Source organism: Periplaneta americana, chromosome 4 (genome assembly GCF_040183065.1).
Source record: "Periplaneta americana isolate PAMFEO1 chromosome 4, P.americana_PAMFEO1_priV1, whole genome shotgun sequence".
Taxonomy (NCBI): domain Eukaryota; kingdom Metazoa; phylum Arthropoda; class Insecta; order Blattodea; family Blattidae; genus Periplaneta; species Periplaneta americana.
This window is the reverse complement of record NC_091120.1, coordinates 71248746-71320834: the sequence shown is the minus strand read 5'-3', so window position 1 is coordinate 71320834 and position 72089 is coordinate 71248746. Positions and strand designations below refer to the sequence as shown.

The 72089-nt window shown below is 36.1% G+C and overlaps 5 protein-coding genes across 5 annotated transcripts; all 5 read right to left on the bottom strand.

Annotated features, from left to right (window-relative positions):
* Nucleotides 1-19967: 19967 nt before the first annotated feature.
* Nucleotides 19968-21103, bottom strand: LOC138698832 (uncharacterized). Its single transcript, XM_069825050.1, has 2 exons — nucleotides 21075-21103; nucleotides 19968-20943 (listed from the first exon to the last, which is right to left on the bottom strand). The coding sequence occupies exons 1-2, from the start codon at nucleotides 21087-21089 to the stop codon at nucleotides 20086-20088; spliced, it is 873 nt and encodes a 290-aa protein (XP_069681151.1). The 5' UTR covers nucleotides 21090-21103; the 3' UTR covers nucleotides 19968-20085.
* A 4450-nt stretch (nucleotides 21104-25553) lies between these two features.
* LOC138698831 (pupal cuticle protein 36-like) lies at nucleotides 25554-26800 on the bottom strand. Its single transcript, XM_069825049.1, has 2 exons — nucleotides 26772-26800; nucleotides 25554-26640 (listed from the first exon to the last, which is right to left on the bottom strand). Exons 1-2 carry the CDS (start codon nucleotides 26784-26786, stop codon nucleotides 25741-25743), a joined length of 915 nt encoding a protein of 304 aa, XP_069681150.1. The 5' UTR covers nucleotides 26787-26800; the 3' UTR covers nucleotides 25554-25740.
* A 6563-nt stretch (nucleotides 26801-33363) lies between these two features.
* LOC138698929 (pupal cuticle protein 36a-like) lies at nucleotides 33364-37339 on the bottom strand. The gene is made up of 2 exons (XM_069825127.1): nucleotides 37040-37339; nucleotides 33364-34446 (listed from the first exon to the last, which is right to left on the bottom strand). The coding sequence occupies exons 1-2, from the start codon at nucleotides 37337-37339 to the stop codon at nucleotides 33547-33549; spliced, it is 1200 nt and encodes a 399-aa protein (XP_069681228.1). The 3' UTR covers nucleotides 33364-33546.
* Nucleotides 37340-41292: 3953 nt separating this feature from the next.
* On the bottom strand, nucleotides 41293-42528 carry LOC138698830 (pupal cuticle protein 36-like). The gene is made up of 2 exons (XM_069825048.1): nucleotides 42500-42528; nucleotides 41293-42379 (listed from the first exon to the last, which is right to left on the bottom strand). The coding sequence occupies exons 1-2, from the start codon at nucleotides 42512-42514 to the stop codon at nucleotides 41480-41482; spliced, it is 915 nt and encodes a 304-aa protein (XP_069681149.1). The 5' UTR covers nucleotides 42515-42528; the 3' UTR covers nucleotides 41293-41479.
* A 17646-nt stretch (nucleotides 42529-60174) lies between these two features.
* On the bottom strand, nucleotides 60175-61477 carry LOC138698829 (pupal cuticle protein 36-like). Its single transcript, XM_069825047.1, has 2 exons — nucleotides 61387-61477; nucleotides 60175-61261 (listed from the first exon to the last, which is right to left on the bottom strand). The coding sequence occupies exons 1-2, from the start codon at nucleotides 61399-61401 to the stop codon at nucleotides 60362-60364; spliced, it is 915 nt and encodes a 304-aa protein (XP_069681148.1). The 5' UTR covers nucleotides 61402-61477; the 3' UTR covers nucleotides 60175-60361.
* Between the last annotated feature and the right edge of the window lie 10612 nt (nucleotides 61478-72089).

Here is a 72089-nt window from a genome sequence, read left to right as displayed (position 1 = left end):
TATTAAGGAGATCCCGCAACAAACGAGAGATGTGGACGAAGCACCATCATGAAGGTACAACATGTCGCTTCTTATTTGCTGTGAAACGTCTGCCATTAATTCCAACAAAATCTCTTCCAGAAATTATAGATACAAGCGGCTGGTCAAACTGGGAGGCAGCACTTCTGAACAGATCATTCCACACCACAGACTAAAGGATAACCTATACTGGAATTGACTTTTCCGAATATTGTTGAGGTTTTTATAATTTCAGTTGTGAAAGTTGTGGGAATTGAAAAACCATGTCGCTAAAATATGCTTTGTCCTTCACGAGAATATGGGATACAAAATCCTAGTCATTTACGTCCTTGGTTGTGACCCAGTGACTAATACGCACTCTGCAGTTTTTGTAATGCTTAGGCCCGGTTTCTTCAACCTTTGTTATAATGCACCTAACATAGCGTTAATTAACTGTAAGTTAAAAGTATGAATTGCTGTTAAAAATATTGCGTTTCTTCGACTTTACATTTCATATTTTAACATTATGTTTGTTAACTCTCTGTTAGGACCAGAGATTCTAGAGTTTAACCGTAACCTATAACCAAGTATAGGCTCACTTCTGTTTCTGAACTCTGACAATTGCGATTCTCGTTTGTTTCCGTTGTTTGATTCAGAGAGAGTAGAAGTCATTCTATTATCTCAGGTTTGATTTCTGCTTCTTTCCTCGTTTGTATCACAATAGCGTGGAGCGGCGTATTGGCATTGCTATTATGAAATGGAAAACACTGGAACAAAAAGAAATCTTGGGACTAATTTCTCTTCGTTCGAAAGAAACCTTCTGCTGGCAATTATTTCCCAGTATAAACCAATTAATGAGAATAAACAAACTAACGGATCTAAGTTGAAAGCGAAAAGTGAGGCTTGGCAGAAAATAGCCTATGCCTTTGCATGAACTTTTGGTCTGTCAAATCACAGAAATCATCCGCTCTGTTTATGTATCCATGGTCATTTTCTAAATAATCCAGATATGTAAGTTCAGCATCTAACGCACCAGCCATATTGGATACTTCTATGCTAACAGAGAGTTAAATGATTTAACTGCATGAAATTGGGCAGTTAAATTAACATAGGTTTTAACAGCCTGTTAGTACTAACAGTAGTTGAAGAAATGCTTCAACTGTTAAGTTTACAGTCAAAATGGAATAACACACTGTTATAATTTAACAAAGGTTGAAGAAACCGGGCCTTAGGGATGTGAAAGCGCCTGTACTAGCCTATGAGTTCATACTACAAGCAATATAGATCCAGCAAGGTTTACTTTTTAGCAAGATAAAATATAATCATCGCTCTTAAGGGAATGTTGTGCGAGTTCCTGAGAGCACAAAATGCAGGCGCTTGGACATCCCTGGATGCTGGACACGCTGATAGAAATATAGGTGGAGTTTATGCTAAGTCATGAACTAATAGTTAGGATGAGAGGAGAAAGTTTAAAATATTTAGATTAATTCACTGCGGTACTTGCACCTTGATTTGCTAATGAGGTCTGGTGAATGAAAATGTTAGCTTAGTACCATAATAAGTGGTTGCATGTTGTGTTATAGCTCTCCCTGAAAGCCGTTTTGAGAAATTGATTCGCCTGCCATTACCAGTACAAGTTAATGTTTAATGGCTGTTACTCGCCCAACGAATTGGAGAATTATTCTTCTAGGCTTTTGCGATAATTGTTTAGGGAAGAATTTTTGTTGTGCAACTGTGTGTGGAGACTATTAGGTATCTTCGTTCGGGTGATATCGAAGATCTAAAATATCGTTTACTATGGTAAAACAATTGCCCTGTTGTTTGATATAACTGGGCAGAAACTATTTGGTCTTGTTGGTGGGACGTACGTGAAGTTTCGAACCTTTGGAGACATAATGGAGCGCTCAAGTTCTTCTGAAGGAAATAACTTATGCGGGAGAGGCTCATGGAGTCTTCTATGGATGATGATCTGGCATTTCCATCTCGAATAGACACAAGTCCTAATATTTCTTGAATTGTAATTGATTTCTTGCACGATCGTGCTTTTTTTTTTATTGTATTTACAACTATTGTTGTTAGGCCTTGAAAGTTAGAATGCTCGCAAAGAAACTTGTTGCTGGGGAAACCATTCTGAATAACATAAAACTGTAATGAAATAGATCCATTACAGTGCATTAATTGTTACTTAATTGCCATTACAGTATAGTTTTGCGGAGGCTTTGGAATAATATTGCTCTAAATTGTTGTAAATGTAAAACATATTGCATTTGGAATTTTAAAAATATCGTCGTGCAAAATTGTGTACAGTAGCCGTATGTGAAATGCATTACAAAATATCGGAAATTGAAAAACTTGCTTTGCTTGTTTTTCAAACTTTTCCTCGATTTTGTAAAATGTACTTCCCAACCTTGTATCATAATATAGCTATCGTTATTGGTATATTTTACTTGGTACATTAGTCCCCAATGGAAATGTTACGATTTTATCTGTGTGTGTGTCACGTAGAATACGGTACCCAGTTTCAGGAACGAAACTACATCTGTATTGGCTTCAACGTTTTATTTTTGGTTCTGTTTACAAATGGAGAACATGAGTTTATGGTAAGAAAAGTAATTAATTAAGCGCATGCAATAATATTGCAATATATTATATTATTTTCTCTTCATAAGAAGCGACATTTCGGAATTAGTCTCAGCTCACAAAAAGTTTATCAGTATTGTTCATTCAAAATGTATAGTGTGTCCATCTATTACTACTTTAATATTGCATCTACTAATCAAACGAGTGGTCGCCCAGGTCTTGTAGCTAACCTCGATTTCGAGTTATTACTGAGAGAGTCCGAGTCGTACGACTAATTTTATGCGAAAATTCGGCTGCCTCATGCCCGTAGCGAAGGGGCGTTGAGTCACAGGGCGTGGCCACAAAGATTATATTGGTTAATGGCCTAAGCACTAATAGAATTAGCATTAGGCTGTGGCTCATACTGTTGTCACAGTAAGTATTGTGACGGCCACGTGAGGTTCGAGCTCACGACCGACGGAGGAAGGGCTAAGTCGGCCGTGACGGGCAGGTTGCGCGCGCATCTGCTTCCTGGGGCATGTGCTGTGGGGAGAAAGGGGAAAGAGAGCGACCGCCGCAGAAAGGAGAGAAATCCAGATTATTCGAGAGTGGAATCTTTCGCGAACTCTCCGGAAACTATGGTTTGGTTATATAAAAGAGAAGACGCAAGTGAAAGTCAGTCAGCCCGTCAGTAAGCCAGTGTTGTTACAGGCAGATTTGGACAGTAAGCGAGTTAGTCTTGTGTAGCAGTGAAGCCAGCTTCGAGACCAGAGCGCGACTTGAGTTGTGTCCGTAACTGTGGAGCCTGAAGCCCGGAGTTCGAGTGCAGTGGATCACAGTTGGGGGACCTGAGTTCGAAGTTCAGCGGATCGTCTCTGAAGGTCTGGGGTTCGAGATTCTGTGAACACGAGTGACTGAGCTAGAAGAACTAGCCAAGACGAACGAGCTGTGAACTGAGAACTGACAGTTCTGTGCTGTAAATAGTGCTTTGTGAATATTAGTTAAGATTAACAGTTCATTGTTGTTCGTAATAGTCCAAGTAAATTGTCATTGCCGTTCGTGGAGTGCAATAACGAACGCTGTGTTGCTGTGTGGAGAGCAAATCCCATTGTTGACGGGAGTGAAATTAAATTGTAGAAAGTGAAGAGTTATTGTTGAGATAATAAAATTACATTGTTGTTCAGTATAAAAATTTACAGTATTTTAAATTCTTCCATATTTGTTTCAATTTGGGGATCCCCGAAACAGGTGACTATACTCGGTGCGGGGAAAGACGTATTTTACGTCAAACTGCATAATGTGGCCACTATTACGTTTCTGTAATATTTACGTCAATCTAATCGTACCCTTAGAACTTACAGCGTATTCTGAATCTCATCGGACCGGTGGACATCAATGAGGTCACACTGCAGCGAAATAGGAACAAAACTGCTGGAAGGTTCAATGGCCATCATGGCGGCTGTACAAGTTGTTGTCTGTACTACGCTAGCAAGATTTTGCGAAATTTCCATACTGTCATCTCGTTCAAAGAAAAGAGAGCATAAACAATTTATTTCTTGAACCAGTAGTAATAACTGGTCCGTTGACATATTCGTTCGTAAGCCATTAAAAAAATTTTTTACGTTGTGCTCATTACAAACAATACAGCAGAACACACCACCATGATGCAACAGTGCACAATGTCATTAGTCTGCTAATTCCCGCCCTATACAAGAACCAATCAGATTCAATGATGACGGCTGTTGGATACTGCCACCACCTCTGGAAGCTGATGGAACCGGTGCAACACCGATGGAGCATCATTTCTGACGTCATCGTTGACATTCGGAACACCGTGATGCCATCAGATTGCTCAGCGCTGAGATTCAGAATACGTTCTTAGCCATTTTTCTTTTCAGTTCTAATCAGTAATTAGCAGAGTTGGCAACTTCGTACCGATCTCGTTATTCAGGGTGAGAGCAGCCAGGAAATGGGCATACAAAACGGGCGACCTGCGTGACCAACGGCCGCTTTGGAATGCATCATATTCATGTTAAGAACCCTTACTGCATGCAACAGGGTCACATCGGCAATATGGAAGACGTTTGAGTAACAACGTATTGTTCTACTGCAAATGTGAGCGAGAATCATTTGCCTGTATAAACACAGTAGCGGGGGGACGTTGTAGAGAATACAGCAAACACTGATAAATCAGAACATTTCAGCTTTTGGGTCTCATTTCACTCAAGTTGAAACTTGTGATTAATAATTTATACTAATCGTGTATTAGAGTATCTCGTAATACTGAAAGTTAATAGTTATGTTTTTTTTTTGTCATGGCCTACTCCATAAGAATAGGCCTACACATATTTATTTTTTGTTACATTATCAAAGCATTTGAAAGAACCATAATATTTATGAGAGAGGATTCATAATTTATACTAAGTCAAACTTCTATTTGTATGTAAAATTGAATGGAGATATCAAATATTAAAAATTTAATATAAGGTGCTGTTTAAAAAAAGGTGTAATTTTTTGTATGACTTGAGGCTTTCCCGGCGTTTGATGTTGAATAACTCTTCTCGGGTTCTCAGCCAGGTGAGTTGTAGATTTGCTTCCAAGCTTTCGATGGCTAGCTCTGCCATTTTATTCAGAGAATGAAGTGATGTGGGACGAAAAAATCGAAAAAAGAAAAAAAGATAGGAGAATTGGGAGGAAAAATTTAAAAGGAACGCAAAACGCGTCCTTGCAAGGGGTTGGGGGCTGTAAGAAACTAAATATGTGAGCTCCAAGCCTGTTGGCCACTAGTCTCACTCCTGTTTACGCTGCTCCACTGAAGGAGTTCTAGAAAATTTTGAAGGGGGAGAGCCGAAAATGGACGTAACCTCTTAGGGGACCATGTCTAGCCAGTATATATACAATAGTAGGGCTTCCCGCTGCGGGCCAATCAGGAGCTAGTTCGTAGTCCCGACCGCCAGGCGCATTCTGGTTGGTGGAAGCGGTAGCCAATCAGGATCTAGTTGCTGTCCCGACTGTCTGCCGTGTGCTGGTGGTCTAAGCGTATTGATGGCAGGTTTCCATGCTGTACTCAGCTGTAGACCCCCGTCTCTGTTGAAATTATTGCCATCTAGCTGGATTTCGATGGCTTCCTTGATAACCAAGTCCTAGTAACCTCATGTCTTCTCCAAGATCGTGGTGGCGACGAAATCTATCTTGTGACCCGTTTCTAGGCTGTGTTGAGCTACTGCAGACTTAAGGCTGATTCACAATAAACCGGGAATGAAAACGACGAGATCGAGAACGGAAATAATGTTAAAATAAATGTATTTAAATATGAGCATTCACAATAGTTAATTGTGAATGCTCCCATTTAAAAACATTTATTTTAACATTATTTCCGTTTTCGTTCTCGTTGTCGTTTCCGTTCCCGGTTTATTGTGAACCAGCCTTTATAGGGGTAATACAGTCTTATGCTGCGTTGATGTTCCTTGCAGCGTTCCATAGACCTTTGGTTAAACTTACCAACGCTATACAATGGAGCTACCCAGGAACTCTACCAGACAATTTTTCCCTCTATATCCACAGACCTCAAAGTCACAGACGAAAGGTCCCAGGTTCAATGCCCTGCCCCGGAACAATTTTTCCCTCGAAATTATTCAAATCAACTTTACAGGGAAGTTATACCTGAAAGCTTGATTTGCTATAATACACGTCACTGTTCGTTAACAGAAAACCAAAATTTAAGTCACACAGAATTAGTGTGCACTCAATGTTGGTTGCTTGACGGTTGTCAGCCCACTTTGAGGTCTGTGGATATAGAGGGAAAAATTGAATCGGTGTCTGGTAGAGTTCCCGGGTAGCTCCGTAAGTAGAGTTTTGGTACGTTTAATTAAAGATCCCGGGTTCGATGCCCGGCCCAGGAACAATTTTTCTCTTGAAATTATTCAAATCAACTTTACAGGAAGTTATACCTGAAAGCTTTATTTGCAACATTTTTTTATTCTCTGCAAAAGCTACACCAAAAAAGTCACAAAATGGTGTCAAGTTGTCATTAATAGGCCTATAAGAAAGCAGGGTTCTGGCTCGAGTGGAAATCTAAGTGCTTATAACTGTAAATTTAGGAGTTGAATATTAAAGGGTGGTTATAGTTATGTTGTTTTCTACATTATAAAGGAAACAAACTTTCTATTTGCAATAAATTAATGGAGAAAACGTGTCCCTTTCAGTAACCATTATTTAGACATTTATATTATCTGAAGTTCGACTAGTGTAATATGTAGCTAGTCGGCGATATGAGCAATGGGGGGGAAATGAACTGGCCACTCTACCCCTTTACCTCCTGACCTAGTTGCCTTATAAGTGGTGCCTTCTTGGTATCACTTGTGAGGTTCAGACCTGTCTTCGGACAGTTGACTAAACAATAACCTACAATATCTCCTTTTTGTCTTTTTAGCCAGAGTAAGTACGTACCGCATATATCTCGTCCTACTTATGATCAAACATTTATGGTATTGTAAAATATTAGCTGACTATTCTGATGGCTTATTAATATAATGCCTACCTATTATGAAAGAGGTTTATTAATATACGCAATGACGTATTACAGTATTGTATATGGTACTCAATTTTTCTGTATTGTCCTAATTTGGATATCGTATTTTATTCCCCCTTCCCATTTCTTTCTATGCGAGATTTTTGCTTTAAACCATCCGCGATCTTACATAAACAGTAAACACGTAATATCGATCATCGAGTTATACAAATCGAACGAGATTCAGTCAATATGTGACGAGAAAGAGTTATGACGTAATAAAATGACGATGAAATTATGACGTAGGCCTATACTATTTAATACTGGTATAGTAAAACACCAGCTATTTAGCGTTTATTGTTAAGAAAAATATACACAGCTTATGCACGTCTTGTAAAACTATACCATTATTTAACATATCTATAAGCAACTTTTATCAGTAAAACTCCAGAAGTTTCAAATATAGACGATACTTATAAAGTTACTGCAAGTTCAAAATAATAAAGAAAATATATTATGTGTTATAGTGTCGAATCAACTGTAAGAGTAGGCTATTTACAAACACTTTTTTTTTAAATAAGACAACGTGAAGTTCCTTCAATTGTGACTCTTGTTGTGTACTCGAAAAATGTTAGTTTCATGTATGATTAAGTGCGCCTGGTGTTCTGTCTAGTCTGCAATACATCAGGCGTAATCGCCCGACAATCGAATATTCGGTTGATGTTTAACCTAGCCGGTTGTAGCTCCGACCGGTCGAATCTAAACCCGTTGTAAGCGCTATTTTGCTGCTCTCAGGTATCCACATTCCGTCTAGGGTTGTTATGAATTTCTTGTTCTCTAATAATTATATGGTCGGAGTGAGTTCGTATAGTGTTTGGACTCGTTTTCCTGTGTTTCCTTCAATTCTAATGCGAATATTAGGCAATCCTTTTGAGAATCTATGTGCCTGTCTCGCTAATTAAATACAAATTCTGCCTATGCTAGATAACTTCACAGTTCATACAGCGTTTGTTATATAACCGATTAATAAAGGAAGGAATGCTCCGGGTTCATAAAGTCCTCAGTAACACAGTAATAAAATTATCTTTAAGGAAAAGTAAATGCATTTATAATTATTGTAGTGGCTGTTTCTTAAACTTTAAATTGCAGTGAGGATATGGGCCTAGCTATTAAAGAGCCACACATTACTCGAGACTCAGTTAACATGTGCAAGTCAAAAATTCACACTATCAGTACTGAACCTAGTATAATTTGAAGGACTTGATTTCATTTGTTCGAAGATCCATGCTATTTAATGTCTGCCATAATGGAAGGATATTCTTTCTAGATTTTGAAATAGTATAGTTTTTTATATTAACATTTCTTTAATTGGTTCTTTTAGCAGTAAACCGCAAGGAAATGTCGAGAATAAAAGAAATGAATTATAATAGAATTGAAAACTTTAATTTTAGGGATTGTACCTGATTTTGGAAGCAGTACATGTAAAACTATGCTCTTAAGATCACCCCTCCGGTGAGCTAACATATAGCTAGGAATTTTATGTGAAAATATTATATTTATCGAAGTATGATTACAGAATATACTGAAAGATTATATCAATTTACTGAAATGAAATACAAGATATTTTATTGTTTTACTATACACTTATATCTGTATTGATAATAAATTTAGTTACTTTAACCTCTATTATTAGCACAATATTATTCATTAATTTATTTATATTTCTCTGCCCAAAGGAAGGGCTTTCATTGGAAATTCAGCATTCTCTTATCTTTCCTATTTCCTATCTTCCTCTTAGGCTCCGCATATAATCCATGTATCTTAGTGTCGTATATCATCTGATATCTTCTTCTGCTTCGAACTTTTTCCCTTTCGCCATTTCTTCCACTGCATCCTTTAGTAGGCAATTTCTTCTCAGCCAGTCACCCAACCAATTTCTTTTCAAGATTGTCAATTGACGAGTTCCACGTATTGTTCTGGTCTAGGCTTTGTACGATATGAATTTACATGGACCAGTCCATTTAGATAGAAAAACATGCACTGCATTTTAAAATCCACCGTGGAGAGGTTTATTTGAGATCAAAATCAATTTCAGGCAGTGAGATTGCTTAAGTACACTGGCTCGCAAAACTTTTGTCCTATGAAATAACGTGGAAGTGAACTCTGGGAGACGTTATGTTGGCAATATACCTACATACCCCACTCCACATGTTCTGGGGAGGGAGGTATTCGAACTCTGAGTCCCAGGTATACCCAGCTAATCGAACCAAAATAATTTTAGAGCAATAACGGTATATGTAACCTACATAAATGAAAATATTGAGTCAATTTTGCACCGAAATGTTTAAAACATGATGTTTATTTCTCTTGAGTATTATAGAACATTCCAGGATAATTTTTCATCTTTCCTGCACGTATAAATACAATATAACACCAGTTTGTAATAATGGATACTAAAGCTAAGTTGACAGCGCTTATTAAGGAGAGAGGAATGAGCGCTGCTAATGCTGGAGAACGCTACCGATTGCACCCAAGAACAGTATCCCGTTGATTGAAACAATATCAAGAACGAGGTTATTTAACAAGAAAAGCAAAGAGCGGGCGACCATGCATTTCTACTCCAGAACAAGACGCTGCACTAATTGCTACCGTTAGACTACAACCATTCACCACTGCTAAAATCCTGCGTGCTCGTGCTAACTTCCCAGGATCGAGAGAGACAGTTCTTCGATGTATTAAGACACTAGCTAACACAAAGCCAAGGAGGACAGGTATTAAGAATATACTAAAGGAAGATCACAAAATAGATCGCATCGCATTTTGTCAAGAATATTATGAATATTCGTGGGAAAATGTGATATTTTCAGATGAAAAGATTTTTTTTCAAACACCAATCATGGGCCTATTCAGGTATTTCGTCCTACTGGGTCCACAAGGTTCCAACCAGAATATGTAACATCAAGACAACGCAGTGGATGCATTCCTATCGCTATCTGGGGATGGATTTCCAGGCTAGGAGGAGGAACTCTGTGGAAAACAGAAGAGAATTTGACTTCCCAGCAATATATCCGCATACTGGAAAAGATAATGCTACCCAGTGTGCGCATGCTGCAACCTGATGGAATTATATTTTTCCAACAGGACAATTCCTCCATCCACACATCTTTGTTGTGTCAGAGATGGTTTCAGACTCATGAAGGTGATATTTCACTCTTCTCTTGGATTCCGAAAAGTCCTGATCTCAATCCGTTGGAAAATGTTTGGGCCGAAGTTCAGCGCACAGTGAATGATACCCTGGATAACACAGGACCCCAAACGTCACAACAGTTAAGGGAAATACTTCAGGATGCTTGGGATGACGTATTTACGTCTGAATGCTATATAAATGGGTTGGTAATTTCCATGAGAAGAATGGACAACATTATACGATATGATGATAACTGGAGTGGCTATTGATTACATTAATCAAACCAAATTAAAAAGGAAAGCTGTATTTCATTTATTAGCTACCATTCTTCATTACAAAAATGTTTCTTTATTAACACTTAAATAGATGAAAATTCAGTTTTCAAATAAATGTCATAAACCCAGTTGGAGTGCAAAGAAACGAAATAATTAAGTTTATCTGAGGCATACTATAATTTGATTTTACTTGAAATTAAACATTTTCACTAATTTCCTCTGCGTTATATTATTTATACAAATATACAGACGGAGAAATGTTTTGCATGTTCTAAATCAGCAGTCAGCTAATATGTTTGGTGTTGAAAGAACAGATATTTGCTATTTTCTATACGCTTTGTTTATTTTTTGTTCGTTACATCCATATTTTCGTTCCGTTACTGTATGAGAGTTAATATGCATACTTATTTTTTGTGTGAAAAATATAAATTAAACTTCATATCCCACGGAATACAATTGACAATTAAGGTTTAAATTATACACAGACCTATAAAAATTTGTATTAATATAATTATTTAGACGATTTTTTTAGAATATTAATCTGTCGATTGTTAGTGCCAACTTTAATTAATGTAATTAACGTAGTGTTATTTCTGTAACAACAGCCAAAGAAAATAAACTATACGCGCATCATAACGCAAAGAACTGTGGCTAGAGGAGGATCTACAATATGTCATGTTTATTCACATATGACACTAGGATTCTCTTTCAGTTTAGAATCAACTAGCTTACGTGTCGTCAACTTTCTTGTTGTGAGGAGGGGTGGGTCGTGGTTGGTTACCTGCAAGGAGACTACCTGCCGACTGGGGTGAGTACAAATACCAACTTAAGAACGAGGAAAACTCTACAGTATATCGACAAAAGTTTTGCGAGCCAGTGTACATAATCACTCTTCAGTATAATGCTCACCATTGTCATTGTTGTCATTGTAATCAATGATATGATTCTCATTATTTTTAAGTAAGGAAAGTACAACCAGAAGTTTTTGTGCTTAATTTCTGTGTATTGAGTTTTATTTCAAAATTGATGTAGAGTGCAATTTTATTACGACTCATTTCTCAGATGTGCATATAATTTCATGAAGGCGTGGAAGTGTTTGTATATCATAGTCTACTGCTACATTAAGATCTTGATATCCTCAGGTGTTATGAAATACAGGGACATCATTTTATTTTTACTTCAATTTTTATTGTACCTGAGTTTTTGAATGTACTTCACTCCCACCCCTTCTACTAAGGACATTCAACCGTCCTCCACACAGATCCAAGACTGCATATACAGTCATAGTAGCCTTACGGTCATAGTAAACAGAACGTTTCAAAAATATGTTGACGTTTTCCAGTCACGAAAAAAACTTTCAATATTGAATCATTTTCGCAAAGGTACTGTCGTCCGTTTGCCTACGTCGCATCCCGGTTTCCCCCACCTGCTTCTATTCGCCTCTCTGTAAAGGCTAATGGCTGGGCTGTCTTAGCTCTTTCCTGAAAACATTAATTTCTGTTATGAATTGGACGTCTACGTAATATTACATAACTGTTTAAATTAACTTAAATAAAAGGACCTCGTTAAGTAATTAACTGTCACGTGATTTCCTCCCTTTCTACGACCCTGCGACATAAACACTTGGACGGACATTAGATAGCATGTCTGTGTAATTTTATCTTTTCGGATCGGGCAGAAGTGAAGATTGAATTTACAGTACGTAAGGTACTCTTTTATAGAGTAGGTACAGAATTATTTCAACATGAGTTACTGATACGAATTACGAACCTGGTAATTGAAATTACGTACAATAGTCTACAGTGCGATAATATGCACATTGAAACTGAAGCCTGTATCGAAATGAACGGCCACCATTTTCAAAAATGTGTTTAAATATCCATATTATGATTATTTTCAATTTAACTTCATTCTCTATGGTGTACGCTAATGTGCTGTAGAGAGTATAATATACACTGCATAATGAATACGTCCGCATGGATAGCTGAGTTCTTGAGTAAAAACACTCATTGTTAATACTTTACTATATTTTGATTAAACAAAAACCTAACGAAAATTATCAAAATCGAAAACGTGATATTTCCCAGTTTACGTAAATGGATGAACTACTTTTCTTCCCTCCTATACCTAGTAAAGTGACTTGTTTGTATAACTTATTACGTCAGTATCATCGAACTCCAGTCGTGGAAGGGGGTATCAAACGGTGTTTCCGGTTGTCAATTGTTGATCCAAAGGTATAGCCAGGTTAATATTAAAAATGTTAGTAAAAATAAAATGATGTCCCTGTATAACGCACCGCAGTTGCACTAAAAAGTGAATCGTGAATTGCAGAAACTCCACATGTCCATTTGAGCAAATTTTTCAGGAAGCAAAATAAGCTTAATATCTTCAGAAGGGTTTGGTATTTTGAATGACAATCTTTTTCTTTGCAGCATAATAATAAGTTCTAGTGTTTGGTATAGAGGTAGTTTAATTTTAACATTTAGTTTGTGTCTGTAGGTAAATACAGAGGGTGCCAAAAAATGTATACACTTTTTAATAGCTCATAAATAACTCACTTTTTTCAAGTGTGACCGCTTAAAATAATGGCTGAAGTCAGACTAAACATTAAGGAAAGAAAATTCATTCTAAATTGCTACTGGAAGGCAGAGAACATAAGTGAAGTGCAAAGACGGTTTAGAATGGAGTTTCAACGAGATTCACCAACGCGACTCACAATTTCTCGTTTGCGAGATAAGTTTGTAGATGAAGGAACTGTTCAGAATACCCATAAGCACAATTCCTGAAGACCACGAACATGCACCAGCTGCACAAGAGAAAGAGAAGTCATCGAAAGGTTTCAGCAGTCTCCTAGAAAATCTGTTCGGGAAGTGGCTCGCGAGACAGGAATTTCAAAGCGAAGTGTCCATCGCGTTTTATTCCTAGATTAGTCCACACTCTCAATGACGATGATCATGACAGGAGAATTGAATTTTTTTGAGTGGTGCCAAGCAAAATGTGCGTAGGACAATCAATTTCCTTACAAGATTGTTTGGAGTGATGAGGCTACGTTTAAATTAAATGGCTCAATTAATCGTCAGAATTGCACCTACTGGGCATCTAACAATCCTCATGTGACAGTGGAACACCATATGGACTTACCACAGCGTGGTGTGGTTTGTCAGCATTTGGTTTAATTGGACCTTTCTATTTCGATGGTACCGTGCAATTTACCTCAACTTGCTAAAGAAATCCGCCATGCCATGCATCGAAGAGATGTTTAGGAATGAAGAATGGTACTTCCAGCAGGATGGAGCACCTCCTCACTACCATGCGACGTGAGGGCCTATCTTAACGGCCACCTGCAGAACAGATGGATAGGACGAAGAGGTAGTACCGAGTACTCCCCTCGCTTACCGGATTTGACTCCGATGGATTTTTTTCTATGGGGACATGTCAGGCATAATGTTTATAGCACAAAACCAGCTACAATCGATGAGTTGAGAGCAGCCATTGAAAGAGAATGTGCCCAAATACCAATCGAAATGATTAGCAACGTTTTGGATTCCATCGGTCAGCGTTATCAGCTATGCGTGGACCATAATGACCAACAATTTGAAGACTTTCAATAAATGACCGGTTTCTACATTAGTTCAGATTATTTTTAACTTTGAAACTTTTCTGTATCATAATAATTGTTAACGTTGTAGTCATTGAAAGAGTGTATACATTTTTTTGGCACCATCTGTATATTAATAGCCTGGACATGTGAGATTTCTACAATTCACTACTAGTAACAATAATTGTATTTGATTAAAACAATTTTTAGTTGAAGATGCAGGACATTTTCGTTTTGTAAATTACCTATTTTTGAAAAAGGGGGACAAAACCAACTGTGGTAACTTTCGAGGAATATCACTTTTGTTGACGTCGTACAAAATTGTGTCCAATATTATTTTGAGAAGATTAACTCCGTACGTAGATGAAATTATTGGGGATCATGAGTGCAGTTTTAGGCGTAATAGATCGACTATTGATCAGATTTTTTGTATTCGACAATAATGGAGAAAAAATGGGAGTATAAGGGTACAGTACATCAGTTATTCATAGATTTCAAAAAGGGCATATGACTCTATTAAGAGGGAAGTATTATATGATATTGTTATTGAATTTGGTATTCCCAAGAAACTAGTTCGATTAATTAAAATGTGTCTCAGTGAAACATACAGCAGAGTCTGTATAGGTCAGTTTCTATCTGATGCTTTTCAAATTCATTGCGGGCTGAAGCAAGGAGATGCACTATCACCTTTACTTTTTAACTTCGCTCTAGAATATGCCATTAGGAAAGTTCAGGATAACAGGCAGGGTTTGGAATTGAACGGGTTACATCAGCTTCTTGTCTATGCAGATGACGTGAATATGTTAGGAGAAAATCCACAAACGATTAGGGAAAACACGAGGATTTTACTGGAAGCAAGTAAAGAAATAGGTTTGGAAGTAAATCCCGAAAAGAAAAGTATATGATTATGTCTTGTGACGGAAATATTGTGCGAAATGGCAATATAAAAATTGGAAATTTATCTTTCGAAGAGGTGGAGAAGTTCAAATATCTTGGAGCAACAGTAACAAATATAAATGACACTCGGGAGGAAATTAAACGCAGAATAAATATGGGAAATGCGTGTTATTATTCGGTTGAGAAGCTCTTATCATCCAGTCTGCTGTCCAAAAATCAGAAAGTTAGAATTTATAAAACAGTTATATTACCGGTTATTCTGTATGGTTGTGAAACTTGGACTCTCACTCTGAGAGAGAAACATAGGTTAAGGGTGTTTGAGAATAAGGTGCTTAGGAAAATATTTGGGGCTAAGAGGGATGAAGTTACAGGAGAATGGAGAAAGTTACACAACACAAAACTGCACGCATTGTATTCTTCACCTAACATAATTAGAAACTTAAAATCCAGACGTTTGAGATGGGCAGGGCATGTAGCACGTATGGACGAATCCAGAAATGCATATAGATTGTTAGTTGGGAGACCGGAGGGAAAAAGACCTTTAGGGAGGCCGAGACGTAGATGGGAGGATAATATTAAAATGGATCTGAGGGAGGTGGGGTATGATGATAGAGACTGGATTAATCTTGCACAGGATAGGGACCGATGGCGGGCTCATGTGAGGGCGGCAATGAACCTTCGGGTTCCTTAAAAGCCATTTGTAAGTAAGTAAGTAAGTAAGTAATCTAAATATATAAGATTTAAACAAATGAATTGAAAATTTTGCAAATATAAAAATGAAAACTTTATTTAATTTGAAAAGTTAATTTAAATTTAATTAAAAAGGTTAATTAACACGTGAAAGCATATAATTTTATACTTCATATTCCGAAGTGATATAGTGTTAAAGTGTGTAATCAAGATGTACTGTGTGAATAGCATATTTAATTCTTAAAATTTCTTCAAATGTATGAAAGACAAAGAAAACAAAACTGATTTTTTTAGTTTCTAAAAAATTCCACATGCCCTAGACTTGTGGTGTTCTTGCAATTGCCTGCTATTCACTATAACTTATTGTCGCTGTGAAATGTAGACTGAGCACTCAAGTTGTGAGAAGTCTGCACCACTTGAAAGAGCTTTGTGTGAACATTACGACATATGAAAAACAGGATTTGACAAAAATGTTGACTTGTGGGGTTTCTGCAATTCATCGTTCAAGTAGACTTCTCTAAGTCGTCTCTTGTTTTCAATAAATGATTTCATATACAGAATAACGCGTCCTCAGTTTGCGGATAGGGGAGATGGCCTCCAGATATGGAGGGTAGCTGCGAATATATTGAATAAGCAGTTGTGGACAGCCGATAAGGGGTGGTCCTCCAGCTTGGTGGTTGGGCGAAGGGCTAACAACCCATCACCGTAAAAAACAGCTTGTTACGAATCCCTACAGTAAGCCTCGGAATAGGACTGATTCTCCGGCACGACCACAGCAAAGGAATAAGGTTATGAGATTTGGCACTTGGAACGTAACTAGTCTCTATAGAACAGGAGGGGTAACATTAGTAAGCAAAAGAACTAACTAGATATAGAATAGACTTTGTGGGTGTACAAGACGTTGGGTTAGTTGGGAATGGCATATCACATAAAGGAGATTACTGGTTGTATTATGGGGAAGGAAACAATAATCACCAATTAGGAACAGGATTCTTTGTTCACAAAAGAATAAAATCAGCAGTAAAAAAAGGTGGAATTTATCAGTAACAGGTTACCATATTTAGTACTTAAGGATAGATGGTGCTATATCGTAGTTATAAATGCTCATGACGCTGCAGAAGAGAGAGACGACCATATAAAGAATAGCTTCTATGAGGAATTGGAACATACTTTTGATCAGTTACCTAGAAATCACGTGACAATTTTATTGGGGTATTTCAACGCTAAAGTAGGACGGGAGGATATTTTTAGACCAACTATTGGAAAAGAGAGCTTACAAGTAACTAGTAATGACAATGGAGTTAGATTAGTCAACTTTGCCACATCGAAAAATTTAATTGTAAAAAGTACAACATTCCCCCATAGGGATATACATAAATATACTTGGACTTCTCCAGATGGATTGACACACAACCAAATAGATAACATCTTGATAGATAAACGGAGACATTAGTATAGTAGACATTCGAACTTTCAGGGGTGCAGACTGTAATTCTGACCATTATTTGGTAATTGGAGAATTAAGAGAAAGACTATCAGTAGCCAAGCGAGTAGAGCAACAAGTTAATATTAGTAAATTCAATATTTTGAAATTAAAGGAGGAGGAGACTAAGCAAAATTATCAGGTCGACATTTCGAATAGGTTTGCCACTTTAGAAAGTTCCGACGAAGTTGAGAAAGAATTAGATGTTAATAGCGTGTGGGAAAATATCAGAGATAGTATCAAAATTGCAGGTGAGCAGAGTATAGGTTATTATGAAACTAAGAAAAAGAAAAAGTGGTTTGATGATGATTGTTGCATGGTAGTAGAAAGAAGGAAACAGGCAAAATTGAAATTCTTACAGGATCCAGTTGAGGAGGATAGAGATAATTATTTCAATGAAAGACGGGTAGCAAGTCGTGCACTTAGGAATAAAAAGAGAGGTTACTTGAAGGAAAAACTGAATAAGGTAGAAACAAATAGCAAGAATATAAACATTCGAGATTTATATAAAGGTATAAAGGAATTAGGGAACGGATATCAGCCAAAGGTAAACATGATCAAGGATGAGAATGGTGACTTGCTTGCAGACTTTCATTCAGTCTTGAACAGATGGAAAAACTATTTTGCGCAACTACTAAATGTACATAGGCCAAGTAGAAATGATCGGGACGAAATTGAAATACAAACTGCTGAGCCATTTATACCCGAACCCACGGTTTCAGAAGTCGAAATTGCGATAGAATATCTGAGAAAGTACAAGTCTCCAGGTATCGATCAAAATCCAGCAGAATTAATACAAGAGGGTGGAAGCGAAGTTTATAAACTTGTACTTGCTATTTGGGAAAAGGAAATTGTCCCAGAACAATGGAAGGAGTCCATAATTGTACTTATTTTAAGAAGGGGGACAAGACTAACTGTGGTAACTTTCGAGGAATATCTCTTTTGTTGACGTCGTACAAAATTTTGTCCAATATTCTTTTGAGAAGATTAACTCCGTACGTAGATGAAATTATTGGGGATCATCAGTGCGGTTTTCGGCGTAATAGATCGACTATTGATCAGATTTTTTGTATTCGACAGATAATGGAGAAAAAATGGGACTATAAAGGTACAGTACATCAGTTATTCATAGATTTCAAAAAGGCGTATGACTCGGTCAAGAGAGAAGTATTATATGATATTGTTATTGAATTTGGTATTCCCAAGAAACTAGTTCGATTAATTAAAATGTGTCTCAGTGAAACGTACAGCAGAGGTTGTATAGGCTAGTATCTATCTGATGCTTTTCCAATTCACTGCGGGCTAAAGCAGGGAGATGCACTATCACCATTATTTTTTAACTTCGCTCTAGAATATGCCATTAGGAAAGTTCAGAATAACAGAGAGATTTTGGAATTGAATGGGTTACATCAGCTTGTTGTCTATGCGGATGATATGAATATGTTAGGAGAATATCCACAAATGATTAGGGAAAACACGGAAATTTTACTTGCAGTAAGTAAAGCAATCGGTTTGGAAGTAAATCCCGAAATGACAAAGTATATGATTATGTCTCGTGACCAGAATATTGTACGAAATGGAAATATAAAAACTGGAGATTTATCCTTCGAAGAGGTGGAAAAATTCAAATATCTTGGAGCAACAGTAACAAATATAAATGACACTCGGGAGGAAATTAAACACACAATAAATATGGGAAATGCGTGTTATTATTCGGTTGAGAAGATTTTGTCATCTAATCTGTATATCAAAAAATCTGAAAGTTAGAATTTATAAAATAGTTATATTACCGGTTATTCTTTATGGTTGTGAAACTTGGACTCTGACTTGAGAGAGGAACAGAGATTAAGGGTGTTTGAGAATAAGGTGCTTAGGAAAATATTTGTGGATAAGAGGGATGAAGTAACAGGAGAATGGAGAAAGTTACACAACATAGTATTGCACGCCTGACATAATTAGGAGCATGAAATCCAGACGTTTGAGATGGGCAGGGCATGTAACATGTATGGGCGAATCTAGAAATGCATAATATTTCATGGCGTGTTTTGAGAAGCCAACGATTTAATTTTAAATATGATCAGTCAATTTAAGATAGCGGTGCATTGTGATAACAAATGATTGAAATATTTTTCTAGTTTTGCCTTTAAATATGCAGGAATTTAATCCGAAAAAATGTAACATTAAATTCCCTTGTACAATTTACAAATGGAGTGTGCAGTATTGCGTATTCAATATAGCTGTTTGTGTAACTTCTGTATTATACAATTAAATCAATAATAATATTTTAATAAATGAAGAGGAAAAATATCCGAGGAAGAAAGAAGTGTTTATTCGCAAAAGAAACAGTTCCTTTTAAAAAAACTGACAAGATAAAATAAGACGTTTTATCATAAGACTCCAGGCACAATGTAGCACATTCATTTTTTTTTTGGTGGTAATATAAACAAAATCAAATATACATTTTTTGTACATGCCGTCTCTTTTGTTGTAATACTTGATATATTACTTACGCTTTACAATAATATTGTATGTTTACTAAACCCAAGAAAATTCTGCTCACACCACCAATGCACTGAATACTTTGTGACACTGTATCGACTATATATGTACACCTTCAATAAAAATATACTCGTTTCAAAAATAATTATTTTTGAATGGTAGGGATAATAGAAGGAATAAGTGAGCAATAATTGAAAGTATGAACATTTGAAGTAAATTATTTATTAAACTTCACCAACAATTACATTTAATAACTGAATCAAGTGGAGAAATTTAATACAATAATCACAGAATAAGAATTAAATATAAAGACTTAAAAATTAATCACACTGAACAACATGAGCACCAAAAGGAAGCCACTTTGATAATATTAGGTCGTAATTTGAGAGACTAGTGTTTGCCGTATAATCCAGAGGAGAAGTGCCCGAAACCTCCATAATCTGCAATCCTATGGCCTAAACGGGCACCTCCAGATCCAAAACCGGCTCCGGCACCTCCACCATTACCTCCTGGAACCACCACAGGTACTGCAACGTTCACAGGTATGGGCTGAGGCACTGGTACAGGAACAGGTTGAGCTACTCGTACTGGTACAGGTCGGGGCACTGGTACGGTTACGGCTTGAGGTACAGGAACAGGGATAATTTGTGGTATAGAAACAGGGACGGGTCGATGTACAGGAACAGCAACGGGTCTGGTTACAGGGACAGGGTAGGGATGAGGGACGGCTACAGGAACAGGGACGGGTGTCTCGAGTGTGTAAGGTTCTTGGACAGGTACAGGGACAAGTCTAGTGATTGGAACAGTGTAGGGCTGAGGAACAGGGACTGGAACTGTTCGAGTGATGGTGTTGACCTGTACATCACCCGCTCCAGCGCCTCCCCCAAAACCTCCTGCGCCTCCTCCGAAACCTCCGACACCCCCACCTAGTCCTCCATATCCCAGACCGAATCCTAAGTGTCCATAGCCTCCGGAGCTAATGAGGCCCGTAGAACCACCGAATCCTCCATGTCCAACACCGCTGGATATTCCTCCGTGGTCATAACCCACGGAGCTAATAAGACTAGCTGAGATTCCTCCGTGTCCGTAACCAGAAGAGCTAATTAATCCTCCGTGATTACTGGCGCCTGGCCCGAGGTTAAAGGAACTGTAACTAGTTCCTCCGTGGCCATGATCGATTCCGCGCTTCTGTATTGTCTTGGTGTCTGGGACTGTGGCGGCTGCGGTTGCCAGAGCCACGAGAAATATCTGGAACAGATATTGTTGCAGTTACAGAACTGAACTGAAGGGAGTAGCTTATTACGATAAAAATGAAATAATCGACTTGTTTTGAATGTTTATGTTAATTCTAAATAATGAGTGGATGTAGGCCTACTTACCAGGAAGATGCTCATGTTGATGCTTGTTGGTGACTGGCTATTCACAGAACCGCTCGTTGTATATATAGTACATCTGGAGTATGCATGAGTGATAAAGAAAGCGCAACATTCTAAGATGAATCGGAATAGAGCCAAGAAATTCACACCCGTTTATGTGTATCCATTTCTTTCTTAAACATTGTTGGGATAGACGTACGGAACTGAAAATGGCTGGAGTAGAAAAGTTGTAACACGTCTATTACGGAAACTGTGTAAAGGTGCCAAAATTGGGTGAACGAAATGTATAGAAGTGATTGATGAATTTACATAGAGTTGAAGGTGTAGCTTCGTTATCAGAATTGTGATGAATTGACGAGGCAGTAAAGGCATAGGTTTTCAAGCACAATTGAAGTGCGACAATATCATTATTAAATGGTAATGGTTTTGTTTGAAACTACACAGTAGGCGTACTGTTATAAGATGAATGTTTTTTAATATGAAGTGGACAATGTGAAAATAAAGTTATTATTAAATAAACCTGTCGTTCCAACGCAATATAACTGATTGTTGTATTGTACCTTTTTATTCTTATATTGTAAAATGTTATAAAATACAATAGTAAAAATTGTAAGAAATTTATACTAATTTCTAATATATACACTGTTTATATTCAGTATGAAATATTGGACTATGGATGGAGAATGGAATAAACTCAATTTATTGCGTGCAGAAGGGAGTCGTCCAGGTCGTCTACCTTGAATTTAATGAATATGCATATTTAAGCTAATTTGCGTTCGTTAAGAAAGTGATGATAGTTTTTCATTTCTTTTTTTCTTCTCTGTTACGAAACATAATTCTTTTGAAAATTGTTGCTACTTATGCCGCTTCTTGCGCGCACTAAGATCCTGATAGGCCCGCGATACTGTATCTCAGCTCCCGCATTTTATGATGTCTATTTTCTTTTTTTCTTATCATACATTAAAACAATGCTCTTGCAGAAATTCAAAGTCAATTTGAATGTACAATATGTATTAACTTTGTGACGAATCTTAATTTATTATGATACTGTGGATTAGAAATGAATTGGTCGGGACAAAGATACATTGAACAATAAGAATATTTTATATAGGCTGGTTTCTCACACTCTTCTGTACCAAAAACACACTCATACTCACACACTCTCTCTCACTATACAAGTTCTGTTACTACTTCTAATATTACAACTACTGCTACTAACACTAATTATAATACTACTAACATCACTAATGGTACTACCACTGTTACTATTAATGTTTTTACTCTACTGATACTACTTCTAATACTACTACTACTACTACTACTACTACTACTACTACTACTACTGCTACTAATAATATTACTGCTACTGCTGTTAGTGCTACTGATGCTACTACTGCTGCTACTGATGCTGATGCCTCTGCTACTATTACTACAACATTTATTACTACCATTCCTACTACTACTTCAATTACAACAACCAGTGTTACTACTACTAATGCTATTACAGTTGCTGCTGCTACTGCTGCTGCTACTACTTCTACTATTACTATTACTACTACTACTACTACTACTACTACTAGTAGTACTACTACTACTACTACCACCACTACCATTACTACTGCGACTATAATGCTACTACTACTTTTCCGGTCCCTGTACAAGCTTTTGTATATTCTGCAGATGTGAAATTATATTACTCCTAGTAACGAAGCTAATGTTATTCTTTAATTTGCTCTTAGTCATTATGAACGAACTTGATTACTCCGAGGGTGACTTTCTGGGACTAAACGTGTGACAGTATGACGGTGTAAGTTCTGGTCTGTAATAGTGACGAGTCAGGACTTCCCCGCCAAGATCTCTAGTACATTTGATAGTTTCCTGTGTTCCAGGAAGCACAGGGGTTTTTCTATGGCCCCTCTGTGATATATAAACAATTTTGTTCTCCATCAACATCACCAACATCTCCATCATAATTCATTTCGAGTGTGAAGTAGATCTACTGCATCTGCTGGACTCTGAGCAGCCTCTGACGAAGTGTTGTCGTCGGCTCTCATCTCTAGCGACAGCTATGAGTCTGCTCGTGGCATTGGGGCGAATAACAGTAAATTAAGGACCTGTCATTGAAAAAGGATTGACACTGGTATGAGCAGACATATAGGTCAAGCATTATCCAAGGTGAGTAGTACCCAATTTTGTGCATCGAACGCCACCTTCACAATAACGCTGGCTCCACTTTTTCCTCAGTAGTCCGTGTGATTGTTATCGTTATTCTCAGCACAATGCTCTTAAAGAAGTCATGTAAAATTTCCCCTTTGGCATCGAAAATCATACTTGTTATTACCTTTCAATTCTGAAACAATCATAGTTTTAATTTTTCGCCTTATGTGATGAGATTTTATTTCATTATTCATTAATAATGAATGTTTCCAATGGTCTTGGATTCCGGTTCGAAGTTCATTTCATCGCATATCACAACAATTATCTGCAGCAACTCATATTTAATAAGTTTTATGATAGTGCTGACGGTTGTGGACAATGCAATGCAGTTTTCACACTTAAGGCCTGCATGTAATTCTAGTGCCATGTGTATATTTAATAGTTGCATCTTATCTTACGGAATAATATTTATTTCAAGCATTAGTGTTGAAGCTTCAACAGGTCATCCTCGGCGTTCTTAATCAATAATATCATTTCTACCATTTTTAAATTTTTAAATCCACTTTCAGGTTTTGAAAGCGTTCATAATATAGATAACGTATTGTTTACACTTTCTTGATGACGTTTCCGTAGTGCTATTCTCTTGTTTCAAGTAACAGTTTTTGTATCACTGTGCCTACTTCAAAATGACATGTTATATTCTACAGTTGTTCAGGATATGTTAGATACAATACTTATGTTTGTAAATATGTTGTAATAATGTCCATAGTTACCACTCCATATCCACAGATCATGGAAAAATATACTTTTTTTTATATTTGAATGTCACTTTAGTTATTGAATGATCCAATTAATTTCATTAATAATATATATTTTTGGTATTTTAGTCTCTGTCACTTGACATATTAAGTATAGATGAGCAACAATGTCTACTGAACACTTTCAAATATGTCTGAATCTTGGCTTTGTAGCTTGTAACTTTACATCTGGTATGAAAGTACATGCGTTTGAAATGCCGGTGTACCGGTTTAAGATCATAGTCTACTCCAGAAAAGGAAATCACACAGTGGAGGAAAGGTATATAGGTCTATATACGTGGGTTGAGACTTCATTAGTGGCAACATTGATATGGAATCAAATCGAGACTGAATTAATTATTCACTTCTGCAGTATGTTGGTCTAAGTCCAATCTACCTCACAGTAAAAGGAATTTCCCTTTCGAATCAAAGTGCATGCGGTGTGGTGAGAAGAAGATAGTGTTGTGTTTTCGCCATGTTCGCAAAACAGGAACAGCGAAGTTGGTTGATAATTCAATTTGCCCATGGTTGCACAGCAAGACAAGGTTTTCGAAGGAAGCGGCAACACTTTTCGCAAAAAATCTCCCATCATTTTAAATGATAACGCTTGTGTGCACGTGGCACTGGAAGTTGAATTCTGGGTCCAACGTCATTATATAGAGTCCGGCAGAGGAAGATGGATTTTAAAGAGTGTAGATTCATCATTGTACAGTTGAGAGACGATAAACTGCAAGCAAATACTGTTGCAATTCAGTGCCAGTTAGCCATTATTGAAATGTTAAGAAGAGCGCAATGGGATTTTGCAATTAGAACATTTCACAAGAACTACATTTTTGTAGCTACTAGGAGTGAATGTCGTTGTTAATTTATAATATAGCGCCATGATTCGTTCCATCTGCATATGTGCTGAAGGAATAGTCTCGGGGTAGAAAAAGAATCGTGCTTACTCTTGAAAAATTGTTTTAGAAGCACTGGTAGTTGTTACTCTAATGTATTGTATAAAAGTAGACTGTACAGTCTTGCATATTCAATATTGCAGTAAGTGTAACTTCTGTATTATACTATTAAAATGAGAGTAGTATTTTAACAAATGAAGAGGGAAACGTGTCTGAGGAAGTAAAAGGTGTTTATTCACAAAAGAAACAGTTCTGTTTAAAAAATCTGACAAGGCAAAATAATATGTTTCATCGCAAGACTCCAGACACAATGTAGTATATTCATTTTTTTTATTGGTGGTAATATAAACAATCAAATATACATTATTTCGTACATGCCGTCACTTTTGTTGTAATGCTTGATAAATTACTTATGCTTCACAATAATATTTTATGTCTACTAAACCCAAGAAAATTGGGCTCACACTACCAATGAACTGAATATTTTGTGAGACAGTATCGATTATATATATATATATATATATATATATATATATATATAACTTCAATAAAAAGTATACTTGTTTCGAATGTAATTATTTTTAAATGTTGAGGATGATAGAAGGAATAAGTGAGCAATAATTGAAAGTATGAACATTGGAAGTAATTTATTTATTAAACTACACCAACAATTACTTGGAATCACTGAATCAAGTGGAGAATTTTAATACAATAGTCACAGATTAATAATTAAATATAAAGCTTAAAAATTAGTCACAGAGTCCAACATGAGCAACAAAAGGAGGCCACTTTGATAATATTAGGTTGTAATTTGAGAGACTAGTGTTTGCCGTACCCTCCGGAGGAAAAGTGCCCGAAACCTCCATAATCTGCAATCCCATGGCCTAAACCGGCACCTCCAGATCCAAAACCGGCTCCCCCAGCTCCAAAACCGGCTCCTCCAGCTCCAAAACCGGCTCCGGCACCTCCACCGTTACCTCCAGGAACCACCACAGGTACTGCAACGTTCACAGGTATGGGCTGAGGCACTGGTACAGGAACAGGTTGAGCTACTCGTACTGGTACAGGTCGGGGCACTGGTACGGTTACGGCTTGAGGTACAGGAACAGGGATAATTTGTGGTATAGAAACAGGGACGGGTCGATGTACAGGAACAGCAACGGGTCTGGTTACAGGGACAGGGTAGGGATGAGGGACGGCTACAGGAACAGGGACGGGTGTCTCGAGTGTGTAAGGTTCTTGGACAGGTACAGGGACAAGTCTAGTGATTGGAACAGTGTAGGGCTGAGGAACAGGGACTGGAACTGTTCGAGTGATGGTGTTGACCTGTACATCACCCGCTCCAGCGCCTCCCCCAAAACCTCCTGCGCCTCCTCCGAAACCTCCGACACCCCCACCTAGTCCTCCATATCCCAGACCGAATCCTAAGTGTCCATAGCCTCCGGAGCTAATGAGGCCCGTAGAACCACCGAATCCTCCATGTCCAACACCGCTGGATATTCCTCCGTGGTCATAACCCACGGAGCTAATAAGACTAGCTGAGATTCCTCCGTGTCCGTAACCAGAAGAGCTAATTAATCCTCCGTGATTACTGGCGCCTGACCCGAGGTTAAAGGAACTGTAACTAGTTCCTCCGTGGCCATGATCGATTCCGCGCTTCTGTATTGTCTTGGTGTCTGGGACTGTGGCGGCTGCGGTTGCCAGAGCCACGAGAAATATCTGGAACAGATATTGTTGCAGTTATAGAACTGAACTGAAGGGAGTAACTTATTACGATGAAAATGAAATAATCGACTTGTTTTGAATGTTTATGTTAATTCTAAATAATGAGTGGATGTAGGCCTACTTACCAGGAAGATGCTCATGTTGATGCTTGTTGGTGACTGGCTATTCACAGAACCGCTCGTTGTATATATAGTACATCTGGAGTATGCATGAGTGATAAAGAAAGCGCAACATTCTAAGATGAATCGGAATAGAGCCAAGAAATTCACACCCGTTTATGTGTATCCATTTCTTTCTTAAACATTGTTGGGATAGACGTACGGAACTGAAAATGGATGGAGTAGAAAAGTTGTAACACGTCTATTACGGAAACTGTGTAAAGGTGCCAAAATTGGGTGAACGAAATGTATAGAAGTGATTGATGAATTTACATAGAGTTGAAGGTGTAGCTTCGTTATCAGAATTGTGATGAATTGACGAGGCAGTAAAGGCATAGGTTTTCAAGCACAATTGAAGTGCGACAATATCATTATTAAATGGTAATGGTTTTGTTTGAAACTACACAGTAGGCGTACTGTTATAAGATGAATGTTTTTTTTAATATGAAGTGGAGCAATGTGAAAATAAAGTTATTATGAAATAAACCTGTCGTTCCAACGCAATATAGCTGATTGTTGCGTTGTACCTTTTTATTCTTATATTGTAAAATGTTATAAAATACAATAGTAACAATTGTAAGAAAGTTATACTAATTTCTAATATATACACTGTTTATATTCAGTATGAAATATTGGACTATGGATGGAGAATGGAATAAACTCAATTTATTGCGTTCACAATGGAACCGTCGCAGGTCGTCTACCTTGAATTTAATGAATATGCATATTTAAGCTAATTTGCGTTCGTTAAGAAAGTGATGATAGCTTTTAATTTCTTTCTTTCTTCTCTGTTACGAAACATATTTCTTATGAAAATTGTTGCTACTTATGCCGCTTCTTGTGCGCACTAAGATCCTGATAGGTGCACGATACTGTATCTCAGCTCCCGCATTTTATGATGTGTCTATTTCCTTTTTTTCTTATCATACATTAATACATTGCTCTTGGTGAATTTCAAAGTCAATTTGAATGTACAATATGTATTGACTTTGTGACGAATCTTAATTTATTATGATAGTGTGGATTAGAAATGAAGTGGTCGGGACAAAGATACATTGAGCAATAAGAATATTTCATATAGGCTGGTTTCTCACACTCTTCTGTACCAAAAACACATTCATACTCACACACCCTCTCTCACTATACAAGTGCTGTTACTACTACTAGTATTACAACTTCTTCTACTAACACTAATTATAATACTACTAACATCACTAATAGTACTACCACTGTTACTATTACTGTTTTTACTCTACTGCTACTACTACTAATAATATTACTGCTGCCGCTGTTAGTGGTGCTGCTGCTGCTACTACTGCTGCTACTAATACTGATGCTTCTTCTACTATTACTACAACATGTAGTACTACCATTCCTACTACTACTTCAATTATAACAACCAGTGTTACTACTACTAATGTTATTACTATTGCTGCTGCTACTACTACTATTACTATTACTACTACTACTACTATTACTATTACTACTACTACTACTATTACTACTACTACTGCTACTACGACTAGTGCTATTACTACTACTACTATAGTGCTACTACTATTTTTCAGGTTCCTGTACAAGCTTTTGTACTTTCTACAGAGATGAAATTATATTACTTCTAGTAACGAAGCTAATGTTATACTTTAATTTGCTCTTAGTCATTATGAACGAACTTGATTACTCCGAGGGTGTCTTTCTTTGATTAAACGTCTGACAGCATGACGGTGTAAGTTCTGGTCTGTAATGGTAACAATTCAGGAATTCCCCGCCTATATCTCTAGTACATTTTATAGTTTCCTGTGTTCCAGGCAGCACGGGGGTTTTTCTATGGTCCCCATGTGATATATAAACAATTTTATTCTCCATCAACACCACCAACATCTCCATCATAATTCATTTCTATTGTGAAGTAGATCTACAGCATCTGCTGGATCCTGAGCAGCCTCTGACGAAGTGTTGTCCTCGGCTCTCATCTCTAGCGACATCTGAGTCTGCTCGTGGCATTGGGGCGAATAACAGTAAATTAAGGACCTGTCATTGAAAAAGAATTGACTCTGGTATGAGCAGACATATAGGTCAAGGTTTAGCCAAGGTGAGTAGTAATCAATTTTGTGCATCGAACGCCACCTTCACAATAACGCTGGCTCCACTTTTTCCTCAGAATTCCGTGTGATTGTTATCGTTATTCTCAGCACAATGCTCTTAAAAAAGTTATGTAAAATTTCCCCTTTGGCATCGTAAATCATACTTGTTATTACCTTTCAATTCTGAAACAATCATAGTGTTAATTTTTCGCCTAATGTGATGAGATTTTATTTTATTATTCATTAAGAATGAATGTTTCCAATGGTCTAGGATTCCGGTTCGAAGTTCATTTCATCGCATATCACAACAATTATCTGCAGCAACTCATATTGAATAAGTTTTATGATAGTGCTGACGGTTATGGACAATGCAATGCAGTTTTCACACTTAAGGCCTGCATGTAATTCTAGTGCCATGTGTATATTTAATAGTTGTATTTTGTCTTACGGATAATATTTATTTCAAGCATTAGTGTTGAAGCTTCAACAGGTCATCCTCGGCGTTCTTAATCAATAATATCATTTCTACCATTTTTAAATATTTAAATCCAGTTACAGTTTTAGAAAGCGTTCATAATATAGATAACGTATTGTTTACACTGAGGTTTCCTTAGTGCTATTCTCTTGTTTCAAGTAACAATTTTTGTATCACTGTGCCTACTTCAAAATGACATGCTATATTCTACAGTTGTTCAGGATATGTTAGATACAATTCCTATGTTTGTAAATATGTTGTAATAATGTCCATAGTTACCACTCCGTATCCACAGATCATGGAAAATTATACTTCTTTTATGTTTGAATGTCACTTTAGTTATTGAATGATCCAATTAATTTCATTACTAATATATATTTTTAGGTATTTTAGTCTCTGTCACTTGACATATTAAGTATAGATGAGCTACAATGTCTACTGGACACTTTCGAATACGGTCTGAATCTTGGCTTTGTACCTTGTAACTTTACATACGTTTGAAATGCCGGTGTACCGGTTGGGATCACAGTCTACTCCAGGAAAGGGAATCACACAGTGGAGGAAAGACATATAGGTCTATATACGTGGGTTGAGACTTCATTAGTGGCAACATTGATTTGGAAGAAAATCGAGACGGAATTAATTATTCACTTCTACAGTATGTTGGTCTATGTCCAATCTACCTCACAGTAAATGGATTTTCCCTTTCGAATCAAAGTGCATGCGGTGTGGTGAGAAGAAGATAGTGTTGTATTTTCGCCATGTTCGCAAAACAGGAACAGCGAAGTTGGTTGATAATTCAATGTGCCCATGGTTGCACAGCAAGACAAGCTTTTCGAAGGAAGGGGCAACAATTTCTGCAAAAAATTCGCATCATTTTAAATAATAATGCTTTTGTGCACCTGGCACTGGAAGTTGAATTGTGGATCCAACGTGATTATATAAAATCCGGCAGAGGAAGGGCGATTTTAAAGAGTGTAGATTCTTCATTGTACAGTTGAGAGACGATAAACTGCATGCAAATTCTGTTGGAATTCAGTGCCAGTTAGCCATTATTGAAATGTTAAGAAGAGCACATTGGGATTTTGCAATTGAATCGGGGAATACTGAAACATTCTAAGTCATCCAACCTTGGTTTTTTGAAAACTAAAAAAACTGTTTCTTTGCTTTCAGGGTTTGTTTAAAAATATGGAAAAATTACATTTTAATATACGACCTAAACTTGAGCTAAATCATGATAAAAATAACTTTTTTTTTCTATAAACCTAAAAAAAATCAAATTAGAGTGTCTGACTTAGAACCTTTTAGTTTACTTTCAGGAAAATAATTAAGAAATTGAAAAATTGTTAATGGAATATTTATTTTGTGTAAACTGTTTTGTGTTGGAACATAAGTGTCAACTAAAACTCACATTGTAACAAAATGTATGAGAAAAATATAAAATTGGGGTGTGTGACTTAGAACCTTTCAGTTTACTTGAGGGAAAATTTATAAGAAATATAAAAATTGTTAATGGAATATTTATTTTGTCAAACTATTTTGTGTACAAACAATAGTGTCAACTAAAGCTCACATTTTAACAAAGTGTAATGGATAGAAACGTATTTTAGGCCAATTTTTATTATTTTAATCAACTTCTTGCTCCTACGCGCCGCTATCTACGCCTCCAGTGGGCAAGTTTAACAACTCTTCATTCATAAAAGTCCGTGTACGCTAGAGGTACATGTGGCAATAGTGATAATTATAATGTCTTGTACTTTTTGGGGTTTTATATGTACTTCACCTGTCTCGTACGCTAATCGCACTGGAAAAGGTGGTCGAAGGTCACTGTTGTGAAATAGCTTGTATGTGTTTACTAATTACCCATCAATGTGGCTTCTTGTGACTATGGTACCTTTAACAGCTGTGTCACCATCATAAGTACAATGCATTACAGAACTTATACCAAATTGCACTTCGTTTCTTTTTCTGTACCTGTCGCCCATTTGTTTCCTCGGATAAACATGTTTTCTTGTAAAACTCTTTCCACTGGTCTTTAAAATTTGTAATGTCACATATTTCAACTTCTACTACTGTAAAGTTTCTAGATAAACTTTAAGTTATAATAATTTTGGTCAACTGATGCATGCTGTAAAATCTGTCATGTTTTCTCATTTTCCTTTTGACAATTGCGAAATCCCTATCGCAGGACAAAAAAGAATGCTCTCTGATTGGATAGAATTGTTCAATTTTCTCAAATCTCTCCGAATCTGTGAAGGCCAAAAATGCACTGTTAAGAGCGTGGTAGTCCACACCTGTGGAGTAACGGTCAGCGCGTCTGGCCACGAAACCAGGTGGCCCGGGTTCGAATCCCGGTCGGGACAAGTTACCTAGTTGAGGTTTTTTCCGGGGTTTTCCCTCAACCCAATACGAGCGAATGCTGGGTAACTTTCGGTGCTGGACCCCGGACTCATCTCACCGGCATTATCACCTTCATTTCATTCAGACGCTAAATAACCTAGATGTTGATGCAGCGTCGTAAAATAACCCAATAAAATAAAAAAGAGCATGGTTTTTATTCTTGCCTCCACAGATGTCACAGTAAACATGAACTTCTTTTATATCATTTAGAACAGAGCCAAGGTATTCGAAAACGAAAGTACACACCTCATTAGGGCCTTTTTTTTTTTGCGATGTCTTCATTGTAAATGTACAAAGTTGCATGGTTTTTCTTGACATCATGAATGCAGAATGAGTTGACATTTAGCTGTCTCAGATAAGAAGTGCCTTGTACAGGATAACTGGCAATGCAATGTTCTGCATATAATCAAATGCAATGGCAAGAACATGATGTTGACCTTTAGATTTGTCAGGGCATACCTCAGACTGAAGCCGTGAATAAAACTAATTTGGTTGATTAATCCTTCTTATATTTTGTTCATCCATTTTCAATCTCTTACTAACACTGAAATCTTACAAAACAAAGTCAGCTGTCACTGTTTCAATTTACTGGGAGAACAGTCTAGCCAATACAAACGAAAAACTTCTGAGTCAGTCTGGCCAATGGAAACAAAATGGTTCTGTGTCACTGACTCAGAACGTTTTTGTTTTCACTACGCAATACAGAAATCTTATATCACCATACAAAGAGATTTGACTTAGAGTATTTTTCAATACATAGTTGTATTTACCTTCAAAGAATGACTTCCCGCCATTAAATCAATATCGTAAAAATAGTGACTTAGAATGTTTTAGTATTCCCTGATCCAATTAGAACCTTTCACAACAACCACGGTTTTGTAGCTACTAGGAGTGAATGTCGTTGTTAATTTATAATTATAATATAGCGCCATGATTCGTTCCATCTGCATATGTGCTGAAGGAAAAGCCTCGGGGTAGAAAAAGAATCGTGCTTACTTTTGAAAAATTGTTTTAGAAGCACTGGTAGTTGTTACTCCAATGCATTGTATACAAGTAGAATGTACAGTCTTGCATATTCAATATTGCAGTAAGTGTAACTTCTGTATTATACTATTAAAATGAGAGTAGTATTTTAACAAATGAAGAGGGAAACGTGTCTGAGGAAGTAAAAGGTGTTTATTCACAAAAGAAACAGTTCTGTTTAAAAAATCTGACAAGGCAAAATAAGACGTTTCATCGCAAGACACCACACACAATGTAGCATATTCATTTTTTTTATTGGTGGTAATATAAACAAAATCAAATATACATTTTTTTCGTACATGCCGTCACTTTTGTTGTAATACTTGATATATTACTTATGCTTTACAATAATATTGTATATTTACTAAACCCAAGAAAATTCTGCTCAGACTACCAATGCAATGAATATTTTGTGAGACAGTATCGATTATATATATATATATATATATATATATATATATATATATATATATATATATATAACTTCAATAAAAAGTATACTTGTTTCGAATGTAATTATTTTTAAATGGTAAGGATGATAGAAGGAGTAAGTGAGCAATAATTAAAAGTATGAACATTTGAAGTAATTTATTTATTAAACTACACCAACAATTACATGTAATCACTGAATCAAGTGGAGAATTTTAATGCAATAGTCACAGATTAATAATTAAATATAAAACTTAAAAATTAGTCACAGAGTCCAACATGAGCAACAAAAGGAGGCCACTTTGATAATATTAGGTTGTAATTTGAGAGACTAGTGTTTGCCGTACCCTCCGGAGGAGAAGTGCCCGAAACCTCCATAATCTGCAATCCCATGGCCTAAACCGGCACCTCCAGATCCAAAACCGGCTCCCCCAGCTCCAAAACCGGCTCCTCCAGCTCCAAAACCGCCTCCGGCACCTCCACCATTACCTCCTGGAACCACCACAGGTACTGCAACGTTCACAGGTATGGGCTGAGGCACTGGTACAGGAACAGGTTGAGCTACTCGTACTGGTACAGGTCGGGGCACTGGTACGGTTACGGCTTGAGGTACAGGAACAGGGATAATTTGTGGTATAGAAACAGGGACGGGTCGATGTACAGGAACAGCAACGGGTCTGGTTACAGGGACAGGGTAGGGATGAGGGACGGCTACAGGAACAGGGACGGGTGTCTCGAGTGTGTAAGGTTCTTGGACAGGTACAGGGACAAGTCTAGTGATTGGAACAGTGTAGGGCTGAGGAACAGGGACTGGAACTGTTCGAGTGATGGTGTTGACCTGTACATCACCCGCTCCAGCGCCTCCCCCAAAACCTCCTGCGCCTCCTCCGAAACCTCCGACACCCCCACCTAGTCCTCCATATCCCAGACCGAATCCTAAGTGTCCATAGCCTCCGGAGCTAATGAGGCCCGTAGAACCACCGAATCCTCCATGTCCAACACCGCTGGATATTCCTCCGTGGTCATAACCCACGGAGCTAATAAGACTAGCTGAGATTCCTCCGTGTCCGTAACCAGAAGAGCTAATTAATCCTCCGTGATTACTGGCGCCTGACCCGAGGTTAAAGGAACTGTAACTAGTTCCTCCGTGGCCATGATCGATTCCGCGCTTCTGTATTGTCTTGGTGTCTGGGACTGTGGCGGCTGCGGTTGCCAGGGCCACGAGAAATATCTGGAACAGATATTGTTGCAGTTATAGAACTGAACTGAAGGGAGTAACTTATTACGATGAAAATGAAATAATCGACTTGTTTTGAATGTTTATGTTAATTCTAAATAATGAGTGGATGTAGGCCTACTTACCAGGAAGATGCTCATGTTGATGCTTGTTGGTGACTGGCTATTCACAGAACCGCTCGTTGTATATATAGTACATCTGGAGTATGCATGAGTGATAAAGAAAGCGCAACATTCTAAGATGAATCGGAATAGAGCCAAGAAATTCACACCCGTTTATGTGTATCCATTTCTTTCTTAAACATTGTTGGGATAGACGTACGGAACTGAAAATGGCTGGAGTAGAAAAGTTGTAACACGTCTATTACGGAAACTGTGTAAAGGTGCCAAAATTGGGTGAACGAAATGTATAGAAGTGATTGATGAATTTACATAGAGTTGAAGGTGTAGCTTCGTTATCAGAATTGTGATGAATTGACGAGGCAGTAAAGGCATAGGTTTTCAAGCACAATTGAAGTGCGACAATATCATTATTAAATGGTAATGGTTTTGTTTGAAACTACACAGTAGGCGTACTGTTATAAGATGAATGTTTTTTAATATGAAGTGGAGCAATGTGAAAATAAAGTTATTATGAAATAAACCTGTCGTTCCAACGCAATATAGCTGATTGTTGTGTTGTACCTTTTTATTCTTATATTGTAAAATGTTATAAAATACAATAGTAAAAATTGTAAGAAAGTTATACTAATTTCTAATATATACACTGTTTATATTCAGTATGAAATATTGGACTATGGATGGAGAATGGAATAAACTCAATTTATTGCGTTCACAATGGAACCGTCGCAGGTCGTCTACCTTGAATTTAATGAATATGCATATTTAAGCTAATTTGCGTTCGTTAAGAAAGTGATGATAGCTTTTAATTTCTTTCTTTCTTCTCTGTTACGAAACATATTTCTTATGAAAATTGTTGCTACTTATGCCGCTTCTTGTGCGCACTAATATCCTGATAGGCCCGCGATACTGTATCTCATCTCCCGCATTTTATGATGTCTATTTCCTTTTTTTCTTATCATACATTAATACATTGCTCTTGGTGAATTTCAAAGTCAATTTGAATGTACAATATGTATTAACTTTGTGACGAATCTTAATTTATTATGATAGTGTGGATTAGAAATGAAGTGGTTAGGACAAAGATACATTGAGCAATAAGAATATTTCATATAGGCTGGTTTCTCACACTCTTCTGTACCAAAAACACACTCATACTCACACACTCTCTCTCACTACATTACTACTGTTACTACTACTAGTATTACAACTACTTCTACTAACACTGATTATAATAGTACTAACATCACTAATGGTACTACCACTGTTTCTATTACTGTTTTTACTCTACTACTACTACTACTACTACTACTACTACTACTACTACTACTGCTGCTGTTGCTGTTAGTGCTACTGCGGCTACTACTGCTGCTAATGATTCTGATACTTCTACTACTATTACTACTACATTTACTACTACCTTTGCTACTACTACTTCAATTAAAACAACCAATGTTACTGCTACTAATGCTATTACTATTGCCGATGATTAGGGCAAGGCATTTAATGACCTATAAATTGGTAGAAAATGCAAAATAAAAAATGCATTTATGACCTAAAAATACAAAAAATGATATAAAAAAAACAAAAAATGACCAATAAAAAGTAAAGCATTGCCAATGAAAATACTTTTAATTACGTTAAGTACTCACTTCATTACTGAACTACATAAAATTAAAAAAATACATGTTACAATACCTTGTATTGCAGAAAATTAATTTAAACTGCACTTTTACAACAATTCTGAATTGCAGTTAACAATCAAAACTTGGCGGAGATTTTCAAACAAAAATGATTGTCTATTGTCTACTAGTACCGACTTATAAATGGAAAAGCTTCTCTCTACTTCAACGGAAACAATTGGAGCAAACTGAAAGCAAGCAAAATCTCCTGGATTTAACTCACAGTCAGGAAAAGAAAAATTTTCACCAGACAAAGCTCTGTCAATTGAACACAATGTTGTGTAGACAGTTTTTCATTTTCATTGACACTGCATCACCCACTTTACCACATGCACGGCTCAAATCATTCACCACTTTATCCACTATTTGTAGCTGTTCCACTAATGTCACTTGGGATTTTTCCAGTGCAGTTATGACATCAGGAAGGAATCCAAAATTAGTATTTATGTAAAAAAGTTTACCAGCAATTTCTTTATCAGCTAACAGTTCTTGAGCCTGTTTTATTGACACTGACTCACCATTATCAAAAGAATCAACCACTTTCTTCACAACATCGAAATTCTTGCAATAATAACTGCAAGCTTGGAGCCATGTTCCCCATCTAATCAAAACAGGTGAAAATGGCAATCGGATTTCTGGAGCTTCTGTTTTGAATGCTGAAATTCGAGAGGGGGCTTTCAAGAATACTTTCTTCACGCATCCAATTAATTTATCCACTTCAGGAAAATTTGCACGTACTTCTTCCGTGACCTGGTGTAATGCATGCGCTAAACACGTCACATGTACCATTTTTGGGTACAGTGCACTTAAAGAAGCAGCTGCATTCATCATGTAGGGTGCTGCATCTGTTATAAAAAGGAATACATTGGAATTTCGAATCCCATCGGGCCAAAGTATTCTCAATGCATGGTCAAATACTAAGCTGATCATTGAGTAGTTGACTTTGTCCAGCTGCTCACAATGTAGTAGAAATTGTTCTCCAGGGCTGTGTGCTTCTAAAACTCCAACAATAACATTAGCTACATAACGGCCCATAGAGTCTGTTGTCTCATCAATGGATACGAATACTTTTCTTTCTCCAATCATTTCTCTTATTTTTTTCAAAGTTTTGTCATAGCACTGAGCTATGTATGTTCTTCTCAATGTTCTGGGATCTGGAATTAATTTTCCGGTCTCCTCTTCTAAGAAAGTTCGCAGCTTAGGATGATTCAGTTTGTGAAGTGAAATATCAGCCGATAGAAAAGCTTCACACAGTGTCTCACAAAATGGCGAAAACGTTGAACACGTATCCCCCAGAAGCATTTGCTGTAAGTTTACACTGGATTTATTTTCAAGTCTCTGCAGGCCACGTTTATGTTTCTCCCGTGACATGTGTCATTCTATCGTAAACTTTTTTTCAGCAGCCACTCTCACATCGCAGATCTTGCAGAATAAAATACGACCGTCCGTTGAAAAAATATTTTCTCCATATTTTGAAACAAATTCCTTTAATTTAACAATAGCACTTTCCTTTACTTTAGGCATTTTGCTCTTGACCTGTTCACACAGACGACTAGAAACAACTGACCACCTCAATTAACAGCATAACAATGCCAGTTTACCTGGAGAAAGGAATCTCTGTGGGAGTGTGGGTAAATTCCTAGAAGTGGGCAAGTTCATTATGCCTTGAAAAATAGGGGTACAAGCTAGCATATGCTCTAAGAATTTGAATAAAATTCCTAGAAGTGGGCAAGTTCATTATGCACATACCTTGAAAAATAGGGGTAGAAGCTAGCAAACATCTACTTAATTCCAAGAAATTATATTGACAAGGAAAATACTGAATTATAATAAAAATCTCAAATCAAATACAAATAATGTCACAGCCTTCCTGAAAAGTGTGAAAAATGCTCAAAATGACTTAAAATTGCTAAACAAATGACATATCCGTAAAAAAGTTAAGAAAATGAAAAACAAATGCCCTAACGAATTGCTTTTATTTAACCCGGTTTTTAATGTCATACATTTCCATATATGCTAACAATGTTTAAACCTTCATAAGAAAAATATGCAAAATCATTAATTGCCTTGCCCTACTGATGATACTGCTGCTGCTGATACTGCTGCTGCTAATACTACTACTACTACTACTACTACTACTACTACTACTACTACTACTACTACTACTACTACTACTACTACTACTACTACTACTACTGCGACTAATGCTATTACTACTACGACTATAATGCTACTACTATTTTTCAGGTTCCTGTACAAGCTTTTGTACATTCTGCAGAGTGGAAATTATATTACTCCTAGTAACGAAGCTAATGTTATACTTTAATTCGCTCTTAGTGATAATGAACGAACATGATTACTCCGAGAGTTTCTTTCTGGGACTAAACATGTTACAGTATGACGGTGTAAGATCTGGTCTGTAATAGTGACATGTCAGGACTTTCCCGCCTAGATCTCTAGTACATTTGATAGTTTCCTGTGTTCCAGGCAGCACAGGGGTTTTTCTACAGCCTACCCTGTGACATATGAGCAAGTTTATTCTCCATCAAGACCACCAGCATCTCCATCATAATAATTCATTTCCAGTGTGAAGTAGATCTACTGCATCTGCTGGACTCTGAGCAGCCTCTGACGAAATGTTGTCCTCGGCTCTCATCTCTAGCGACAGCTATGAGTCTGCTCGTGGCATTGGGGCGAATAACAGTAAATTAAGGACCTGTCATTGAAAAAGAATTGTCATTGGTATGAGCAGACATTTAGGTCAAGCTTTGGCCATGATAAGTAGAACCCAAATTTGTGCATCGAACGCCGTCTTCACAATAACGCCGGTTCCAATTTTTCCCCAGAAGTACGTGTAATTGTTATCGTTATTCAGACCACAATGCTCTTAAAGAAGTCATGTAAAATTTCCCCTTTGGCATCGTAAATCACACTTTATATTACCTTTCAATTATGAAACAATCAAATTTTTATTTTTTCTCCTTAGGTGACGAGATTTTATGTAATTGTTTATTAAGAATGAATGTTTCCAATGCTCTTGGATTCCGGTTGGAAGTGATGTATCCTCATTTCATCCCATATCAGAATAATTATCTGCAGCAACTCATATTGAATACGTTTTATGATAGTGCAGTCGGTTATGGACAATGCTATACAGTTCTTTGCATTTAGGGTCTACATGCAATTCTATTGCCATGTGTAAATTTAACAGTTGCATCTTATCTTAGGGAATAATCTTTATTTCAAGCATTAGTGTTGAAGCTTCAACATATCATCCTCGGCGTTCTTAATCAATAATATCATTTCTACTATTTTTAAATATTTAAATTCATATACAGGTTTTGGAATCGTTCATAATATAGATGACGTATTGTTTACAATTTCTTGATTAGGTCTCCGTAGTGCTATTCTCTTGTTTCAAGAAACAGTTTTTGTATCACTTTGCCTACTTGAAAATGATATGTTATATACTAGAGTTGCTTAGGATATTTAGCTACATTATTTATGTTTGTGAATATGTTGCAATAATGTCCATAGTTGTCACTCCATATCCGCAGATGATGGAATTATATATATATATATATATATATATATATATATATATATATATATATATATATATATATTTATATTTGAATGTCACTTTAGTTATTGAATGATCCCACTAATTTCATTACAAATAGGCCTACATTTTTTTTCAGGTGTTTTAGTCTCAGTCACTTGATATTTGGAGCTTTGATGACCTACAATATCTACTCAAGAGTTGTCCATACGTTCAGAATATTGGCTTTGTACGCTGTGATTTTACATGTGTCTGTATCTGTTATCAAAACATGCATTTGAAATTCCGGTGTTCCGGTTTGAGATCATAGTCTACCTCAGAAGAGGAAATAATGCAGTGAAGGAAAGAGATATAAGTATACGTGGGTTGAAACTTAATTATTGGCAACATGGCTGTGGAAGGGAAACGAGACGTAATTAATTGTTATTTCTACAATATGTTCGTCTATGTCTTATCTACCTCACAGTAAATGGACTCTCCCTTGTGCTGTGGTGAGAAGAATGTAGTGTTGTGTGAGTTACCTTTTTAAACTGTTGTGTTTTGGCTATGTTCACAAAACATGGACATCGAAGTTGGTTGAAAATTTAATGTGCCCATGGTTGCAGAGCAAGACAAGCGTAGCGAAGTAAGCGGCAACACTTTGTGCAAAAAGCTCTCATCACTTAAAGGATAATACTTTGGTACATATGGTACAGGAAGTTGAACTGTTGGTCTTACGTCATTATACAGAGTCCGTCAGAGGAAAGGGCGATTTTAAAGATTGTAGATTCATCTTGTATATTTGAGGGACGATAAAATTCATATAAATTTTGGCCCCAATTCAATGCCATTTAGCCAACATGGGTGCGAAATGTGATTTTTCAATTAATATCATTCACACGGAACTACAGGTTTGAGACTAGGAGTGAATGTCGTTGTCATTTTATAATATAGCGCCACGATCCGTTCCATCTGCATATGTGCTGAAGGAAAGTCCTCAATGGAGGAACAGAATCGTGCTTACTCCTGGCAACAATGTTTTAGAGCACTGGTAAGTATTACTGCACTGCAATAAGTGTAATATTTTAATGAATTAAAAGGAAAACATATCTGAGTAAGACAAAAGTGTTTATTCACAAAAGACAGAGTTCTGTTAGAAGGAAAGAAATTGCAAAATAAATGTTATATCGCAAGATTCCAGATACAATGTAGCACGTCCACTTTTTTTATTGGAGATAATATAAACAAAATCAAATATACAATTTGTCGTACATTCGGTCTCTTTATAGCTTTACTTAATATATTTATTATGCTTTAAAATAATTGAATGCTTACTAAACCCAAGAAAATTCTGCTCACACTACCAATGCACTGAAATATTTTCAATATCAATTATACATACTTACATTTTTAATTAAAATTATACTTGTTTTGAATATAATTATTATTAAATAATAAGGATGATGGAAGGAATAAGTGAGCCACAATTAAAAATATGAACATTTGAAATAATTTATTTATTAAACTTCACCAACAATACATGTAATCACTGAATCAAGTAGAGAAATTTAATACAATATCCAGAGAATGAGAATTAAATATAAACACTTAAAAATTAGACACATAGTCCAACATGAGCAACAAAAGGAGACCACTTTGACAATAATAGTTTGGAATTTTGGAGATTAGTGTTTGCCGTAACCTCCGGAGGAGAAGTGGCCAATACCTCCATAACCTCCAAACCCGTGCCCTAAACCGGCTCCTCCCGATCCAAAACCGGCTCCTCCCGATCCAAAACCGGCTCCTCCAGCTCCAATACCGGCTCCAGCACCTCCACCATTACCTCCTGGAACCACCACAGGTACTGGAACGTTCACAGTTATGGGCTGAGGCACTGATACAGCAACAGGTTGCGCTACTGGTACTGGTACAGGTTGGGGCACCGGTACGGGTATGGCTTGAAGTACAGGAACTTGGATGGGTTCTGGTACAGGAACAGGGACGGGTCGTGGTACAGGAACTGCAACGGGTCTGGGTACTGTGACAGTGTAGGGTTTAGGAACAGTTACAGGAACAGGGACTGGTCTCTCGACTGGGTAAGGTACTTGGACAGGTACGGGGACGTGTCTGGTGATTGGAACAGTGTTGGGCTGAGGAACGGGGACTGGAACTGTTTGAGTGATGGTGTTGACCTGTACATCACCCCCACCAGCGCCTCCCCCAAAACCTCCTACACCTCCTCCGAATCCTCCGACACCCCCGCCGAGTCCTGCATATCCCAGACCGAATCCTCCGTGTCCATAACCTCCGGAGCTAATGAGACCAGCAGAACCACCAAATCCTCCATGTCCAACACCGCTGAATATTCCTCCATGGCCATATCCCACGGAGCTAATAAGACCAGCTGAGATTCCTCCGTGTCCGTAACCAGAAGTACTAATTAATCCTCCGTGACCACTGGCACCTGACCCGAGGTTAAAGGAACTGTAACTAGTCCCTCCATGTCCATGATCGATTCCGCGCTTCTCTATGGTCTTGGTGTCTGGGACAGTGGCTGCTGCGGTTGCCAGAGCCACGAGAAATATCTGAAACAGTTTTTGTTGCAGTTATGAAACTGAACTGAGTAGCGTATTGCGATGAAAATGAAATAATTTACTTGTTTTTAATGGTTATGTTAACCGTAAAGAATGAACGGTTGTACTTACCAAGAAGGTGCTCATGTTGCTGCGTGTTTGTGACTGGCTATTCACAGAGCCGCTCGTTGTATATATACTACATCTGGAGTATGCATGAGTGATAAAGAAAGCGCAGCATTCTGAAATGAATGAGATATCATTGCTAGATGCCGGCACCCGTTATATTTGTTTCCACTTCTTTCTGGAGCATTCTTAGGATGGATTAAGGCGGTAAGAAGTGTTGGAGTATGAAGAGCTTTTAAATATCTCTGATAAGAGCTGTGTAAACTACGAAAAATTTTGTGAAGCAAATGTATATAAATAATTGATGAATTTTGTTAGGTAGAAATGGTATAATGTTTGTAAATATATTTGAATTCTGACAATATCAATGAAGATTTTAATACTTATTTAGATAGTACATTGTAATCTCGAAGATTTTAACTATCAACGGCAGAAATGAGAAAATAAAATTGTTAGGAAAGTGGCTGTCATTGCAGCACAGAATAACAAATCTTGCTTGTTTAAATTTTTTAATTTTGTGTTTCTTAACATAATATATGTATAAGGAATTGATACTACTGCTTGTTATATTCCTATTTTATCTAGTTAATCCTAAAACGATCGGGTGCAGGTTATCAGTGGAATAAACTTAATTTTACTTATCCCTATTTTATGGGCGCATCATAATTATTTTATTAAGTACTTTACCGTGAGAAATAATGTGTATATTCATATTTTCTTCATTTTGTAAAGAATATTAAACATACTGGCACTTGCTTAAACAAGAAGGGCGATTTTTTTTCATTACCATTGCAACGAGTTTGTGATCTTCTTGTGGTCGTGTTATGAGTAGGCATTCAACCTGTAACATGGCCTGCAAAATCGCCTGGTTTTGGGATTATTTGTTCTTGACCAAACCTAGGACAAATGATGATGGACCCTGTCGCATTCACTATGGTATATATTCCAGAACACGAGCGTTGAAGTGAGGCTGTTACTTGTACAATAACAAAATTGTGGACACACACATCATCTTCGATAATGTTAGGGCAATTAGGAGTGATGAAAAGAAACTCAATTTCTTATGTAATAATCCAGTACCGGAATTAATATTATGTAAACGATGAATATGAAGATAAGAAATTAAAAGTTACCCCAGTTTAAAAAAAAACCTTCGACTATCACCCTCATCGATTTTGGATTTGAAGACCTGTAATTGGCAAGAATGTTCGAGTATCTAAAATTATTATTTTTACAGATATCTTTATCTTTCCTGAAGGACTCTTCTTGTTGCAGTCTGCTTTGTTCCCATCAGTCAGGTTGTCCATCCTATTATTGTTTGTGTTATAAAATTTTCCTCCCGTCCAGAATGAAGTTCGAATATAACTTTTGGTAGTTATGTTATGGTTTATTTAACGACGCTCGCAACTGCAGAGGTTATATCAGCGTCGCCGGATGTGCCGGAATTTTGTCCCGCAGGAGTTCTTTTACATGCCACTAAATCTAATGACATGAGCCTGTCGCATTTAAGCACACTTAAATGCCATCGACCTGGCCCGGGATCGAACCCGCAACCTTGGGCAAAGAAGGCCAGCGCTATACCAACTCGCCAACCAAGTCGACTTTTTGGTAGTTAGTCTTGCACTAAATTCGCTCTGAATTACTTCGTCTCTTTATTTTATTTTTAACTTTTGTTAGCTAGCATATTTTCATTTAATTTCTTATGTGTTCATTTCTCTTCTGTTCCAGGAAATAATGTCCAGAAACCTAGTGTAGATACTTAATTTCGGAAGAATCTGTATTTCTTCCTCTAGTTGTTCTTAGTCTCCAAATTTTACTTATACAAAATAATAGAGAAAAAAGAACCGTTTATTAAAATATTGTGGGGCTTTCATTGCTTTTGTTTTATGAAATTTTATATGGAAAAATTGTGGCCGATGATATGACATTCCAGAAATATTTCGAAATTAAGGAAGTTTAAGGTAGATGTTATTTTAACGATCAGCACTTTTCCAAGTCAATTAGTATCAAAAGAGGCGTATCAGACTATATCAGCAGTTATTTATTTATATATTTATTTATTTAGTTATTTACTTTTGAACCTATAACTTCTGACACTTTCCAATATATTCTCCCTACAAGTAGCCTATTTTTTGTCTCGGGTGATCTTGTATTTACCATGCTCGTCGTTGGGCCCTAAATTTGCGGATTGAAACGCCGTAGATGACGATGGATTTTAAAGGGATATAATAACCTTAGCACTGTTTCCTCCGAGTGAAAAGTAAATGTGTGAGTCCCTTTTCTTAGATTTATAGTACATCGTGTCCCACTTAGAGGGATCGAGAAATAAGTGGTAATTTAAAGTACAGATAATGGTTTTATAACATCACATTTGTAGTGTATAACTTGATGTAAGAACGCTTCGAGTTTCGGAGAATGGTCAGTGTAGCTCGATGTGTGCACCTTGGGTTGCTCTGCAGACTTGTTAACGGTATTCAAGTGTCTGTAGCAAATGTGAAGTGACTAGCGTAGCTGCATTTATAATGCGTTGTCTCAGCTTGCCAACTGTATCACATTAGTACACAACACTTGTCACAGAGCCCCAAAGGAAGGTCAATGGGCATCAAGTCGGGTGACCTATGAGGCCAAGCAATGGTTCTCCTCTTCCAATCAACCTATTGGGAAAGTTTTCATTCAAGAAGCCACGGACTGCCCTATAGTGATGGGGTGGAGTCCCATGTTTCTGAAAAGCGATTCTGGGAGGAGTTGATCAACATAAAACTGGTACAATTATTTTTTCTGTCATGTGGATGAAATTACATAATAAGCTTCCCAGTCAATATTATAAGTTACCAACCAATTGTTTCAAAGCTAGATTTTATAATTGGCTTTTAATTAATCCCTTCTACTCTGTAGATGAGTTTCTGAACATAAATTCATACGAAATTGTTTTTTAATGAATAAAGTTATTTAGATTAGTTACAATTTTTACATAAAAGTGAAGTGTTTTCATTAATTTTAGAGTTTCAAAATATTTTGTGTTTTCATTCTAATTACTGTTTTATTATATGTATATTTTCAAATGTATGCTTTTTTTTGTAACGAAGCGTATCACTGCACGTTTAATGGCTTAATAAATTGAATTGAATAGAAAATGAAATGTTATACTACATGTCCAGATAGACATTCCCTTTGACTGTCGCCTCGATAATGAAGAAGAAGAAGAATGGTCGAATGACGGAATATCCTACTGAATGGCGCCAGGCTTGTTTCCTCGATAAATGTTCGTGCGCATGCGCATGAACATGCAACTTTTTTTTGGTGCATAAACTTGGACAGTTTCTGCATCTTATCAGATGTAAATCAAAACAATATCTTCATCTGATTTTAAATGGTTAGCATTTATTTCTCGATCCCTCTAAGCAGAACACGGTGTACTTACGTAAAGAACCCTGTTCGTGACAGACGACTCTGGGGAAAATAAAATTCCTCAACGAATTCTCGGCCACATTGAATTTCTGTAGTTCAGAGCGCCAGCCGATACTATTACTACCGATATTGCTGCTGCTACTATCACTATTATCACTGCAAGTACGGTATACATTTTCTCTATCCATCCCTCTAGAAGCTTTTCATATCCTGCAGAGAAGAAATTACTACCCTTGTGACTTAAACTCTTGCACTTTGTTTATGCATGTTATTATCAATGAACTTTCTGGCTCTCAGAGCATCTTTCTGGTTCCAAGCCTATGATAATCTCATCATGCGAGAACTGGATTGTAAGGGGAATTTTGCAGTACCTCCCTGCCTAGTTTTGCAGTACATTCGACAATAGTATGTGCATACTGAAGACAAGCGTTATCCAGAAGTAGTAGAACCCTAATCTTTGCAACCCACGAAGTTCTCGTAGTAACACTGTCTTCATTATTTCAGCAATTCGGTGCTATTCTCTCTATTTTGAGTATGACGAACTTGAGGTCGCAGTTAATTGTTCCTGCAAAGTCTTAGTATCCTAAAAGAGTCATAATTAGAGCTAGGAATTAGGTACGAAAACTGGTTTGTGTTTGCTTGAACCATATTTATTTATTTTATTTACTTTGGTATTAATTGTAAATAAAATATAATAAAAACAGAATAAAAAAAAACTTCAGCTCACCCCTGGAAGAGTAGAACTCGTGTTCAGGGACGGATTCCAGAATTGAAATTAAGAAGTAAATAATACAATTTGTCTTATGTCTGCTATGCAATAAGAATATATAAATTAAAAATTTACAATTTTTCATTATTTGTAAAATCTATACCTAACTTTTTTTAAATTTAATACTAGAACTATTAGAATTGACAAGATCATGATATTTAAATATAAATTTGTTATATATTCTTGTATTTAAATTACTACTATAGCAGTGTTGCATTTTGGTTCAAACATTCTTAAAGAATTCATACCTTTTGTTTCATAGCTATTAGATTACAATTCGAAATTATTTCGATTTTTATGTATGAATTTTATTAAGACAATGTACTAAATTTGTCTCTTTTTAACAATTTTTAAGATGGAAAATCAATTGGTTTATGAAACATATTATTTAAATTATTTTCTTCTATATTAAATGAAGTCGACTAAAATTGATTTTAAATGAGCTCCCCCATCTTATAATACCGTACATAATTACCGATTCAAATAAAGTTAAGTATATTGTGCGTAATAAACTTATTGACAAGTAATTCCTCAATAAAACAAAATAATATATTATTTTATGTAATTTATTACAATGGTAATGAATGTGTTGGTTCCATTTTAAATGATTGTCGAAAATTATGCCTAAATATTTAACTTCAGAGGACCCCTTAATAATCGGACATTTACATTGTAAAAGGCAACAATAAAGTTATGTCATTTAATACTTAATGTAGATGTAGGAGATTTGTTACATATCTCAGATAGTATGTCTACTGAATGAAAAGAAATAGCGCATCACTAATTGTCAGTGAAACAAAACGACGAAAATGTATAGTCGAGTAGTAACCAAACATGTGCTCCAACCGTCCACAGCCTTGGAACAAGGAAATAATAAACGAATAATATAAAAGAACAATAATTTGTAATTATAAACTTCGTAAACCTCAAACTAAAATAATTTACCCAAATATATATAAAAATTACATACAAAGTATAGTAGCCTATTATGATTCTAGCCTCATTGCAACATAACTATGAACATTTTCATTTTATGAGAAGAATTATTCCTTTTATGTGCAGAAAAAGGAACAATACTTGATAATCTGAAAATATTCATTCTAAGTCACAAGACATTATTGGAGAAAATCTGAAATATGATACAGTATTTCTTACTATTATCAGGTAAACAATAACTTTGTGAATCTAATAGTGTATCTCTTATGTGTCACATAACATTAAACCCATAATTGTTTTCGAGAAAATATTTCATTTCTATTATAATGACAACTAGGAAGATCGTATCGTAATTCCGATGTTGAACTTAGACTGTAATGCAACCGAATGCATAGCAGCACGAGACGTCAACATTTAATGAAGAATAATCCTGGAAAAAATAAACGTGTTAAATAATTCTGTTTGTATAATTATTTAATAACAGATGAGTTTCCTTTTTTGGAATCATGCATAATATTAACATTAGGTGAATAATGCAATAATAACAGAATAGCTCACTTTGTTCAGAACCTAAAATATTAATATAAATTAACAGTATTCGTCAAACTATTCACGACTGTAAACAGTTCCAAAGAATGCCACATGCGTTACTTATATGAACATACTGCTTATCGTATGTAGCGAGCGGGAGCATAGCGAGGCGAGGATGACATCTATACTTCTCGCTGTACTCAACTACAATCTACTGTGTTGGTATGAACTTCCTACCTATGGTCATAATTACTTCGTCTGCAGATGATTGATATTCTATTTTACCAAGAAGTAATAACTAATGTTTCCACAGAATCTTGGATTTTGGATCGAAATAATTATTCGTATGTATCCACATTCAATCCTAGGACACAATTATCTGCAGAAACTCATTCCCTGAGCAAGTTTTCTGATAGTCTATTCTGTTATGGACAATAGAACGTACAGTTACCAGACTTCAAATATTAAGCGATATCTTGAATAGTTACTTTATATCTTCCCGAATCATCTTAACAATATATACTTTTCAAAAATTAGCATTGTAACTAGACAAATATTTTTTTCAGCATTCTTCATATCATATCATATCATATCATATCATATCATATCATATCATATCATATCATATCATATCATATCATATCATATCATATCATATCATATCATATCATATCATATCATATCATATCATATATCACATCACACATCACACATCACTCATCACTCATCACTCATCACTCATCACTCATCACTCATCACTCATCACTCATCACTCATCACTCATCACTCATCACTCATCACTCATCACTCATCACTCATCACTCATCACTCATCACTCATCACTCATCACACATCACACATCACACCTCACACCTCACACCTCACACACAACATCACACCTAACATCACACCTAACATCACACCATCACACAACATCACACCTAACATCACACCATCACACAACATCACACATCACATCGTCGTGTGAATGCAAGAACTAGGTTACTTGATTTATCATATTTTGTGACATTGCCCATTGCCCATATGTCCCGTTTTCATTCACCTATTTGTTATATTGGAAAATAGATGTCACAGGTATCGTCCGATCAGTTACCAAGTTCTTGCATTACATTTTGCGCGATTTTTGCTATGCTGAAAAGAGGTAAGTAAAAATCGCAAATTTCGAGTTACCTAGTTCTTGCATTCACACAATGATATATCATATCATATATCATGTATCATATCATATCATATCATATATCATATCATATCATATATCATACATCATACATCATACATCATATCATATCATATATCATATCATATCATATCATATCATATCATATCATATCATATCATATCATATCATATCATATCATATCATATCATATCATATCATATATCATATCTTATCATTTTATGATATATCATATCATATCATATCTTATCATTTCATCATATATCATATCTATCATATCATATATAATATCATATTGCTATACTCTTGTTTCAAGAAACAGTTTTCGAATCAGTGTGCGTACTACTTCAAATTGGCATGTTATATTCTTTAGTTGATTTAGGATATGTTAGATGCATTCGTTATGTTTGTAAATATGTTGCAAAAATGTCCATAGTTGCCACTACATCATGGAAAAAAAAAATTTATAATTGAATCTTAATATAGTTATTGAATGATCCAATTAATTTTATTACTAATATATATTTTTAGGTATTTTAGTCTCAGTCACTTCACATCTTAAGTTTAGATGAGCTACAATGTCTACTGAACACTTCCAAATACGGTCAAAATCTTGGCTTTGTACGTTGCGACTTTACATCTGGTACGAAAATACATGCATTTGAAATGTCGGTGTACCGGTTTCAGACAATAGTCTACTCCAGAAGGGGAAATTACGCAGTGGAGGAAAGACATATAGGTCTATATATGTGGGTTGAAACTTTATTAGTGGCAACAGTGCTATGGAAGCGAAACGAGACGAAATTAATTATTCACTTCTACAATATGTTGGTCTATGTCCAATCTACCTCACAGTAAATGGACTTTCCCTTGCGACTCAAAGTGCATGCGGTGTGGTAAGAAGAAGATAGTGTTGTGTTTTCGGCATGTTCATAAAACAAGAACAGCGAAGTTGGTTGAAAATTCAATGTTCCCGTCCTTGCACACCAAGACAAGTGTTTCGAAGGAAGCGGCAACACTTTTTGTAAAAAATCTCCCATCATTTTGCATGATAATGCTTGTGCACACGTGGCACAGGAAATTGAACTGTGGGTCCAACGTCATTACACACAGTCCGGCAGAGGAAGGGCGATTTTAAAGAGTGTAGATTCATCATTATACAGTTTAGAGACGATAAACTGCATGCAAATTCTGATACAATTCAGTGCCATTTAGCCATTATTGAAATGTTAAGAAGTGTGCAATGGGATTTTGCAATTAGAACCTTTCACAAGAACTACATTTTTGTGATTACTAGGGGTGAATGTCATTCTTAATTTATAATACAGCGCCATGATTCATTCCATCTGCATATGTGATGAAGGAAAAGCCTCGGGGGAGAAAAGGAATCGTGCTACTCCTAACAATTTTTTAGAGTACTGGTAGGTATTACTTCAGTACATGGTATACAAACGGAATGTACAGCCTTTCATATTCAATATTGCAGTAAATGTAACTTGTGTATTATACTATTAAAATAAGAGTAATATCTTAATAAATGAAGAGGAAAACATATCTGGGGAAGAAAAAAGTGCTTATTCGCAAAAGAGACAGTTCTGTTAAAAAAAAACAGAAATCAAAATAGGACGTTTTATCACAAGGCCCCAGATACAATGTAGCATATTCATTTTTAGATTGGATACATTATAAACGAAATCAAATATACATTTTGTCATACATGCCGTCTCTTTATTGCAATACTTGATATATTTCTTATGCTTTAAAATAATTCTATGTTTACTAAACCCAAGAAAATTCTGCTTACACCTCATATGAAGAGGTATATTTTGTGACACTTACATTATCGTTTATACATACTTACATATTTAATTGAAAATTGTACTTGTTTCGAGTATAATTATTTTTAAATGGTAAGGATCATCAAAGAATTAAGTGAGCCAAAATTAAAAATATGAACATTTGAAATAATTTATTTATTAAATTTTACCAACAATTACATGTAATTGTCAAGTAGAAAAATTTATTACAATAATCACAGAATGAGAATTAAATATAAACACTCAAATTAGTCACACAGTCCAACATGAGCAACAAAAGGAGGCCACTTTGACAATAATAAGTTGTAATTTTCGAGATTTGTGTTTGCCGTAACCTCCGGAGGAGAAGTGGGCAAAACCTCCATAACCTCCAAACCCGTGACCTAAACCGGCTCCTCCCGATCCAAAGCCAGCTCCTCCCTATCCAAAACCAGCTCCTCCCTATCCAAAACCAGCTCCACCCGATCCAAAACCTGCTCTTCCAGCTCCAATACCGGCTCCGGCACCTCTACCATTACGCCCTGGAACCACCACATGTATTGGAACGTTGACAGCTATGGGCTGAGGCACTGATACAGGTACAGGAACAGCTACCGGTACAGCTTGGGGCACTGATACGGGTATGGCTTGAGGTACAGGGACGGCTTGAGGTACAGGGACAGGGATGGCGTCTGGTACAGCAACTGCAACGGGTCGTTGTACAGGAACTGGAACGGGTCTGGGAACGATGACAGTGTAGGGTTGAGGAACGACTACAAGAACGGGGAGGGATTTCTCAACTGTGTATTGTACTTGGACAGGTACAGGGACGGGCCTTTTGAATGGAACAGTGTAGGGCTGAGGAACGGGGACTGGAACTGTTTGAGTAATAGTATTGACCTGGACATCACCCCCTCCAGCGCCTCCTCCAAAATCTCCTACGCCCCCTCCGAAACCTCCGACACTCCCGCCGATTCCTTCATATCCCAGATCGAATCCTCCGTTTCCATAGCCTCCGGAGCTAATGGGATCTTAGAACCGCCGAATCCTCCATGTCCAACGCCGCTGGGTATTCCTCCGTAGCCATAACCTACGGAGCTAATAAGACCAGCTGAGATTCCTCCGTGTCCGTAACCAGAAGAGCTAATTAATCCTCCGTGATTACTGGGGGCTGCCCCGAGGTTAAAGGAACTGTAACTAGTTCCTCCATGGCGATGATCGATTCCGCGCTTCTTTATGGTCCTGGTGTCTGGGACGGTGGCTGCTGCGGCCGCCAGAGCCACGAGAAATATCTGGAGAGGATATTGTTGCAGTTATAGAACTGAACTGAAGGGAGTAGCTTATTACGATGAAAATGAAATAATCGACTTGTTTTGAGTGGTTATGTTAATTGTAAATAATGAGTGGATGTACTTACCAGGAAGATCCTCATTTGATGTATGTTGGTGACTGGCTATACACAGAAACGTTGTTGGGATAGACGTACGGATCTTAAAATGGCTGGAGTAGAAAAGTCATAAAACGTCTCTTACAGAAATTGTGAAAGGTGCCAAATTTCGGTGAAGGAAATGTGTAGAAGTGATTGATGTATTTAGGTAGCGGTGAAGTTATAGCTTTGTTATCAGAATTGTGCAGAATTAACGAGGCAGTAAATGCATAGGTTTTCAATCGCAATTGAAGTGCGACAGTATCATTTTTAGTGGTAATGATTTTGTTTCAAACTACATAGTAGGCGTACAGTTACTGGATGAAGGTTTTTTTTTTTTTTTTTTTTTTTGATGTGAAGTGGAGCAATGTGAAAATAAAATAATTCTTAAATAAACCTGTCGTTCTAACGCAATATAGGTGATTGTTGTGTTGTAACTTTTTACTCGTGTGTTGTATAATATTATAAAATACAATAGAAAAATTGCAAGAAAGTTGATACTAATTTCTATTGTGTACAAGTTTTACATTGTGTGAAATAATGGACCATGGATGGAGGGTGGTATAAACTCAATTTATTGCGTGTACAAGGGAACCATCGCAGGTCGTCTGGCTTGAATTTAGTGAATATGCATATTTAAGCTAATTTGCGTCCTTTAAGTAAAGTGATAATAGTCCTTCGTTTCGCTTTTTTCTCTTACGAAACATAATGCTTTTGAAAATTATTGCTACCTCTGCTACTTCTTGCGCGTACTCTAATCTTCACAGTTTCGCGATACTGTACCACAGCTCCCGCACTTAATGATCTATTTTCTTTTTCTCTTAACTCATATTATTACAGTGCTCTTGCAGAAATTCAAATTCAATTTGAATTTAAAATATGTATAATTTTGTGACTCACCTTAAATTGATATGATAGTGTGGATTGGAAATGAAGTGGCCTGGACCAAGAGCCATTGAACAATAAAAATATTTTAATAGGCTGGTTTTTCCAATTCTTCTGTAACAAACATACACACATACACACACTCTCTCTATAATAGTGCTGTTACTACTACTAGAATTACTACTACTTTTAATAACACTTATTATAATACTACTACCATCACTAATTGTACTATCACTTTTACTATTACTGTTTTTACTTTACTGCTAATACTACCACTACTACTACTACTACTGCTGCTGCTGTTGTTACTACTTCTGCTACTGATACTGATACTACTATTACTACTAGATTTACTATTACCATTGATACTACTTCAATTACAACTAATATTATTTCTTCTCATGCTATTACTGCTGCTGCTGCTACTACTACTACTACTACTACTACTACTACTACTACTACTACTACTACTACTACTACTACTTCTGCGACTATAATGCTACTACTAATTTTCCGGTCCCTGTATAAAAGCTTTTGTACATTCTGCGGAGAGGAACTTATATTACTCCTAGTAATTTAACTAATGTTACACTTTAATTCGCTCTTAGTCATTATGAACGAACTAGAGGGTGTCTTTCTAGGACTAAACATGTGACAGTATGACGGTGTAACATCTGGTCTGTAATAGTGATATGTCAGGACTTCTCCCCCCCCCCCCCCCCCTTAGATCGCTAGTACATTTGATGGTTTTCTGTGTTCCAGGAAGCACAGGGGATTTTCTACGGCCCTCCTGTGATTTCTCATCAGTTTTATTCTCCATCAACATCACCAACATCTCCATTATAATTCATTTCGAGTGTGAAGTTGATCTAGAGCATTTGGTGAACTCAGAGCACCCTCAGACCAAGTGTTGTCCTTGGCTCTCATCTCTAGCGACAGCTATGAGTCTGCTCGTAGCATTGGGGCGAGTAACAGCAAATTAAGGACCTGTCATTGAAAGAGAATTGACACTGGTTTGAGAAGACATATAGGTCAAGCTTTGGCCAAGATAAGTAGAACCCAAATTTGAGCGTCGAACGCCATCTTCACAATAACGTTCTCTCCAATTTTTCCTCAGAAGTCAGTGTAATTGTTATCGATATTCACAGTACAATGCTCTTAACGAAGTCATGTAAAATTGCCCCTTTGGCATCGTAAATCATACTTGTTATTACCTTTCAATTCTGAAACAATCATAGTTTTAATTTTTCTCCTTAGGTGATGAGAATTTATGTCATTATTTATTAAGAATGGATGATTCCAATGGTCTTGGATTCCTGTTCGAAGTGATGTATCTTCATTTCATCCCATGTCACAATAATTATCTGCAGCAACTCATATTGAATACGTTTTATGATAGTGCAGTCGGTTATGGACAATGGAATGCAGTTTTCACACTTAGGGCCTACATGCAATTCTAGTGCCATATGTATATTTAACAGTTGCATCTTATCTTAGGGAATAATCTTTATTTCAAGCATTAGTATTGAAGCTTCAACAGATCATCCTCGGCGTTCTTAATCAATAATAACATTTCTACCATTTTTAAATATTTAAATCCACATACAGGTTTTGGAATCGTTCATAATGTAGATAACGTATTGTTTACAGTTTCTTGATTAGGTATCCGTAGTGCAATTCTCTTGTTTGAAGGAACAGTTCTTGTATCACGTTGCCTACTTCAAAATGACATGTTACATTGTACAGTTGCTTTGAAAATTTAGCTACATTACTTATGTTTGTGAATATGTTGCAATAATGTCCATAGTTGCCACTCCATATCCACAGATCATGGAATAATATATGTATAAAACATATATATATATATATATATATTTGAATGTCAATTTAGTTATTGAATGATCCCACTAATTTAATTACAAATAGGCCTACATTTTTTTCAGGTATTTTAGTCTCATTCTCTTGACATTTGGAGCTTTGATGACCTACAATATCTACTCAAGAGTTGTCCATACGTTCAGAATATTGGCTTTGTACGCTGTGATTTTACATGTGTCTGTATCTGTTATCAAAACATGCGTTTGAAATTCCGGTGTACCGGTTTGAGATCATAGTCTACCTCAGAAGAGGAAATAATGCAGTGAAGGAAAGAGATATAAGTATACGTGGGTTGAAACTTAATTATTGGCAACATGGCTTTGGAAGGGAAACGAGACGGAATGAATTATTCATTTCTACAATATGTTGGTCTATGTCTTATCTACCTCACAGTAAACGGGCTTTCCCTTGTGCTGGGTGAGAAGAATGTAATGTTGTGTGAGTTACCTTTTTAAACTGTTGTGTTTTGGCTATGTTCACAAAACAGGAACATCGAAGTTGGTTGAAAATTTAATGTGCCCATGGTTGCAGAGCAAGACAAGCGTAGCGAAGTAAGCGGCAAAAGCTCTCATCACTTAAAGGATAATACTTTGGTACACATGGTACAGGAAGTTGAACTGTTGGTCTTACATCATTATACAGAGTCCGTCAGAGGAAAGGGCGATTTTAAAGATTGTAGATTCATCTTGTATATTTGAGGGACGATAAACTTCATACAAATTCTGGCCCCAATTCAATGCCATTTAGCCAACATGGGTGCGAAATGTGATGGTAACGGGTGGGAACTCTCTTAGGAGACAGTCTCACTTCAGGGAGTAGCGACCCTGCCTACATGAAGCTACAGGTCCTTCTGGCCCGGAGGGTAGTACCTGTTAAGGGCCCCATCCACAGGGTAACGTGGAGGGAAGACAGATCTCTTAAGCTGAGGTGAAATCAGTCTGCCTAGAGGAAGGAACCTCGAAGACAAACCAAGCCTGTTAGGAGGCTGAAAGATGGCAACCCCATCACCTAAATATATCTTCGCAGCCCTCGTATGGCGGCCAGATGAATTATCTATTACTGAAACGCTTCAAAGGAAACAGCCGGACGGAAACATCGGTAAACGACATGGCCACGACAGAGGAAAACGATTTGGACGAGACGATATATTGAAATTAGGGACCTGGAATGTCAGAGGACTAGCAACAAAAGAACAAGAACTCAACAACGAACTTAAAAAAAAGGAATAAATATTGCAGTCATAACAGAAACAAAAAGGGACGAAAGATCTAGAGGATTTTACTATGATTTATAGTGGTGTAGAACAAAACCAAAGAGCTTGTTGCGGAGTAGCTATCCTTGTGGATAGAAAATGGAGTACAAAAATTAGAAGCTATGCATATGTAAACGAAAGAATTGTAACACTCAGATTGAAAATTAAGAGAGGCCATCTGACAGTAATAGGAGTATATGCCCCAGAAGAGGGCAGAAAAGAAGATACAGAAGAATTCTATAGAATATTACAAAAGGAATTAGACAATTGCACCAAAAGCGATCATGTCATAATAAGTGGGGACCTGAATGCACGAGTGGGCAATCTTCCCATCTCTAAAATAGTTGGGACTTATGGAGAAAATCATTTGAACGAAAATGGGAAAGAACTGAGGAATTTTGCAACTTTCAACAATTTGAAAATCACGAATACTTTCTATAGAAAGAAAGATATTCATAAGTACACCTGGTCCAGGCGAGAATACAGGTCGTTAATAGATTATGTTATTGTAATCGAAAAATTACACAAATTAGCACAGAATGTGAGAGTACACAGAGGAAGTGATCTATATACTGACCATTATTTAGTCATCATCAATCACAGGGATTAGGCCTATTGGCCTGTTCCGTCTTCAAAGTTTATGTCGTCTATCCATCTTGTTCTTGGTCTACCAACATTTCTGTGTCCTCTTGGTTCATATTAGACCATTATTTAGTCATAGCAAAATTAATAATGTTATATAGATGGAAAAAACAATACTTGCTCGAGAAAAGAGATGATGAAGTATACAAAACATACCTTCTACAGGAAGATAGCATAAGGAACTTGTATCAAACAAGACTTGGTAAATGTCTTTCGGAAATACCAACTGAGGAAGACATAAAGCTAGAATGGCAAGTAATACAAAATACTGTAATTAAAACGGCATCTGATGTTTTAGAAAAGAAAAAGAAAATACGAAGTAAAAAAGGGGTGCGTATATGGAGCCAAGAGATTGAAAAAGCAATTAAAGAAAAACAAAAATGGTATTTACATTATCTTCAAAATAAGAATACAGAAACGTACCAGATTTATAAAGTAAAGAGGAACCAGGCAAAAAAATTAGTAAGAGACGCACATCAAGAATCCTGGGATACTTTTATATCTAGGATAGAGGATGATGTTCATGGACGTCAACAAATGGCTTATAAGGTGTTAAAACATATGAATAAAGCAGAAAAGGAAACCTCGTGCCTAAATTATATATCAGAAGAACAATGTATAGATCACTATGGAAAATTATGGTATGATACTAACAGAAGTGAGAACGAAATAGAGCCAAATGAAGAAAATAACTATGATAACATATTTATCGTCCCCATAACTTTGGAAGAAGTAAATCAAGCACTATTATTAACCAAAAATAGAAAAGCATCTGGATTGGATGGAATGACAGCAGAACTCCTTAAATATGGCGGACTGATCTTGAAACTAAGATTAGTACATTTCTATAATATGTGCTGGCAAAAATGCGAAATTCCAGACGAATGGAACGTTGGATTAATAATTCCAGTTTTTAAAAAATGGGACAGAAATAAATGTGAAAACTATAGAGGAGTAACTCTTATGAATGTAGGTTATAAAATTCTCACAATAATAATAAATAAAAGACTGCAAATCTTATCTGACGTTCTGATACTGGAAGAACAGAGCGGATTTAGAAAGGGAAGATCGTGCACTGATAATGTATTCACAGTGAAGCAAATAATAGAAAAGCGCCGAGAGTTCAATTTAGAAACACACATGGCTTTTATAGATATTGTGAAAGCATTTGATAAAGTCGACAGGCCAAAACTATTTCAAATATTACAATCTAAAGGCTACCCACAGCACATTATCAGAATGATTAAGAGTTTATATAATGCCTCAAGAATTACCGTAAATACTGGAAAACATTTAACTCGAGAAATTGAAACAAATATAGGCTTAAGACAAGGGTGTAGTTTATCACCGACACTGTTTAATATTTATGCTGACGAAATTGTTCGACAATGGAAAATTTTAGTAGATCCTGGAATTTTAATTGATAGAGGAATAAAAATTAATATTCTGGTATTTGCCGATGATATGATTGTAATACAAGATACTGAAACAAAACTACAAAGAGCAGTATATGAACTGAATAAAATATGCCAGAAGCATAACTTTAACATATCAAATACAAAAACAAAAGTAATGGTATTTCAAGGCAAAAATACTGTAAGATCTAAGATTGAAATAGATAATAAAGCAGTAGAACAAGTAACAAATTTTAAGTACCTGGGATGTGATGTGAGTTACAAAAAGGATACTGCTAAAAAAATAAAATTACAATCATTCCAAACAGTATGTGGCACAATTAATAGAACTTTGAAGAATAAAAGCAGAAAGGAAACAAAAATGAAATTGACAATGTAATGGCAGTCCCTACTCTTTTATATGGAAGTGAAAGTTGGGTTACAACAAAACCTGAAGTCAGTAAAATACAAGCGGCAGAGATGAGATTCTTGCGAAAAGTAAAAGGATGCACGAGATTGGATAGAATTAGAAATGAAGATATTAGGCAGGAACTAGGAGTATACCCACTTATTGATAAAATAGACAATTACAGACAAGATTGGAAATTACATGTAGAGAGAATGGACGACTACAGACTTCCCAAGAAAGCAATAAATTATAAACCAAAAGGACGAAGAGATCAGGGACGACCGATGAAAAGATGGAGCGACCTTTGAAGCCGGAACGGGCAATTGCCCATACCATGAAGTGAAGAAGAAGAAGAAGAAGAAGAAGGTACAGGAAGTTGAACTGTTGGTCTTACATCATTGTACAGAGTCCGGCAGAGGAAAGAGCGATTTTAAAGATTGTAGATTCATCTTGTATATTTGAGGGACGATAAACTTCATACAAATTCTGGCCCCAATTCAATGCCATTTAGCCAACATGGGTGCGAAATGTGATTTTGCAAATAATATCCTTCACACTAACTACAGTTTTGAGACTACTAGGAGTGGATGTCGTTGTCATTTTATAATATAGCGCCACGATCCGTTCCATCTGCATATGTGCTGAAGGAAAGTCCTCAATGGAGGAACAGAATCGTGCTTACTCCTGACAACAATGTTTTAGAGCACTGGTAAGTATTACTGCACTGCAATAAGAGTAATATTTTAATGAATTAAAAGGAAAACATATCTGAGTAAGACAAAAGTGTTTATTCACAAAAGACAGAGTACTGTTAGAAGGAAAGAAATGGCAAAATAAATGTTTTATCGCAAGATTCCAGATACAATGTAGCACGTCCATTTTTTTATTGGAGATAATATAAACAAAATCAAATATACATTTTGTCGTACATTCGGTCTCTTTATAGCTATACTTAATATATTTATTATGCTTTAAAATATTTGAATGCTTACTAAACCCAAGAAAATCCTGCTCACACCACCAATGCACTGAAATATTTTCAATATCAATTATACATACTTACATTTTAATTAAAATTATACTTGTTTTGAATATAATTATTATTAAATAATAAGGATGATGGAAGGAATAAGTGAGCCACAATTAAAAATATGAACATTTGAAATAATTTATTTATTAAACTTCACCAACAATACATGTAATCACTGAATCAAGTAGAGAAATTTAATACAATAGTCAGAGAATGAGAATTAAATATAAACACTTAAAAATTAGTCACATAGTCCAACATGAGCAACAAAAGGAGACCACTTTGACAATAATAGTTTGGAATTTTGGAGATTAGTGTTTGCCGTAACCTCCGGAGGAGAAGTGGCCAATACCTCCATAACCTCCAAACCCGTGCCCTAATCCGGCTCCTCCCGATCCAAAACCAGCTCCTCCCGATCCAAAACCGGCTCCTCCAGCTCCAATACCGGCTCCAGCACCTCCACCATTACCTCCTGGAACCACCACAGGTACTGGAACGTTCACAGTTATGGGCTGAGGCACTGGTATAGCAACAGGTTGCGCTACTGGTACTGGTACAGGTTGGTCCACCGGTACGGGTATGGCTTGAAGTGCAGGGACTTGGATGGGTTCTGGTACAGGAACAGGGACGGGTCGTGGTACAGCAACTGCAACGGGTCTGGGTACTGTAACAGTGTAGGGTTTAGGGACAGCTACAGGAAAAGGGACGGGTCTCTCGACTAGGTAAGGTACTTGTACAGGTACAGGGACTTGTCTGGTGATTGGAACAACGTAGGGCTGAGGAACAGGGACTGGAACTGTTTGAGTGATGGTGTTGACCTGTACATCACCCCCTCCAGCGCCTCCCCCAAAACCTCCTACACCTCCTCCGAATCCTCCGACACCCCCGCCGAGTCCTGCATATCCCAGACCGAATCCTCCGTGTCCATAGCCTCCGGAGCTAATGAGACCAGCAGAACCACCAAATCCTCCATGTCCAACACCGCTGGATATTCCTCCATGGCCATATCCCACGGAGCTAATAAGACCAGCTGAGATTCCTCCGTGTCCGTAACCAGAAGAACTAATTAATCCTCCGTGACCACTGGCACCTGACCCGAGGTTAAAGGAACTGTAACTAGTTCCTCCATGACCATGATCGATTCCGCGCTTTTCTATGGTCTTGGTGTCTGGGACTGTGGCTGCTGCGGCCGCCAGAGCCACGAGAAATATCTGGAACAGATATTGTTGCAGTTATGGAACTGAACTAAAGAGAGTAGCGTATTGCGATGAAAATGAAATAATTTACTTGTTTTGAATGGTTATGTTAACCGTAAAGATTGAACGGATGTACTTACCAAGGAGATGCTCATGTTGCTGCGTGTTTGTGACTGGCTATTCACAGAGCCGCTCGTTGTATATATACTACATCTGGAGTATGCATGAGTGATAAAGAAAGCTCAGCATTCTGAGATGAATGAGATTTCATTGCTAGAGGCCGGCACCCATTATGTTTGTTTCCACTTCTTTCTGGAGAATTCTTAGGATGGATTAAGGCGGTAAGAAGTGTTGGAGTATGAAGAGCTTTTAAATATCTCTGATAAGAGCTCTGTAAACTACGAAAAATTTTGTGAAGCAAATGTATATAAATATTTGATGAATTGTGTTAGTTAGAAATGATATAATTTTTGTAAATATATTTGAATTCTGACAATATCAATAAAGATTTTAATACTTATTTGGATAGTACAATGTAATCTCGAAGATTTTAACTATCAACGGCAGGAATGAGAAAATAAAATTGTTAGGAAAGTGGCTGTCATTGCAGGACAGTATAACAAATCTTGCTTGTTTACATTTTTATTTTTGTGTTTCTTAACATAATACTGATTGTATAAGGGATTGATATTATTGCTTATTATATATTTTATCTAGTTAATCCTAAAACGATCGGGTGCAGGTTATCAGTGGAATAAACTTAATTTTGCTTATTCCTATTTATGGGCGAGTCATATAATTATTTTATTAAGTATTTTACCTTGAGAAGTAATGTGTATATTCATATTTTCTTCATTTTGTAAAGAATATTAAACATACTGGCACTTGCTTAAACAAGAAGGGCGATTATTTTTCATTACCTTTACAACGAGTTTGTGATCTTCTTGTGGTCGTGTTATGAGTAGGCATTCAACTTGTAACATGGCCTGCAAAATCGCCTGGTTTTGGGATTATTTGTTCTTGACCAAACCTACGACAAATGATGATGGACTCTGTCGCATTCACTATGGTACATATTCCAGAACACGAGCGTTGAAGTGAGGCTGTTACTTGTACAATAACAAAATTGTAGACACACACATCATCTTCGATAATGTTAGGGCAATTAGTAATGATGAAAAGACACTCAATTTCTTATGTAATAATCCAGTACCGGAATTAATATTATGTAAACGATGAATATGAAGATAAGAAATTAAAAGTTACCCCAGTTTTAAAAAATCTTCGACTATCACCCTCATCGTTTTTGGATTTGAAGACCTGTAATTGGCAAGAATGTTCGAGTATCTAAAATTATTATTTTTACAGACATATTTATCTTTCCTGAAGGACTCTTCTTGTTGCAGTCTGCTTTGTTGCCATCAGTCAGGTTGTCCATCCTATTATTGTTTGTATTAACAAATTTTCCTCCCGTCAAGAATGAAGTTCGAATATCACTTTTGGTAGCTAATCTTGCACTAAATGCGTTCCGAATTACTTCGTCTCTTTATTTTATTTTTAACTTTTGTTAGCTATCATAATTTCTTAGGTATTCATTTCTCTTCTGTTCCAGGAAATAATGTCCAGCAACCTAGTGTAGATACTTAATTTCGGAAGAATCTGTATTTTTTCCTTTAGTTGTTCTTAGTCTCCAAATTTTACTTATACAAAATAATAGAGAAACAAGAACTGTTTATTAAACTATTGTGGGGCTTTCATTGCTTTTGTTTTATGAAATTTTATATATGGAGAAAATTGTGGCCGATGATATAACAATCCAGAAATATTTTGAAATTAAGGAAGTTTTAGGTAGATGTTATTTTAACGATTAGCTCTTTGATAAGTCAATTAGTATTAAAAGAGGCTTATCAGACTCTATCAGCAGTTATTTATTTATTTAGTAATTTACTTTTGAACCTATAACTTCTGACACTTTCCAATATATTCTCCTTACAAGTAGCCTATTATTTTGTCTCGGGTGATCTTGTATTTACCATGCTCGTCGTTGGGCCCTAAATTTGCGGATTGAAACGCCGTAGATGCCGATGGATTTTAAAGGGAGATAATAACCTTAGTACTGTTTCCTCCGTGTGAAAAGTAAATTTGTGAGTCCCTTGTCTTAGATTTATATTACATCGTGTCCCACTCAGAGAGATCGAGAAATAAGTGGTAATTTAGAGAATAGATAATGGTTTTATAACATCACACTTTATACTGTATAACTTGATGTAAGAACGCTCCGAGTTTCGGAGAATGGTCAGTGCAGCTCGATGTGTGCACCTTGGGTTGCTCTGCAGACTTGTTAACGGTATTCAAGTGTCTGTAGCAAATGTGAAGTGACTAGCGTAGTTGCATTTATAATGTGTTGTCTCAGCTTGCCAACTGTATCACATTAGTACACAACACTTGTCACAGAGCCCCAAAGGAAGGTCAATGGGCATCAAGTCGGGTGACCTATGAGGCCAGGAAAGGGTTCTTCTCTTCCAGTCAACCTATTGGGAAAGTTTTCATTCAAGAAGCCACGCACTGCCCCATAGTGATGGGGTGGAGTCCCATGGTTCTGAAAACCCGATTCTGGGAGGAGTTGATCAACATAAAACTAGTACAATTATTTTTTCTGTCATGTGGATGAAATGATATAATAAGCTTCCCAGTCAATATTATAAGTTACCAACCAATTGTTTCAAAGCTAGATTTTATAATTTGCTTTTAATTAATCCCTTCTACTCTGTAGATGAGTTTCTGAACATAAATTCATACGAAATTGTTTTTTAATGAATAAAGTTATTTAGATTAGTTACAATTTCTATATAAAAGTGAAGTGTTTTCATTAATTTTAGAGTTTCAAAATATTTTGTGTTTTCATTCTAATTACTGTTTTATTAGATGTGTATTTTCAAATGTATGCTTTTTTTTTGTAACGAAGCGTAGCACTGTACGTTTAATGGCTTAATAAATTGAATTGAATTGAATTGAACATGAAATGTTCTACTACATGTCCAGATAGACATTCCCTGTGACTGTCGCCTCGATGATGAAGAAGAAGAATGGTCCAATGACGGAATGTTCTACTGAATGGCGCCAGGCTTGTTTCCCCGATGAATGTTCGTGTGCATGCGCATGAACATGCAGTTGTTTTTAAACCATTGGTGCATAAACTTGGACAGTTTCTACATCTTATCTGATGTAAATCAAAACAATATCTTCATCTGATTTTAAATGGTTAGCATTTATTTCTCGATCCCTCTAAGCAGAACACGGTGTACTTACGTAAAGAACCCTGTTCGTGACAGACGACTCTGGGGAAAATAAAATTCCTCAACGAATTCTCAGCCACATTGAATTTCTGCAGTTCAGAGCGCCAGCCGATACTATTATTACCGCTATTGCTGCTGCTACTATCACCACCACTATCACTATTATCACTGCAAGTACGGTATACATTTTCTCCATCCCTCTAGAAGCTTTTCATATCCTGCAGAGAAAGAAATTTTTACCCTTGTGACTTACTGTCTTGCACTTTGTTTTGTTTGTTATTATCAATGAACTTGCTCGCTCTCAGATCATCTTTCTGGATCCAACCATATGATAGTCTCATCATGGGAGAACTGGATTGTAAGGGGAATTTAGCAGAATCTCCCTGCCTATTTGTCCAATACATTCGACAATAGTATGTCCATACTGAAGACAAGCGTTATCCAGAAGTAGTAGAACCCTAATCTTTACAACCCACGAAGTTCTCGTAGTAACACTGTCTTCATTATTTCAGCAATCCGGTGCTATTCTCGCTATTTTGAGTATGACGAGCTTAAGGTCGCAGTTAATTGTTCCTTCAAAGTCTTAGTATCCTAAAAGAGTCATAATTAGAGCTAGGAATTAGGTACGAAAACTGGTTTGTGTTTTCTTGAACCATATTTATTTATTTTATTTACTTTGGTATTAATTGTAAATAAAATATAATAAAAACAGAAGAAAAAAACTTTAGCTCACCCCTCGAAGAGTAGAACTGTTCAGGTACGGATTCCAGAATTGAAATTAAGAAGTAAATAATACAATTTGTCTTATGTCTGCTATGCAATAAGAATATATAAATTTAAATTTACAATTTTTCATTATTAGTAAAATCCATACATAACTTTTTAAAATTTAATACTAGAACTATTAGAATTGACAAGATCATGATATTTAAATATAAATTTGTTATGTATTCTTGGACCTAAAATTACTATTATAGCAGTGTTTCATTTTGGTCCAAACATTCTTAAAGAATTCATACCTTTTGTTTCATAGCTATTTGATTACAATTCGAAATTATTTCGATTTTTATGTATGAATTTTATTAATACAATGTACTAAATGTGTCTCATTTTAACAATTTTTGAGATGGAAAATCAATAGGTATATGAAACATATTTCAATTATTTTCTTCTATAATAAATAAAGTGGATTAAAATTGATTTTAAATAAGCTCCCCCATCTTATAATACCGTACATAATTACCGAGTCAAATAAAGTTAAGTATATTGTGCGTAATAAACTTATTGACAAGTAATTCCTCAAAAAACAAAATAATATATTATTTTATGTAATTTATTACAAAGGTAATGAATGTGTTGTTTCCATTTTAAATGACTGTCGAAAATTATGCCTAAATATATAACTTCAGAGGACTCCTTTAATAATCGGACATTTACATTGTATAAGGCAACAATAAACTTACGTCATTTAATACTTAATATAGACGTAGGAGGTTTGTTACATTTCTCAGATAATATGTCTACTGAATGAAAAGAAATAGCGCATCACTAATTGTCAGTGAAGCAAAACGACGAAAATATACAGTCGAGTAGTAACCAAACATGTGCTCCAATCGCCCAAAGCCTTGGAACAAGAAAATAATAAACGAATTATATAAAATAACAATAATTTGTAATTATAAACTTCGTAAACCTCAAACTAAAATAATTTACCCATACATGTAAAAATAACATACCAATTATACTAGCCTATTATGATTCTAGCCTCATTGCAACATACCAATGAACATTTTCATTTTATGAGAAGAATTATTCCTTTTATGTGCAGAAAAAGAACAATACTTTGTAATCTGAAAATATTAATTCTAAGTCACAAGACATTTTTGGAGAAAATCTGAAATATGATACAGTATTTCTTACTATTATCAGGTAAACAATAACTTTGTGAATCTAATAGTGTATCTGTTATGTGTCATATAATATTAAACCCATAATTGTTTTCGAGAAAATATTTCATTTCTATTATAATGACAACTAGGACGTTCGTGTCGTAATTCCGATGTTGAACTTAGACTGTAATGCAACCGAATGCATAGCAGCACGAGACGTCAACATTTAATGAAGAATAATCCGGGAAAAATAAAACATGTTACACAACTCTGTTTGTATAATTATTTAATAACAGATGAGTTTCCTTTTTTGGAATCATGCATAATATTAACATTAGGTGAATAATGCAATAACAACAGAATAGCTCACTTTGTTCAGAACCTAAAATATTAATATAAATTAACAGTATTTGTCAAACTATTCACGACTGTAAACAGTTCCAAAGAATGCCACATGCGTTACTTATATGAACATACTGCTTATCGTCTGTAGCGAGCGGGAGCATAGCGAGGCGAGGATGACATCTATACATCTCGCTGTACTCAACTACAATCTACTCTGTTGGTACGAACTTCCTACCTATGATCATAATTATTTCGTCTGCAGATGATTGATATTCTATTTTACGAAGAAGTAATAAGTACCGTAATGTTTCCATAGAATCTTGGATTTTGGCTCGAAATAATTATTCGTATGTATCCACATTCAATCCTACGTCACAATATCTGCAGAAACTCATTCCCTGAACAAGTTTTATGATAGTCTAGTCTGTTATGGACAATACAACGTACAGTTTCCAGACTTCAAATATTAAGCGATATCTTGAATAGTTACTTTATATCTTCCTTAATCAACTTATCAATATTCTTTTCAAACATTAGTGTTGAAACGTGACAAATCTTTTTCAGCCTTCTTCATATCCATATCATATGATATATCATATCATATCATATCATATCATATCATATCATATCATATCATATCATATCATATCATATCATATCATATCATATCATATCATATATCATATCGTATCGTATCATATCATATCATATCATATATCATATCATATCATGTATCATGTCATGTCATGTCATATCATATATCATATCATATCATATATCATATATCATATATCATATATCATATATCATATTATATAATTTATCATATCATATATCATATATCATATCATATCATATCATATCATATCATATCATATCATATCATATCATATCATATCATATCATATCATATCATATCTCATATCGTATCGTATCATATATCATATCGTATCGTATCATATCATATATCGTATCGTATCATATCATATATCGTATCGTATCATATCATATATCGTATCGTATCATATCATATATCATATAATATATCATATCACATTATTCATATATCATATCATATATAATATCTTATCATATCATACATCATATATCATATCATATCTTATATCATATATTATATATTATCATCAGGGAACGGATTTATATGGACTAAAAATATATGAAATATGTAAATATATATGTAGTTATTTTTACCAAAATATGGAATTAAATATGGATTTTTACCAAAATATGGAATTAAATATGGACTTAAAATTATAAAAAAATGACTATGTACGTTAAATATTGGTACATTTTAATCAAACTAAACAAAAAATATAATGGACGTACCTTATCTTCCAATGTAGTTTCAACAAAACACAATTTTTATTGTCTGTTACCATAACAATAGGTTACAAACATTTCTTTCAAGTGCTGAAAAGTGAATCTTCTTCTATTGTCTCTGAGGATAGATTTATACTGACTAAAAGAGCGTTCGACGTCACAAGAAGTAACTGGTACATAATTCAATTTCACAATGTCTGCTGGGGATAAGTCCAAGTTAATCTTCACTGTTGATTCACCACTCATCACAGCAACAACCTTTTGTAGTTCTTCATATCCAGGGTTTTTTGAAAGTACAGTGTCCACCTTAGCTCTTACTGCATCTGCAACTTTACCTCTACCACGATTCAGTTGTTCCACAGTACTATTTATAATTTCAAAACTTTCAGATAGTGAAAGGTGCCTATTTTGGAGACTTTTGAGCGTTTTTATGATGCATGAAAATGTATGCTGAATGTGAGCTAAGTCATTCTTCACACTTATGTCACAGGTAACTGTTTTCGCAGTATCAATTGAGACTGCATCTTCAGAGTCCAATGCAAGGAGAACATTGTTAATAGAGTCTATATGTTCGGCATAATATTCAACTGCTTCTAGCCATGTACCCCATCTAGTTAAAATTGGCTTTGGTGGCAATGGAATTTCAGGGTACATTTCTTTCAACACGTTAACTCTACTGGGAGCTTTGAGAAATACTTTTTTCACTGATGAAATCAACAAATCTACTTTAGGGAAATTGTCTCTGACCACTTCTGCCACACGATGAAATGCATGCGCCACACAAGTAAAATGAGTCAATTTAGGATATACAACAGATAATGCTTGTCCAGCTTTGACCATATAAGGGGCAGCATCGCTAATAAAGAATAACACATTATCGTACATAATACCCTTTGGCCACAGGATACCCATAGCTTCGTTGAACAGTTTAACTATAGTTTTGTTATTGCACTTTTCTAGAACATCACAATGTAAAAGAATTCGTTCAGAATATTGTTCACTTAACAAACCGATAACTACATTACCAACAAGTCTACCTTCTTTGTCGGGAGTCTCATCAATGGAAACCCAAATTGAACTATCTTTAATTTCATCTCTTATCTTCTGTATTGTCTCATCGTAGATGGATGGAGCATACGTCTTCCTAAGTGTTGACTCATCCGGGATTGTATGTTGAGTATATTTTTCAAGGAATTCCCTGAAGACCTTATTCTTTAGTTTGTAGAGAGGAATATCAGCAGAGATGAGAGAACGGCACAGGTCGATGTTAAACTCAGATCTTACATTCGATGTTGTTGGTTGTGTTAAAAACAATTGTCTCTGCTTGGAATTTAGTTGTTTGTTGGCCTGATGTTTACTAGTTGTAATGTGTTGTTGCACCAGGAACTTTTGTGTAGATGATACTGCACACTGACACAAATTACAAAATAATATTTTATTGTCAGTTGATAAACCATCTTCTTTAAATTCTGAAATGTAACTTGTTAGTTTTGATTTTAAATTGACTGAATGACGTACTTTTGGCATATTTACCGTCTTTATAGTATGATTTACAAAACTGAACCTATGTGTACTCTGACTGGCATTTAACTGTTGAGCTGCACAACTGAAGTCTGTTAAAAATTTTAAATTAAATTAATACAGTTTTGTAACTTACTTTCCCATTGTTGATAGGACTGCTAATTTTCAAATAACTCTGATGTTAAAGGGATTACTGAACATGTGTTTAAATCTCTATTGTTGAAATGTATTTTTAAAAGTTAATGGAATTTTGTTTTGTTTTATTGTTAAACCTAATATAATATGGACTGTTTTATATGAAATATGGAAAATATATGGAAATTAACGAAAATATGTACTAAACTCTAAAATATGGAAAAATATGGAAAATAAAAGTAGGATTTTTCAACCCTACACATTGTGAAACATAAAGATAATGCAAAATATAAATTATATTAGCTTTATAAGTAAATATGTATTTACATATAAATCCTTTCCCTGATTATCATATATTTTTACCCCACTTACAGATTTAATTGGATCGTTTCATATAGATGTTGTACCGTTTGCATTTTAGTGAGTAGATATCTGTACGTTTAATACTTCCTGCTTTAACAAACAATATCACTGATCGTTGTCCAATCGGTTTCCATACTTCAAATTGACATGTTATCTTTACAATCAATTTGGAATATGTTAGAAGAATTATTTTTATCTAGGTAAGTACTGTGTAGGAATGATCAAGTTTCCAATATAAATGGTCGCGTACATATACAACCGACTCTTTGTTGTACAAACTCGGCCTAATATCCAGTGGGAAGAAAGCTGGTATGTGGATCGAATAGAGCATCTCGAACTCTATTTGTGGTGCAAAGGACTACCATTTTCTCCCGGCACATGGACGGGAGAGGGCTGCAAAATTTTAAACAATGGTAGTTTTGTATATAGTTGATTCTGTAGTTATTTAATTGTCCCGCTGATTTCATTGTTAATATATTTTTTGATTACTGTATCCATTACTTAAAATTACAAGGTTTAGGCCAATGTAGACGGCCCTTGAAAACTTTCACTTACAACCAGTCTCCGTGTTGTACGTTATGACTTAGTGTGCAAAAAAAAAAAAAAAAAAAATGTAAATTCTTTTCCCAAATGAATGTATGGGTAGAATATAATATTCGCCATCACTTCATTTGTGATTATCCGCACCTTCTGTATTCATCACAGTGTTCTTAGCCTGTCTTAGTCGTTTTTATTTATATTTTATACAGATAGAAACAGTAGGTATAGGAGTTTTGTAATTATATAATTTGAACCATCTAATACAGGGATATCATTTTATTTTTACTTCAATTTTTATTGTACCTGAGTTTTTGAATGTACTTCACTCCCACCCCTTCTACTAATGAAGTTCAACCGTCCTCCACACAGATCCAAGACCTCATATAAAGTCATAGTAGCCTTACGGTCATAGTAAACAGTACGTTCCAAAAATATGTTCGCGTTTTCCAGTGACGAAAGAGCTTTCAATATTGCATCATTTTCCAATTGCTTACGTCGCAACCCGGTTTCCCCCACCTGCTTCTATTCGCCTCTCTGTAAATGCTAGTGGCTGGGCTGTCTTAGCTCTTTTCTGATAATATTAATTTCTGTTAGGAATTGGACGTCTACGTAATATTATACCTATACAATTGTTTAAAATAACTTAAATGAAATGGCCTCATTAAGTAATTAACTGTCACGTGATATCCTCACTTTCTACGACGCTGCGACGTAACCACTTGGACGGACGGTAGATAGCATATATGAGTAATTTTATCTTTTCGGATCGGGAAGAAGTGAAGATTGAATTTGCAGTACGTAAAGTCTCTTTTATAGAGTAGATACAGAATTATTTCAACATGAGTTACTGATACGAAGTACGTACAATAGTCTATAGTGCGATAATGTGCACATTAAAACTGAAGCCTGTATCGAAATGAACGGCCACCATTTTAAAAAATGTGTTTAAATATCCATATTATGATTATTTTTCAACAGTAATCTCACTAGATGTTTTGATTTATCTAGAGAAAATCAAAACTCGAGTGGGATTTAATTGACTATTACACGATTAGAAGAAAGTATATAAAGATTAGAAGTAACAAAGTACCCCAATACAATAAAATATTAATTGGCTTACGAAAATACAACTGTCTTCAAATGTATTATTGTACCATCTCAACATTACGCTAGATGGCAGTAGTGTTTTATGATTATGTTTTCTTGTTACCGGTATCAATTGTGCCAACTATGGAATCATCATTGAACTCTGTGGACTGTTACTACTCAAGAAGGCTTTGTTGATTCAGTTTCATTTTTATTAAAACATTTGCATTCCACTTCAATCATCCGGATCCCAGTAATCAACGTCACTTGACAGATGATTTTCAATAAATATTAGTATTAAACAAACAATCTCTGATACGTGACTAT

Bases quoted from the DNA above. Each gene is read 5' to 3' on its own strand.
- LOC138698929 (XM_069825127.1), bottom strand. From the start codon at position 37,339: ATGATTGGAGAAAGAAAAGTATTCGTATCCATTGATGAGACAACAGAC. The intron at 34,447-37,039 runs GTACATGTGACG...TATCTGTTCCAG, and splicing joins GTGCACTGTACCCAAAAATG to ATATTTCTCGTGGCCCTGGC.